Below are 60,948 nucleotides of genomic sequence, written 5' to 3' on the forward strand. Positions count from 1 at the left end.
TCAAGTGTGGAGTGTCACTGTGCGTCATGTATGTGACTGCTGTCAAGTGTGGAGTGTCACTGTGCATCATGTATGTGACAGCTGTCAAGTGTGGAGTGTCACTGTGTGTCATGTGATCAAACAATTTACAACAGCTATGAATCTAACACGTGTACAATTGACTTTTATCTCTTTGACTCGCTGTTATATCGTACTTCGGACATCAAAATTAAAAGCCTGGAGTCATACAAAATTGTCACTCCTTTATTCATGACATTATTCCTCTGGGAAAAGGCTTGTATCTCATCACATACTGTATTAAATCTAAATTTATAACCATCAAACAATTCGGACTGAAACCAATTTTAAATCTGTTTCCCTCGGGAATGCGCATATCATTGAAGTCACAAACATTTGTTCGAAACGACCTTATTCTTAAGACTTGTTATATTTTGACTTTCCAGCTCCTTCCAGCAATTTTTTGATTTTCAAGCAGATCTGAAGACAATCGACTGTGTTTCAAATAAATAACTGAGAAATATTTGTTTTCGCGCCGTTCCTTCCCTTTTCAGGCCATGTGGATTTTTAAAATAAAACCATTTATACATATTCTGAACAACAGAACAAATTTAGCTGGAATTTAAATTACAGCATTATGGTGGGAGGAAACCGGAAAGAGGCCAGAGGAAACCCACGACCAGCCGCAGGTTGCTGACAGACCTTCCCACTTACGGCCGAAGAGGAAACCAGCATTAGCTGGACTTGAACTCACAGCGACCAACAATAAAAGAGACCTTAGAATCAGTGCGTGTATGAAAGGATTAGATGCTGCTACGTGTCTGTCGAAATACCTTAAACTGCTGGTTTGTGCATTCTTTAACAAACATGTTTACTAAAGTTCATACTGTAATCGTACTGCTGGCTTCCTCTTCGGTCCCCTCTCTGAGAAGGTCTGCAGCAACCTGCGGATGGTGGTGGGTTTTCTCCGGACTCTGCCCGGTTTCCTCCCACCATAATGCTGGCCGCCGTCGTATAAGTGAAACATTCTTGAGAACCGCGTAAAACACCAATGAAATAAATAAAATCATACTGTAATCGTCATAGAAGAAAACCATGGGGAGTAGAAGCGATAGTAGATGAGAAACCTTGAAACTGCAAGCAAGTTCTACTTTAAATTTCAGTCACACGGTCCTCCATTTGACTGGTTAATATGGAATTAAAGTGTTATTTTTGTTTTCCTTCATCGCAGGTTGCGCTCGTTCTGCAGCATATAAAACAAGAGGTTTTTCATAAATTCGTAACAATGTGTCATTGGAACCCATCTGTATAGGTTTATGTTTAAATATGTGATTTTTTATCACCAAGAAAGATTGGAAAAATCGTATTAAGAGGAAATTAAGAACATTAGAAATTGCAAACCATCAAACCTGCATGTTGTAGTGGGCTGCTTATTATCGCCAAAGCCACATCGCCATTGAGAGCAGAAAAGGCACAAAATGCCCTATTTAACGCCGGGTTCAAATTATTCAAAATGGAGACATTATTACCTATAATTTATAATGTATATACCGGGCACCATCCCACCCTGACAAGCAGCACGCCTTGCTCACGGCATCATCTAACATGCCCTGCTCAAACCCCACCTAGACAAGCAGCACGCTATGGCCAATATACCCAACACCATCCCACCCAGACAAACAACACGCCTTGGTCACGGCATGATATTGTATACCCAGCACGATACCAACCGGATAAGCACCACGCCCTGGACACAGCATGATATAATATACCCAACACCATCCCACCCAGACAAACAACACGCCTTGGTCACGGCATGATCTAACACACTCAACACCATGCCAACCGGATAATTGGCACGCCATGGACACAGAATGATATAATATACCCAACACCATCCCACGCCGTCACGGCATGATCTAAAATACCAAGTACAGAAAGTCATGGTCACGGCATGGTCTAATATACCCGGTACCATTCCTCCCGGACAAGCAGCACGCCATAGACACAGCATGATATAATATACCCAACACCATCCCACCCAGACAAACTACACGCCTTGCTCACAGCATGATCTTGATGACTGCATGATCTGTACCGCTACATTAAGCTACAAAAATCAGCCTCTAGCATTTACGGGTTGATGATTACCTAATGCTAGCTTCTCCAAGCCTTACAATAAACCAGCATAACAAGAGGTAAATGTACAGTTAATACATCGTACTGTCATTGTGTTGCACACCCAGTTGCTCTGGCATAAAATACATTGTGCACTTCTCCGTCAATAATCTTGCTTAAGTAACGAGATTTTCACAGTCTGGGACTGTTATGAAAAGTGTATCAAGAGCACCGTACTTTTATGCCAACAAGCCTTCCCCAGCCTCCCGGACAAACCAACCATCTCTGACCAGAGAACATTTCCATTTTCATTAAAAGAGAGGCAAAAGCAATACGTCTGGCATCCAGATAAAGCCTTTCCCGTTGACACCTTTCGGAATTTAACGCTCAGTGTGTCAACAATGACTTTCAGATGGAATAGATTTTAAACCCACTGTCGTCAGGGAAAAGACAGCGTTAGATACGCTTTACGGCAGTGCGCGCGAGGTTCACTAGTTAATAGAAATAATTGTTTGCCTTTATGGTAAAATCCTTTTGGGTGTCATAAGAGTAATATTTTGGGATTCTATAAATTCCAATGAACCAGGCAAATCGTAGAACTTTATTAAAGACTTATAACGGTTCTTTGTGATATCCTGATGGATAGGGCCCAGCGGTGAAGATAAACTTTAACAATTTTACCTTTCAACTGCTTGGTGGGCGGCTAACGTTCAGAGAAAGATACATGTGAATATAGTGTCGATATACTGTGAATGGAGTGTCATACCTGGTGTCGCAGAATTGGTTGGTCGGCATGATACTCCAGCGGCGGCAGCACTTTGGCGACATGGACCCACCTGTCAAGCTGTCGGAAGAAGACACGATATATGTACACACACCTAATAACTCCTCGCCGTAAATTGACTAAAAAAATTTAGCACGACGTAAAACACCAAGCATACATAAATACGTCCATGTGTTTTTTGATGACCACTTGTCTCCCTGCAATATAGCTTGCATATATATCCGGTTTAATCAAATCCATAAAAATTCTTCAACAAATTCTTCAAAATAACGTTAAGAAATGATCAAGTAAATAAATAAATAAATTAACATGACTCGTCAGGAAAGCTATACTGTGAACTTTAGAACCCTGACTAATGTGATATGACAGAATTACTACCTAATGCCAAACTAAATTTGAAACAAAGAAAACAGCAAATGTAAGTTGAAACTGAAAATAGTGAACAATACACCGCACAACTGAACTACGACACATTATAAAAATGAGCAAAAAACCGAATTTTACAGTCGTAAGACCAAGGTGTTGCATTTAACACTGAAGAAAAAAATGAAAAACAAAATGACGATACCATGCAAATGGTTGCATGCGTTGAAGAGTGAGATTTAGCTCGTTTGACATTTTTGGCCTATAAAAAGTAATCACGCAGTCGCATGGCTTTAACAGTGATTTATAGTAACTGTGCAAAGCTGTACTGCTTGTAATAAGAATATCAAACGTATTCCTCTTCTCTGGCATAGACCATGAACCAGCGATTGTGTCTAATTTCCAGGAAAGCATCTAAGCATCTGGTCATTTGGATTTCCATCTCTAGTAAACGTGACGTAACACTGCTCTCTATAATCGAACTGAAGCTAAAGTTTTATTGAGTTGAAAGAAAATTCCCTCAAGTTAATGCTGGTTTAAATTAATCCAAATGGAAAATAAACATTAACCAGGTGCTGTTTTACCCGTTAAGGAATTTGATAACTGACCGCACATACATGTGGATCTGTGACCATCGGTTATACACTTACAAGATGCTGAAATGTCTGTCAGTGACGATTGGTTATACACTTACATGGTGGTGAATTGTAAATCTGTGACCATTGGCTATACACTTACGTGATGGTGAAATGTCAATTTATGACCATTGGCTATACACTTACATGGTGGTGAATTGTAAATCTGTGACCATTGGCTATACACTTACGTGATGGTGAGATGTAAATCTGTGACGATTGCAAAACATACCCATATGGTGGTGAACCGTCGATGTGTAGCGACTGCCTATATACCCTTGCGTTGGCGAAGCGTCGTTCTGTAACGAATGCCTACATACCCACAACACTTACATGGTGGTGAAATGTCGATCTGTTACAACTGGTCATATAGCCTACCCACTCACTAGAGAATTTGTACTCGACACTCAGTAAAATAAGAAATTTATGATTAAGTTAGGCTTTAATTCAGACTTTTGCTGATTCGCTTGCAGCTAAAAGTTTGAACCGTTAGGAAGTATATACATGGCGATGGGGGTTGGTTAATCCTGGTCACTCTTCGATATATATAAAAACTGTACAAACTTCAGGAGTGCTTCCTCGTGACTCATTTTGAGAAATGCATTTAGGGACTAGCTATTATACGCTGGTCTGCGTGCTTCACTGTAATGCCCTGGATTACTTGATTGAAAACTGACGACCGACACGTATAGCTAGTATTACTTATTCTAGTATGTGTATAGTTTGCTCCCACCATAAAGCTGGACACCGTCGTAGATGTGAAATATCTCTTAGCACCGCGTACAACGCCAGACAAATAAATAAGTAAAGTATGTTTATACGTTTTGTTTGATGTATATATCTTTAGTTAATGCATTAACATAAAATAGTTTTGAGGAAACACGTTGAGAGTATCGGTTTGAAACGCACTTTTTGTTTTTGATTTATTTCTTTGATTGGTGTTTTACGCCGTACTCAAGAATATTTCACTTATACGACGGCGGCCAGCATTATGGTGTGTGGTAAACGGGCATAGTCCGGGGAAAACCTTCCCACTTACGGCCGGAGAGGGAGCCAGCATGAGCTGGACTTGAACTCACAGCAACCGCATGGTGAGAGACTCCTGGGTCATTACGCTGCGCTAGCGCGCTAACCAACTGAGCCACGGAGGCCCCTTTTGTTTTTGATTCTTATTTGTTATTATGTTAAGAGTCTGTGAGGCGAGACATTGTGTACGATGTATGATAGATAAACACCACCATAAATATGCCGGGACACTAACCATTACAACCACATATACTCCTGATACACTTATGTACAAATCAATGCATGTTTAGCATATGAGTATTTGTCGCCAGTCTGGGTAGGACTGTCATGAGAAAAAGTGCCGGTACACGCATAAACCTAAGCTCATATCAGACACCCACAATGTTTAATGTCGGCATATTGTGTACATGATTTCCTACTAACACAACAAGCTTATAAATTCAAGCAATGGAGTGTATATTTGATGTTACACCCCTAGTATAATCCTCTGATGAAGAAACATGAAGCTGTCGGTGACGTTTTTCCTTGCTAATTCAGCTTGAAACGACCATTTTATGAGACACTGCACCTGATGATGTGACCCTGGTTTAATTAGCAAACCGGAACACAGCCAGACAAATTTAAATTACTACTACAACCATTTATCAGGATAAAAAAATCTAACCAAATGGCTTTGTGTATTGGATTTTTACGTGCGTTACATTTAAATAGCTAGTTCTCAACCGTTGCCATGCCCCCAAATCCTCTAAATGATTTAAACGCAGGCTTGAGTGAACTGCCTGTGCCTGTGCCTGCGCGTGCGTACAAAATTCGCACTTTACTTAGAACAGGTACCCCGAAACATGGATGTCTCAATAAAGGTTACTTCCAAAGGGTACCTGGTTTGGCGGTTATAGTGAATTTCGCTTAAATTTCCAAAGCACTCCTTCTCTATAATAAGTGAACCTATAAGGATCTTTACATATTTGAGAACCTATAGCAATGAAGCGAGTGGGAGTTTCTTATACATGTAACTGTCTCACGACCCCGATCTGGGTAGTAGCGTTGGAATGACGCTTTCATTATTCATTATTTACTATTACGAGTAGTCTGTAGAGGGAAATGTAAGCATCGCGTGGCGTGGTGGCCATACTGGAATTTGCGTCAATCTTCAAAATTACTTCTCCTCATGAAGGATCGTGTTGCCTCCGTGGCCTAGTGGTTAGCGAGCTAGCGCAGCACATTGACGCAGGGGCCTCTCCTTTTGAGCCTTGGTCGTTGTGAATTCAAGTCCAGCTCAGGCTGGCTTTCTCTCCGGTCGTACGTGGGAAGTTCTGTCAGCAAAGGGCGGACGTTCGTGGGTTTCAACGGGGCTCTGTCATGTTTCTCCACACTATTTTGCTGGCTGCCGTCGTATAAATCAAATATCCTTAAGTATATACGGCTATATGACACCAGTGAAACAAATAAAAAGGATCGAACGGAGAATTTTAATATTCCTAAAGGGATTCAACACAGTTACAGACTAACCTTGACTTGACCAAATCATTACTGACCATCTGGCATTTTCCCTAAGTCAGTAAGCGTCCATAAATTCACCTGTGCGGAAAGTTAGGAAAATACTTAGTCTTATCCCTATGTCTAGACATGCAGTCTCATTTTCATGAAGTTTTACTGACGTGCATCTTCAAATGACAAATGTAGTATGACCTAAAACCAAACCACATGGACTCGGTATTGACAACTTTCTTTATGCTTATATTTGTTACTTAAATTCCGTTCAAGTGACTGTGCCATAGAATGTGTTCAGTGACACTTTTAAGCATGTAGTTAAGTATTATAGTCTGTTTGTTTTAACTTGTCACCTATATTCACCAGTCTATAAAATACTCTCATACTCTCTACGAAAACTGCCTTTCGTTAGTGACCCCAAGTTCTAAACATCGATATGTTGGACGTCGAAATTATTGCAAAGAAAGTGAATACGTTTTCTAATTCATAATGTTGAACTCTGTGAGCTTGTTTTCGACACCATATAGATAACTTTCTGGGGTGTCCGAGGCAGACGTGGTTAGCGTGCCAGCCCAGCGCAATGACCCCTAGCCAATTCTGTCGCTGTGAGTTCAAGCTCGAGCTGACTTCCTCTCCGGCCGTAAGCTGGAAGGTCTTCCACAAACTTGAGGATGATCCAGGGCTGTATCCGGTTTCCACCCACCATAATGTTAGCAGTCGTCTTACAAGTGTGTAAAACAGTAATCAAAACAAATAAATCAAATTACTTTCTGGTAAGTTTTGTATTCCATAGATGCTTGTTTCGGTCCCCGCGTTTAGGCGATTTTCGGATTTATCTGACGATATTCCTTTTCTCAGGACTCCACTGAGATGAAATGTCTGAAGTCGTTTTATTCCTTATTCGCGAGTAGTTCAGGCAAAAAGTGCACATAGCGACTTAAAGTTTTAAGAGTGCAATTTTTGTCGCTTTTTTTGCGAGAAGGAAATCGGACATGGATATGACCCAGAAATGACGGAAACTGATCCTAATTGGTCCTGACCTATCAAGTGATGAATGCATGCTCATGTTTTCGCCCTCAGGTAATTGCTATGTGATCAGCTGATTTTTTCGAAGTATCGACTTAACGATAGAAGGCTCGTCTTCAAGACACACTTGTCTTTATCCCATTGCAGCTTTATCCATCATTTACCAAAACCGAAAAGTCAAAAAAAAAATACAGTGAACATTTAATATCATTGTGCCCACGTGAGAACTTCGATACACTATACCGTTGTTGACCCTAAGGCGGCAGTTGCAATGAGCACTTCGGGGACACAGAAAACCCTACATGGCCAGGGAGTATCGATTTCACGTTTATGTTGTGAGCCCGCGAGACTACAGAAGAAAGCGTGAAATTCTAAACAAGAAACACACCACCAAACGCTGTCAAGATGCTCTGTCATACGACATGAGCACGTTATACATGGAAACTTTTCATTGAAAGCGGTGAAATACAAGTCGTGCGCCTCAAATTTCGTGGAAACTTTTACAGCATTTAGATGCTAAAACAATTTGCACGTAGTGCATGGAAACCTTCCAAACGTAGGCCGGGTCGAGTCATATCAAAGACATGAAAAATGGTATTTGACGCAGAGGACTGAGTGGTTGGAGCACGGAAACAGGAATGGTTTGGGCGGTGTCGGTATATACTGTGACTGGGTGGGTGTCATGTCTTGTGTCTTCCGCATAATGCTTCAGTGCTTCAGTGTTTCATAGAAGCCTCAATGCCTTTTTTTCAACTTCTTGGGTATCTCCCAGTGCAATATGAATGGTGATTTGTGACAATAATTTAAGAACAATAATTTAAAATAGTATTCCTTTAGTTATAGGCTACCATTTGATTACAACATTCTATAATTCCAGCAATGGCCAACTCAAAAAAGTTCACAATCACGGCACGTGTTCATTTTCAACAACATGGAATTACCATCAGCCACCATTAGTACTGTTCAGTACTAGAGTTCAGCATTCACCGGTATCTAACACTGTAATTTCAGCAAAAGGACATTAAAATAATTGACAACAGGCGTGAAATGTGAGGAAAACACCATTCCAACAAGCCAACCTTCGAGAAATATTCAGAATTCCAACAACGCAAGACTTGTTGGGGAAGTAGCATCATTCCAACAAGGAGCCACTGGAGAACAATTTATTTATTTATTTGATTGGTGTTACGCCATAGTCAAGAAGATTACACTTATGCGACGGCGGTTAGCATTATGGTGTGAGAAAACCGGTCAGAGACCGCTAGAAACCCATGCGGTTGTTTGCTAGACCTTTCACAAACGGTCGGCAAGGAAACCAGTATGAACACACAGCGGCTGGGTTAATGAGAGACTGCTGGGTCATTACGCTGCACTAGCACGCTAGAATTCCAACAATCCACTAGGTAAAGTATCATTCCAACCTCTAACAAACAATCCAGAATACCAACAATTCACCATTCAAACACTCAAACATTTCTATAACCCACCCGGATGCTCATGAGTTTCCACCCAGGCTCTGTCCGGTTTCCTCCCACCGGAATGCTGGCCGCCGTCGTATAAGTGAAATATTTTTTACTACGGCGTAAAACACTCATCAAATAAATAAAATAAATAAATCCAAAAACCAACCTTTCCAACAACCGACTATTTGTGCACTCCGTCAATCCAGTATGTGAACAAAGATCACGTATAACAACCTACTGCCGCCATTGTTCAGCTGATTTTCCCGGTATTCCCTGGATGTTTGGTAACCAGATCATTTATTAATTTGTAAATGAGTTCTTTTCAATTGAAATATCTGACTTGACGAATGCTGGTCAGCTGTTGTACATTACAAAGAGTTTCAGGACACAGTAGGTCTGTAAGCATGCCGGCATGTTTCTTTGTCAATGGTTCGCTGACCAAGGGTTCAGTTCTACAAGACACTGGATGTAATTATGTACTTAATTCCAGAATCTGATTGCTTTCTCTCGACATCTTACTTGAGTAAGCGTACTCATGACTTGTTGTAAAAGGCCATCGTATGCGATTTGATCTGTGCCTCGGCATCAAGGCGGTTAATGTATTCATTGAGTCGGTTTTCCCACAACACCCCTCCTTCACCAGACCCATATCTTCCTTCGCCGCGTTAAACCAATTTCCGTTAAATGGAAATCAATCGGAATTATGCTTAAAATCGATCAGCATACTATCGGAAACATCCATGCACTTTTGTCTATTCCAACAAACCGACGTCACATTCCGGTTTCTCCTGCACGTTTTCCTGTTTCGTCATTTCGTCTGGGCCTTGCTAGCGGCTGACTGTATATTTTTATCCTATTTTTGGTGGTGGGGAAGATGGGGGAGCGCGATAGGGTCCGACTTTTTGTCCAGTTTTCATATTTAAATCAAATCATATTTCCTTTAATCATTTATTCATTGAAAACTGCAGCTATCAATTTGAAGGCTGAGAGTAACTATTCAGGTTTCATTACAAAAGTTCCCAACTGCTCACAGTACGTTAAAAGGAGATATCTCATAGTAGAAAGTTTCATTTTTTTCAATAACCATGGAGCCTATTCCTATCACACCCCACTTCTAAGCTTCTACACGGACGACGTCTATCCAATTCGGGGAATACATTTCTTCTTCATTCATCAACCAGAACGAAGACGATTATTAACGATCCTGTTTGCTGGTGGTGTTGAGGAAATCGTGTGATGGTGGTGTCAGTTGCACAGAAACCACCTTGCAACATCGCTTGCCTCTTTGAGCGTCGTGATATAAAGGATGATTTAGCGTGAGAATGCACGTCATAGACCAAACTCTTAGCCATCATCCACTCAGGATTCATGGTTTTGCGTGATTGTGGTTGTATAAAGGTACAGTTTGGGCGCAAACCATTAATCATTAAGTCATTGCATCATTTCACTATGATCTTTCGGGTATTATTCGGTTAGTGTTATGGCATTTGTTTTTTTTTTTTTTTCGAGCTTGCGTATCTTTTGCTGCTCAGTATATTTGCTGAGAAAACTCTCCGTGCGATGTTTCAAAAAATTACCTTTGGAGGTTTGCATTTTGTGTTAATTTATTCATTGATTTAATTGGTATACTCAATATGATTTATGTGCCATACTCCAGAATATTTCACTTATACGACGGTAGCCAGCATTATGGTGGGAGAAAAAGGAGGAGAGATCCCAGGCAGATTCCAGTTTGCTGGAAGACCTTCTCACGTACGGCCGGAGAGGAAGACAGCATGAGCTGGATTTGAACTCACAGCAACACCATTGGTGAGAGGTTCCTGGGCATAGTGTACGGCGTTTGTAAACATTAAGTGAAAAATTTTTGCTATAAAAGAATTACACAAGTGCAAAAAGAGAGCAACGGTTAGTTCTGAATTACAGTGGGATAGTGTATTCTACCAACCGTCAACTGGATAGTAAATATAAGTCCCATATAAACGCTACTAGTAATGCATCTGTTCATTTAAAGTGATAAAGCATTTTAAGGCACACACCAGAGAGTATATCAACAGAACTGTGTTTAATATTTTAAAAAGTCTTTAATGTGTGAAACAGGTTGGTGGATTCACCACAACTGACCAAACAATCAACTCAAGCCCAGGCTGGATGAGCGCGTATGCTAATCATGTGGAGGAAAACAACTAAGTACTGGCGGGGGTGGGGGCAGGAAGTAGTGGACAGAACAGACTGTGTGTAGTCGGTATCTGTTAAAACACGCCTTCTGTCACTGAGATAAACGAGCAAGGAAGCCATAGGCCAAGAGGTATTGACGCTACAAGGAACAATCTTTGATCTTTAGCATGACCGTTTCAATCTTAAACAAGGCTAACTCTTCCTGTGCGATAATTGGCAAGGAATCCCTTCAGCGCGCGCTGGACAGCACTGCTTGCTTCACACAGGTTTATTCAGCATTCCACAGCCTCGAAGTGGGACACGGATTTCTTTACAATTATCTGACCAGGTTAGTTAAGCTGTCGCAGACAATACATTCAGAAATGATATTGAATTTTGCGAGTGAACAGCTCTCAAGTACCCTGCGTAAACACCATTTATAACGGTATAAAATTTTAGAGCAGGCATCAGTATTACTGTGCTTTTATTTCTGGCATCATGCATGTATTTTGTTTTATGTGATTCTTTTTAAATTTTGTATCATATCAAACCACCATGTACGAAGCCCATCCTAGAAAGGTTGTCCAAATTCTGTCCAAATATGCAAAAGAGGTTAAATATCTGGCAGCAAAACCTTCCAATAATTTGGAAAAGATTTTAAATTTTGGACATAAATGAGGGATATATTAGAGGTTCAATAAAGCTTTCTCTGTTTATGGAACAACTATTTTTAAAAAACGCAGGATTATTAAAAACAAAGTGCCACATTGCTGCATATAATTTTCCACAATGATAATTCGAACCGAGTTATTGCACGACAAAGTCCTTCAACATACATATTTATATTACACCGCAATGTACACGTGATCTTGACAACACCTTGTCAGAACAATATTACATCTGTGGAATAAAGAGCAGTTCTGAGAATTCCTCGCCAACATAGAGCTTTTGTGCTAATCGCATTGCCCTACATAGATTGTTTTTAACGACCTTGGTCAATATTGGAACAGTAGACGTTTGAGATTGTTACTAAAATAAGACAGGATAACATGTAGAATATTCTCTCACATAAATGGCTGGTTGATGGTGGCTGTTTAGTGGCCATTAATTTATGAAGTGTATGAATAAGTCAGAGACACAGAAAGAGAGTCCGTGGTGAGAATGTCTTACCCAGGTACACCTGCCGCGCAGCCGCGGTTCACTATGCTAGCAAAGCGATCAACAACCACAAATACTGCAGTTCCTTGCAAATAAGTGTCATTGCCAGACTAATCTCGCACATATAACCGAGTCTCGCGTTACTTCATAAACTAGATCAAAAGGGCTTCAGGGCGTATTGATTTGCATATCTACATTAACGGAGGCCGAGAGAAACAGGCGACATTAACTGGTAAATGCAAAATGAACAATTCTGGCAAGCAATTCGAAACAAACATGTACAGGCTAAATGAACTGTAACAGACGCGGGGTTAAATTCAATATCACATATGAGAATTCGCAAATGTTTGACTTCTGAAGGATTTGCTTTCATGGATTCGATGACAAATTACCTACCGCACTTGACATATATAAACCCCATGAAGATTGCATTGGGATTTGACATATATGACTACTGACAGACAGACTTACACATGCCATGTCTTTCCATCCCTTTCAATATCCCAAATGTATAGTTAAGCCTTGAATGCTAACTGATATGGTTACTCTGCGACTGCCATTTCTTGCAAAGAGGCGACTTACGATAACATGCTGTAGTCACCTAACTTGAATTTATTAGTTTCGACAAACCAGTTTAATAACGGGATATCAGACAGCGACAGAATGGTTATGTAGAACTAGGTTGTTGACAGGAAAAGAAAAGCGAGGATTTATATTTCGTTTAAGATACTGATAGAAGCTCTACTCCGGAGCAAATCATAGCATTTCACAGTATCCTTCACAAACGAGATGACCTAGCTGACCAGCATAGATTCGAACCTGTGACCTGACTCCAGGGATCTGGAGCAAATTGAAAGAGCCACAGACATGTAATATACCAACGAAAGAATTAAGGAAAGACATACTGAAAGATGATGCAAATATCATATAAATTGCTATAAAAGTTATTTTTTGTATAAATACGGTTTGCAACATATAGAAAAGGACGTTTGAAAGTAATGTTTTTAAAAGAACGATAGTTACATAAATACATTCTAAATGTTGCCACGAGGATGTCGCCACGATCAGTATTGCCGTAGTGGCGTTAAACTTTAATGAAGTGTTCTAAAGATGTTTGTGTTTACGAATTAGTTTGTGCTCAAATTTGGTCTTTTCCCTAAATAAACGTGTTAAACCAGAATTTTAATTGTCATATTTAACACTTAAAGCATGTTCTTTAGATTTATACGTTAAAAAAAATCGTCTCGAAGACCATAGTTGTAAATAACTTTTCATGTCCTTTCATATACAGTTTGCAGTAGTTTCCATGCCTTGTCCTCTTGTAAAGATCAGCTATGGTTTCCACGCGGCCCGTTAAGTTACTCTGTACTTTCACTCTGATTCTTCCACTGGCAGGCTAGCAGAACTGACTTTATCATGAACTAGCCGTGTGAAGCTTGTGTCCTTGTCAAACGGCTACATCAGAATACAAGTTGTCAAGACCCTGTGATGCCTGGACCGCCAGAAATGGAAAGGATGCTCCTTAGGTTTGTAACCAACATCGATGGACATTTTACAAATCCGTCGTAAACAGCTCTCCAACATTAACTCCCTCTGCTCCTATGAGAATAGAAGCATAAGAAACAACTATGGCTTTTAAGGTTTCAAGACATTTAGTGTTTCATCCGCCCAGAGAACTAGTCCCTCGAATCATTCTAACATCTGTGACCAGGCCAGAGTCTAATTCAGAGTCATCTATTAAAGCGGGATAAGATTTCCATAGCAGACCTTGTCCATCCTTTAACGGAAAGCTTCCTCTCTCTGCCACATTCGCGTCTACAATATAAGCTAACGTGTTATTTCCGTATTCTTTCAGTATTATTGTATTTTAATTGTGATAACAAAACAGCATATTAAGTAGGCTTAATTGTAGACCAGTATATGACATCTAATCAAATGCTATTAACCTCACCGCGTATTTTAACCTAATTCTTCTTTAGCCATGGTTCTACGGTGCGTGTAATTTGCTACTATTTCAGCATTTAAACGAACAATTATCGTCGATTCTTTTTCCAGAATCAACTGTTCTTACTGCAACGTGTTTGTAGTTATGTAAGAACTATCGATTCTTTTTCAAGAATCGTGCTGTGATTAAAAAAAAAAAAACATTACATCACAATTAGTGTCAATGAATGCTCTTTCGTGCCGGCTGTGCCGCATTTATTTGCATAGCTGAACATAATACGTGGCATAGCTGATCTTTCGTGACGGTGTTACATGAAGTTTTAGGGCAACAGCATTAGAGCGTTTAGCCAATGGGAGTCCAGCCGGCTGTACTCTATGTAGGTTAGTACATGAGTATACAACCAGTGTAAGATTATGTAATGAAGCAAATCCCCTCCTCGGTGCATTGCTTAATAATATCAGTGGCCTCTAGCACGGAATAAAATACAACACTTCTGTTCTTCAGCGGAATTTTTTTAATTGGTTATAATTCTACAAAGGCCGTTTATAACATGACGTTAGAATACACGGTCCTAAATTGGTAGACAACAATTCCAGATGAAACAACTACAGTTGGCGAACTGTAGTGAGTAATGAGAAAATAGCTTGTATTTATTTCGTATAGTGTGACAGCCACGTATTCGTAACTGTTTGGCATCGGCTTATATCTAGATACCTTTGCCAATAACCGTCTATTCTTGAAAATGAATCGGTCGGCGAAACAAAGAATTGACGTCTCAACAAACGTTTAAAGTCGCCTGAAAGGTGAAGGGAGTACGTTCTTCCGAGATAGCTCAGTGGGTTATTGGAATGTATCTGAGCCTTGTCTTCGTGGGTTCGAATCCCGCTCTCCCGCTCTTCCTTACACCAAGCAAACTCCGGTGATACAGGTGCTAGAAGTTGTCTTCCTTCCCGAATCCAAAGTGCGGATTCTTGAAAGATAAAAAACCGCTTAGCCACAGCAAGCTTTTAAGGAATACGAATGTCTGTTTCGACGCTTGGATTTATACGGTCGGTACTCTGCTCCGGATGTATCTTCCGTCCGTAACCTTGATCATCGTCCTATAAGCGCAATATTCTTGAGCGTAAGAAAAAGCACCACCGACATAAATTAATTATAATCCGGTTAAGTGAGATGGCTTTTCTTGTGTACTTGGGACCAGAGGAACATCAGAAATACTACAATCATGTACGCAGGTGTGCATGTATTCAACAAAAATTGTAAGATATTAGTTTACTATTAGGCTGTGTAAATATGTACTTTTTTCAGAATTTAAGGTTTTTAGATGCTTATACTGTATGTCTGCATAAACCATTCTATAAGTGGACTACGAATCTCTGAGGTCTGGCCCCTTTGTCTTCATGGTATGCTAGGCGGTGTGCAATTTCCTAGTTTTTTTAAGCATTTACATGAACAGTTATAGAATAAAACGTTAGTTGAGGTAAGTTGAGGCTGTACTTTACCGGTTACTTCTGACCATTTACCCACTATCACACTGTCGTTTTGGCGTGTGTTCTTTTTTCATTTTGTTATTTTTTGCCGTTTTTTTTTTTTTTTTTTTCTTTTTTCTTTTTGACTAATTACCTTTTTTGGTTTCTTATTTGGTGGTGGTGTTCAGCTTTTTAGTAATTGTCATAATTTTAAAAGTTCCACATCTAAAATATTAACAACTGTAGCAAATATAGTAATTCCTGAAATGGACATATTTCAACAATGATCTTGTTGATGTACAGCGATGATCTTGTTGATGTGAAGTTAAACCGCTATCTGTCAACGCTATAACCAACATCTCACTGGCCCTTACGTGTGATAAAAGATGGCTCTCCACCGGGAAATAACCTGAAGGAAAGAAGCCGTATTGGCCAGTTTTTCATATGATCTTGAAGTCCTAGTATCAGCTTTTAAAACCAAGATAAAAGCCTTAGCCGTGACTCCGTTCATACCCAACGGAAGTAAACCGCGGTGTTTTAAGCCAGGCTGTGTGTTGTCGGTTATAAAACTATAGTATAAGGGCTCGGCAAAGTGCAGTTTCAAAGATAAGGTTTAACCACCCTGCTGTACAATCAGGAAGAAAACACAATCCCCTGTGCGGAATACCACACATGCTTTTTGATGCGCCCTACAGAGGAAGCAGAACACAATGTAGAAACATATTTGATGCAGAACTCTACTCAATATTTTAACAGTATATGTGCTGGTGTTTCAGTTCAAATGCTGGCTAGTATCATTTGCACAACGGATTGAGATTATAAACTGAAGTTCCTAATCATGTATTTCCTTTCTATTCTAATGGGATGCATTGTTTTGTTCACATTTTAATTTTTAGCAAACAGTTTGAATTTATTTGCTTCATTTAAACCATGGAAATAAACCAGGTTTTCAAACTTTATTCCCATCAAACTATCTGCTAGGTATGTGTTATCTACTTAAATACGTGGGAAAATCTGTCATCAACATGCTGATGCTCGTGGGTTCCTCCCACCATAATGCTGGCTACCGTCGTAGTTATTCTTGGGTAGCGGTGCGTAAAGCACAAATTAAATAAATAAAACGTCTTTTCTATGAATAAGTAAACCTCAAATCAAAAATTAATAAAAATATTTTTTCTAATAATAAGTCGTTGTCCTCAAAAATACAACCAATAAATCACCGAAAGGTCATGCAAGCAAAAAAAACCCTTTTTTACCTTTCATTATAAAGGTCAATCTTACTTAGCTGCTAAACGTATTGCTCTGTTACTAGGCGAAAAGAATTGTGGGATATAATAGACACTCGAGTTGTGGAATCGATTGTTGAAATACACAAACCACAATGACCCAGTGTTTTAAGCGGGGAGAGTATAAGGCGTCAGTAATTATGCTGATGTGCGATGATGCGGTGTTCGACATGAACCCATAAAGTGTGTTTCCGGATACCTTACAAGTCCACTTCAACAAGAACTGGCCACCACAAGCCGTCACGTGCAGAGCCTCTAGTGATTCAGTTTCATTCACCATACTTGTTTGTCTCAATGAATCCGTGCCGAGCAGACTGAACCTCTTCATTAAGTAGTGTTTTAACGGAAGCTAATAACGAAAAGGAGAACGTAGAATACAATGCACCCATTAGTAGTGAATTATGTATTGTACTACATGAACATCCTTGATACATGGGGTAAACAGAGTTAACAGTACTGAACTTCCACGTTGCATTCAGTGCGGCTTTTTAATATCATAGAAACCTGTAGGCTGTTTGTATTCAAACACCGGCCTAGTTTCTGATTTGTATTCATTGAATGTTGTATATAATTATAATGCAGGTTTTCAAGTTGATGAACTTTGAATACAGGAATACCACTAGGCGAACAAACCCAAATGCTATCCAAATTTTAGCATTGAGGTTATTAACAAGCCAGTGACGACAGTGTGATAGTTGTCAAATAATCACAATAATTGCCGGTGAAATGAGGCCTCTGGTTTGGGTTTCATTCCAACTGTTCATGTATATGCAGAAAAAGAAGCATCACACACGCCCCCCTCGCACTGTAGCTTAAGTAGGAATAGGTTAAAAAATATGCAGTGATGTTAGTTTCAATTAATTACACGTAGCTGGGCTAGAAGTACTCAAAAACGCTGTGTTGTCATCACATTTAGTATACAAACAACCTCTCCAGCCAAAAGTGGGAAGGTCTGACAGCAACATGCAGATAGTCGTGGGTTTCCCCCGAGCTCTGCGTGGTTTCCTCCCACCATAATGCTGGCTACCGTTGTATAAATGAAATATTCTTGAATACTGCGTAAAAAAACAATCAAATAAATAAATAATTATACAAACACATTAAAAAGGGACCACGCCTCGTGGATTCTTAATTTACCAGCAGAATCCTATGTATGTATGTATGCATGCTTGGGACTTAACGTTGTACTTTGCAAGTTTTCGATCATATGAGGACGAGTCATTAGGTGTGTGTACATATACTGTGTCTTCTTGTGGTAGAGAGAATCCATGCCGCCAAAGTGCTGCCGCAACTGATGTATCATCCCGAAGACACCAGACATGACACACGACTCAGTGCTGTGGCAAAAACGAGTAAGCAGCAAGTACCATTTTGGTCTTTGATCTCATATACATGTTGAGGTCGTCTTGCATAAAGTTCGTGGCCTTACACGGAGTTCTTTCGAGATCCCTTGCTTTTCAACAAATTATCAGCCATCACAGATTACATACTCATGCATGTGGTTAAAAAAAATAGCAGGTCAGTGTGTCCTGGATAGGATTAGAAGGAGCTAGGGGGTCAGAAAAGCGTGCAGCATTTACAGGGAATGAGAACAGAACTGGTAAAACAGATACTGGTGTGGCAAGCGAAACAGTTGACGTTTTGAATGTGTTCCAGCTCTGAAATCCGTGAATTAGAAGTGCTCAGCCTCCTTGTAAACAGTGCCTGGCCAGCGTCTGGCTTTGTTTAAAATGAAGGTATTGCTCTGATAAGGTCATTCCATGTTAAGGCTGACTTTTATCGGTTATAACAAACCGAATACGTCTTTAGTATGTTGGAGCCAAAGGCAAGTGGACAAGTGATTGAAAATCTCACAATGTCTACTTCTGAAACGACCACTCAAATGGCGGATCTAGCGATTAGCATTCTCCAGAAAATCTGAACGAAGCAGACTTTGTCTGAAAGGGATACAGAATCGACACTGCTTGGTTAATATGTAAATAGCATTTCCTGAGTTAATCCTTCAATTTGAAATAAAAGTTAAAATAAAACGCTTAAATAAGTGAGATATACCTAGTACTCAGCTTGTACAATGTAAAAAGGAAGCAGACAGCAGATTAAATTGATATTCATATCACCAACAGACGACATCTATGACGAATCTCACTACGTCACAAGGACTGAGAACAAGACAGTCTAAACTGACCTAGCCAGTTCTCCTAACGATACAATAGTAATGATGTCTCAATTTTACATGAACATTAAGACCTTCGCATAGGAAGCTAATGGTCTCTAAAACAGCATCGCACAACAACATTTATACCACCAGAGCAACACTAGCCAGTAATTTCAGGACAGTATATCAATAATATATGCATACTTTGCTGTCAGCCTCTCTCACTCGGTCTGTCTTTAATAGACACCTATAGAGTAGCTCAGCCAGTTCTCTCAGTATTGTCATAAAGCGACGTCGTCAATCCGACAGAACCGAAAACACATTGTTTACCTATATGGCCTAATTAATTTGCGTACTTACCTGTTCAATAGGATTTTTTCACCGAACTTTTTTGGGGATCTTTTATTTTTCGAACTGTCATGCCATAAAAACATCATGAACAAAACAGAATATATGGAAATATGACAGGAATTATCACCCACTATGTGTTTTTCTCAAAACAAGTGTGATAAAAATACTCTGAGGATATTTCCAACAAGAACTGTTCAAAATGGTTACTTGATAAATTGTCGCTCTTTTGTCCCTGAATATGGAGGACAATTTTTATGTCCTGGACATATGTGAACGACTGACCAAAGGGCGGAAACTCTTGTCAGGATTTGCAATACAAATCCTGCGCATGACTTCTTTCCTGCATGAACCAGGGTTATGTTGATGGACTCCGAGGCAGAGTCCCTTTCCATTGCTTTCATGTAATAGTTTTCAGGTGATTGTTTAAATGTGATGTGATCACAGCATTTGGAATACTTCCAGACCAATGACGTCTAATAACTGAATTCCAATTAACATCACTCTATATTTTTTACGCAATTCTGTTGAAGCCATGCATAGTGTTAGGGGTCGTATAAGTTGCTACTATTTAAATATTTACATGGACAGTTAGAATAGCACCTTAGCTGAGAAAACATGAAAAGAGTAGGGATTTCACCGGTTACGCATGAAGGTTTGCCAGCTACCAACATCTATGACAACTAGTGTGTCATTGATCACACCCACGAATGTAACATGAACATTTCCGTTTTGCAAAAGCCTTCGACTGACGTCTCAAACAACAACATTTGATCGTACTGAATTATTTTTTGTCAATTAAATTGCGATCTGTGGGTTAGCACAATGAACATGCAGTTGCAATATTGCGAAATTCAGATACTTTTATTCTTTTGCTTGTGTATCATTTGTGTATGATAAAAATATGTAGCTTTGCTGCGAGTTCAAGTCCAGCTCATGCTGGCTTCATATCCGGCCGTAAGTGGGAAGGTCTTTCAGCAACCTGCGGATGGTCGCGGGTTTTCCTCGGGCTCTGCCCGGTTTCCTCCCACCATAATGCTGGCCGCCGTCGTATAAGTGAAATATTCTTGAATACGGCGTAAAACACCAATTAAATAAATAAATAAATAAATATTTAAGCATTGTATTGTGGATTACTGGATTTGGAGCATCACATTACGCCTGTATGTTTGAATTGAAAACTGATGACTTTCAGGTAACTACTATTTCTACTTCCAGGTAACTACATGTAGCTTCCGTTAAATTTATATAATTATGCATTTTTTGAGATTGTGAATTTGACTTTGGATATTATTTTACTGCTTGACGACATAAACTCTTATTTGAATAGTTTGCGTATTACCTCTTTGCTTCACAACGGTGTCTTGCACCGAAATTACGATCGTATGTCCTTGAGGCGACCATCAATAAAACACCATGCGCCTTCTATCGAGCGTTCCTCTTGGGACTATACATAACCACATATAAATATCATCAGAAGTTCATTACCTAGAAGTATCCAACTTCCCTATAGCTGGTCTCCACGGCACAGTACACATGTTACCTCATCTGTAGAAGCTCACGCCACCTGGTTCAGAAATATGCCAACCTATTGGGTGGAAATTGTGAACTGAAACATGGGAAATTTAATTTGTTAAAGGCTGCTACAAGAACTGATCACACCTTGAAACCGAAACTCCGTATTTGAAAACTATGATTTCGATAATTATTGTTGTTATGCAGTTATAAACCCAATGACTATTTTTATATTTCCAAGCAACTATAAAGTATCTACTATCAAAGACCATCGAAAGAGACAGTAAAGAGAAAGAAGAATACATGGCTTCGCAGATACGTCACATAATGTGTTAGAGATCGAAGAAAAGTGTAAAGTGCCGTGGTGAATATCTGTAGGGAAGTTGCATACTTCTAGGTAGGGCTACAGTAACCTGCGGATGGTCGTGGTTTTCCCCTGGGCTCTGTCCGCTTTCCTCAAGCCATAATGCTGTCCGCCGTCGTATAAGTGAAATATTCTTGAGTAAGGCGTAAAACATCAATCAAATAAAGAAATAAATAAATACTTCTACGTAGTGGACTTGTGGTACCATAGTATAGGTCTATGACATGTAGGGTTAACAGTTCGCATCAGATCACACGAACCCACTACTTGTGACCGTACGGCAGTCTCATTCGGGGTTTCATTCCAGATACCCATGACAATTCTTAAACCTATTAACGAGCATGACCTCTTAAAATACGGTTACAAAATGAACCATATGTTTTTCTGAAATGTAGTATCTGACGTGATACTCCATGAATGACAAGTGACGCAACTATAATTTATAAATAAACATAAACACTCGTGCAAATAGATTTATTCCCCTTTCCCCTCCAACCTACGTCTCCCTTTCACATCCACCCCCACCCGCCCCGCCACCTCCTTCCCACCCCACCCCCCATCTTAACCCTAGGAAAAAGTCACTTGCAAAATTCGTGTTCTTATCAGTTACACCTTATTACAACGATTGACACCTTGATCAATAGGCCTCGCCTAGTGTCACTCCACAGCAGAACAACCCATAACACCCACCCCAGCCACACCCACCCAGACCAGTTAACCCTTGCCTGGTGTCCCGCACATCATGTATTTCGATGCACAATAAATACAAGCCTGATTTAATGAGGTAAAAAATGCTGTTGAAAAAGAATAGATATTGAGGGATAATTAAAACTGGACTCTTGAAAATGTAGAGCTTATCAGTGAGGGAATTGGGATAATCGCCCACTCCCTCTCAGCTAGGAAAGCGGGGTGGTGGTCCGATTCATGCAACTCACTTTTTACTTCAAATAAGGCATGTCGGAATTGTTATTCAATACAATGGCAAGCGCAGCGACAGTATTCAGGCACAAACGAAATACATGTCGCGTTACACGAAGTCCCTGTACTTGAAAAATCTCGTGAATTCACAGCAGTTTGTGGCTTTCGACTCCTCTCTTTGGTACTGTATACAACAGGTTTTGTGCCACAAACATAATTTTGGGCCTACATTACCGGCTACATATCCTCCGAAACACACTGTGGTTGTACGAGGCGTACTGGTCGAGAATCGTTGGAATTATGCCCCGTATAGCCAGGAGGCTTTTAGATTTGACAAATTTGCATTCTGGAGGACATTACCGTCATCGGCACTCCAGGATTTTTTCTAACGATGACGTCATTGACCAGGAAGACAGCAGCTTCAGTGATGGACAGTTCCAGAAATTGCTTCAGCTACTTCACGAGCAAAATATTACCTTTGAGGAACTGGTCGCTCAGCGCAAGTTGACAACATCCACTGTGGGAACACCAACAACAACAATAACAACAACACGCGGTCCATCGATCCCAAACGACGGGGATTCCCAGGGACACGATGTCAGCTGGGGACTGATACTGCCAATTGTTTTTGTTGGCGTGTTTTTGATCTGTGTTGCGGCCTGTCTCTATTGGCACAATTGGAGGGACAAACGAAGATTACAAGGGGAGGCAGCTGTGCCTAATTTGTCCCTTTCCACCTTTTCCAGGACAAATCCAAACAGCGATGAGTGGAAAGCAGACTTACGATGTTCCACTCGATCCACGACTCCCTTGAGGATGGGGGGTCGGGACACTTCCAGTCTTCATCCAATGGCTTTTCATAACTCTCTGTCAGATTCTTTGTCTACTAGCAGGTCCAGTTACTCCACAAACGCTGGCACCAGTTTCTCCCGTGACGATCACGAACGTCATGTCCACAGTCGACGCCAGTTGTCCCCCATCGACGAGGTTGGGCCATACGTCTCCAAGCTTCTCGGCTCCAACGTCGCGTCTGTTTCTCAATACGAAGGTTGTATATCGGCTCAAGGAGTGTACCCTCCATACCATCTTACCTGGGTCAGTCCACAGGCGGTAACCCTCAACATCAGGCCTGAGGATATCAACAACAACAACAGAGCTATCGTTGAAACCAGTTTCTATAGAAGCGCCAAGAGCTCACCCTTCTTTCCAAACAACAACACGCCCACCACCGATTGTGATGGAGGCCAGAGTCGGAACTCGCCATCCAGCACAATAATTAATCGCCCGAGCAGCACTGCCCCGGGGTGTTATAGCAACATTGGCGCGGATAGATACCCCTCATCTGAACTGAGCACAGATAGCAGCTACACCGACGCCAGTGGTGGCACCGCCATTGGTGCCGTGTCTTCTCTAGACTACCCAGGGTCAATCGGTAACCGGAAGTGTTCTTCAGACGCCGGTAGCAGAGATGGCAGCGACTCCAGCAGCCTACCGAGCAGCATCAATCCTTTTCGGATGAGGAATACTGCCCAACCCCCAGAGCACAGGCATACCGTGCCATCGCACACCGGCGCAATCGCGCAGATGACTTTCTCCGAGCCTCTGGCAAGCAGCATTGATTCCTACACATCTTCGGACAACACGTCCCTGTACCCTAATGTTGGCAGCAGTGTGAACACAACGTCTCACCCACTCAGCCTGCCATCGTACCCAATAACTCTGGCCCAAAGCGAAGCAACGACGCCCAGTCAGCACTCTCGCGGGGACGATGTCTTTGACACAGCTATCACCATAGTAGACGGGGAGCCTAAGACTTGCTTACTAAATGGAGACTTCTCATCAACGGCTTCCATGGAATCCAGCAATATTGCCACTGCGCTCTTCCGAAGCTGGAGTGCAAATGCCGAGCTCAACTACACAGCACCATTTCCCAGTCATGCTGCCGCCTCTCCAATGTCCGCGCCACCTGGTGGTAATCCGTTCAGCCCGATGAATCCAAGGGAGGTAACTGATCGGCCGGAATCCCGAGTTGTTATAGGTGGTAATGGTCACAACAACTTAGACAAATCACAGTCAAACAGTAGACACGTTGTTTTCCAGAACATTCCTCCGGTTTTAGACAGTAGGAAGCACTGGGTGTAATAGTTCAACGGATTTGTGTGTAATTGTTTCCGCGGTTTGTTTGGGTATTGTGTATGTCCACTTATACATTGTATTTTTATGTTTTTGTTTCACGGTTTGTTACATAATTGTTTACAAAAAAAGACATTGGATTTCTTCCATGTGTAAGAAGAAAAGAGTGTAAAGTTGCAAATTTGGCGCATATATTTTCGTATTGTACAGTTGAAATCTTAAAAAAATATATATTTATCGATCGTTTTAATGTTTAAATTTGTATATTTGGATTCAAAATAATATCAGGCCTTACAGACAAGCTGGACCTGTGTATATGTGTTACAAAATGATATAATCCTTTAAGTATTCATCAGTATCATAGTATACAGATAATTCACACGTAATTGTTTCCCTTTACTTCATGAATGGTGAAACAGTGTATGGAATATGCCTTACTATTACATATAGATCTACTAAAAACAAATACATTCATGTAACCATCACTGTTTCGTGAAGTCGTATCGACCATAAAACAAAACAGATGTACTAGCTGTTTGTCTTGAAAATAATTCATGCATGCAATCTTACTGAGCAATGGACACCATGCTTAATTCAGTCACCTGACAAAGATATTGTTGAATGAAGTCAAATTTCAGAATTCAACGTAATGTAGTTTACTACCTAATACGTTCAAAACACGAGGGATTTGTCCTGGCGGGGCCAGATAGCCTACTACAATGTAATGTATGTGTTAACTCCAAGTAAGGGGCTCGGTGGCCGAGTGGTGAAGTGCTTACACAGAGCAATCACTCAAGAGCCTCTTATCATTGCGGTTCAACTCGTGCTGACTTCCTCTCTGGTAGAAAAGTTTGCCAGCTTGGTCGGGGTGTTCTCCGGGGTCTGTCTTTTCTTCTCCCACCATAATTGCCGCTGCCCTCATATTAATGAGATATTCTTGAGAACAGCGTTAAAGGCCAATAAATAATCCTAAGGATTCAAAAGTAAGTGTTCATGTTGAGTTTTAAAGGCCTTATCTTATGAGAGAAACATTCTTGAGTACGGCGTGAAACACCGATCAAATCAATAAATAGATAAAACTTCAGATTCTGACTTACCATTACGCCAAAACTTGCTGTGTGGACGCGCCCCAGAACACTTTGCTGTGTGGACGCGCCCCAGAACACATTACTGTGTTAAATTTGTGATTAAGCATTGATTTGTTCAGTTTAACACGAAGGGTAGATGTGTATTGTCATGTGAAAGATGAAAGTGCTTTGATCAAGAACACCTTAGCGACACTAAGTACCAATGTAAATTTAGGTGCCGTTGTATGGATTGTTTTACTTTGTTTCTTTGATGTTTTACGCCATACACTCGAAGAATATTTCATTTACAAGACGACAGAAAGGCACATTGGTTGCGAAAGCTGGGTTGCTTTGCCTTGAACTAGTATTTTAGAACTCTCTTGACCCACAAACGTGCTGAAACCAGCGGGATAATGTTGCTTTGGTGAGGAAGAACTGCAAAATTTGGCAAAATGACAAGGAATGCTTATACGTATGCTAGTCCGAAAACTACGGTCTGAAGGAGAACTATATTCATTAACATGCGGAGGCCGCTTGCCATGCTTACACCTTTTGTAACGTAAGGCAATTTGACACCCGATTTTTGGCTTGTCAGTGTGCCTTCACAGGTGGAAATAACTCTTGTATATACATAGTTTGCTTGACAGTATCAGGAGTTACTACCCTTGTTAGGCACACGCCCTGAATTCTAGAACTTCCGTGACAGAATTTACCCGTCCTTAATAAAATCATCATGATAAGATATCTTGATATCTTGAAGAGTTTCCCTCAGCTCTTGAAATGAGTAAGATAGGTACCCTCCTAGGGAAGGAGAAGAAAGGAAAACAATGAATGAGGTTGTAGGCCCCCTGTGGTCGAATCCATCTCGCAATCATTCAGTTGCGACATTAAGTCAGCGGTTTTCACTACCCACAACCTTTACTACCTTCATTATAAGTAACAAACTCTTGGGGGCGTTCAATATACGAAGTCAATAAAAAAAATACATTATTTTTTACTGAGGGCATCTAATAATTCTACATTAATAATTCCAATACTTACATGCGCTTCCATGCAGTTCTCCCACATATTTCATACAAAGGAATGGTTTGTGCTTTGACCATGAGGAAATATATTAAGGTACAACAAACAGATATACTGAAACCACATCTGCATTCCGTGGACCTGAGGAACTTGTCTATACATAAATCCAAAATTACTGTCAGGGATTATATGTAATGTCAGTTGTTCTTAGCAATCATGTAGAGCAGTCGGCACCGAGATAGTAAACCTTTTAAGTGTTAAGTGTTCCGCAAGCCTTGATGGGCCTATACCTCCTTCACGCGACGGTTACCCTGATTCTTCTGTTTTGGGGACACGTGGTCTGCTGTTTTTGGCCAATATACATGTAATTGTAGCAGGAATATTTCCTTTTTCCTTTTTTCCACTTGGTTAGTCCATCTAATGAACAACATATTCATATCTTTACTTTTAAAGAAATCGGAGAAAGAAATATAATTCTTTTCTTTCAACACAACTAATATCTGCTCAAAAATTAAGAAAATTGTGGTTTTGTTGAATTTTAACATATTTTATTAAGCAACTTAATATGAATAGCGTCTAATAGACTAGTAGTTAGTGCATGATTATAGTACCAAGTATAATTTTTGAATGATATTTTGTTACACCCAGAATTGATGAAAAGAACATCATCTTCATGCCAAAAAGGTGAAATCTTCGTATATGTTTACACATTCAAAATTCAAGTATTGAATTGTTAGCGTTTCCTATGTTTTTATTAATAAAATATTAATCAAACTGAGAGTGTTTCATAAACAGCAATGACATTAGCATATGTTGATCTATTCATAAAGATCTGGCGAAATTCGGTGGGTACCCAAAGCACCCCTATCTCTTCCACCCATAAACCCGACGCCTGTCATCTAAGTGAAAAATTCACAAAATTCACAATTCACAAATAAATCATTCAATCAACATTTCTAATCAAACGGAAGAGAAGTACCCGTAACCAGGCAGAACAGAGTGGAACATTCAAGACGTGTATGCTTACAAAGGTCTTACAAAAGGTCATGGGTTTCCCCGGGCTCTTCCCTATTTCCCCTCACCATAATGGTGGACGCCGTCCATCGTATAAGTGAAATATTCCTGAATACGGCGCAAAACAGCAATCAAACGAATAAATAATAAATAATTGTGTCTTGAGACAATCTGGTCCGTTGATCAAATCTATGCAACTCTAGTTGGATATCTACATTGCAATACAACATCCCAGGAATCATCTGGTACCTGGCGAAGTTTCATACAGAAGGCCTTGACTTTTGACAGCGTTATAGGCGATATGATTGTAAGTATATACTATACATATAGAATTACCCGAAAATAGGTACGGTGTGAAACCATCAAGCTGGAATAGGGACAGGGAAAATAACATGAGCTCGCCTTTGGCGACTCGTTGCAAATTCATAAAAGCACTTTTCCTTTTCAACCAATAAGGACGTTCCAGGTCAATAATCGTAAGGCCAATTACCAAAACGACGTTTAACACAAACCGACAAATAATATAAAGTATAATATATATATAGAAAATACATAAAGTAGGAAAATAGGACGGAATCATGCAAAGAGAAGCAGTTTTCAATGATGTTGGAAAGACGCAAGGTATTTCTAGGAGACTGAGTCAAATCAATATTCAAATCGTGTACCATGCTAGATTATCAGTTGTTGATAACAAAATATGTATCTCAGCTGCGCTTTGCAGCTGTTCATATATCCAAACTGGCGATTCTAATCTAATTCAACAGGATGAACATATAGCCCCTAGCCCCGGGTTAAGCGGAATTAGACAAAATCATGAAGTACAGCGCCAGAGATTCTGGACGCTTTGTCCATATTTACTTACAAGAGAATTATACTCATTGTAAAACTTAAGAAACTTGGAGTGAAGGCGTCTGATGGAATAATCCATGACACACTTACTTTTGAAGTAATAACTTATGACGTTGACTGAAATCGTCACACAACACGCAGGATCTAACAAATGCTACAAGGCGAGATATGTGCACGTCATATGATGGACGCTTTGGCATATTGCTGTCCAAGTAAGGATAATTTACAGTATTAATAATATCTGTGGTTTCCTTTAAATCCAGTGGGTAAATATCTTTCACGGTCTTTTTTTGATATAAATTGTTTAAAGCTAGCAGATCATCAATATACCTTTTAGTGAATGAGAAAGATCGGACCCGTATCTTCAAAAAGCTTTTTGAATATGCATACCGTTCTGCGAAGATCTCCCATAACATGCATTGATTTTCTCTCAGTTTCAAGAATATTTTTCTTGAGACAAAGGAACTTTTTCGCATGATCTGAATCAGTTAAGCTCAAAGGTGATTCACTCTGAATCAAATGATGTGAAGAACCATTCTATTGTTCTGCTTAATTTGCTGATCCAAACAAGGTTTCATTTAATTATCTGATTGTTGTTTAACGTCATACTCAGCAATTTTACGCATACGCTGGTGGTCAGTTTTTATGGATGAAGGAAACCTTAATTCCCGGGACAAAACAACCCACCTTTAGCAAGTCTTTCCCACCTGTGACGTACACATGTGGGAACACCGTACTGTACACGCGCTGTTCAAGGAACGTTGTACTGCGCAAACGGCCATATTAGCGTCGTCAACCATGGCATCACCATGGCAACAACTTATTATCACATAGAAAACTAAGCGTGAACGCATGCTAGAAGTGAAGATAGACATACTCGTTTGCACGATATTTGGTTAAAAACGGTGCCATTCACAAGTAATGTATCTCTGTTAGCAGTTAATACACCTGTAATTCTTCCATCTTGCTCCACGCTATTTATTTTTACATGGCTGTAAATATGTGCTTAATTTCTACTCAGGAAATTGTATTCAGCTGAAAATGCCGTTGAATGTGCGACATGTTCTTGAGTAATCAATCAAACGGTCTGTTCATCTGCTTTGTAACCGTATTTGTAAGTTGCAACTATAAATATTATGGACACTGATGCATTTATTTGACAATTGTCTCCAAGTTAACGCACATTCTCACATGCCTCATGATAGGCTGTGATACCATAACACATGCACATATGCATCATGATAAGCTGTGATATGCAGACATGCCTAATGATAGGCGGTGATACCATAACACATCCACATATGCCTCATGATTAGCTGTGATACCATTACACATGCACGTATGCCTCATTATAGGGTGTGATACCATAACATATGCACACATGCCTCATGACAGACTGTGATACATAACACATGCACACGTCTCATGATAGGCTGTGATACCATAATACATGCACACATGCCTCAAGATAGGCTATGATACCATAACATATGCACACATGCCCCATGACAGGTTGTGATATGGACATATGCCTAATGAAAGGCTGTGATATCATAACACATCCACATATGCCTCATGATGGGCTGTGATACCATAATACATCCACATTTGCCTCATGATAGGCTGATACCACGACACATGCACATATACCTCATGATATCATAACACATCCACATATGCCTCGCGATTAGCTGTGATACCATAACACATCCACATATGCCTCACGATGGGCTGTGATACCATAATACATGCACATTTGCCCCATGATAGACTGTGATATTATAACATATGCACACATCCCTGAGAATATGCTGTGATACCACAACACATAAACACATGCCTCATAATAGGCTGTGATACTGTAATACATGCACACGTGCCTCATGAAAGGCTCTGATACCATAACACATGCACACATGCCTCATGATAGGCTGTGATACCATAATATATGCACACACGCCTCATGATAGGCTGTGATGCTATAATACATGCACATATCTCTCACGATAGGCTGTGGTTCCATAACACATGCACATGCCTCATGATAGGCTGTGATAGGCCTACTTTAACACATGCACACATGCCTCATGATAGACTGTGATACCATATCACATGCAAACGTCTCATGGTAGACTGGGGACTTTGTGGCCAAGTTGTTACAGGGTACTAGCGCAAGACAATGACTCAGGAGGTTCCCATCCCCAATGCAGTGGCCGTTTGATGTAGTAAAGGCAGTGACCTGAGTTTTACCTATTTTAGGGTGCACCTATACCTCTAGCACATACAGCCTATGTATAGCTGTAGTGTTAATATACATGTAAATTGTATGAAAAAAATTAGTCAGTTTTGTTTTCGGTCAAAAAAGCTTTAGATAAAAGACTATTTATAATCTCTATTCTTCACTTGTGTGTATATACTTTACAGACAGGGCTCAAATTACTTCCGTGTTGGACAAAAACTCTTTGTAATTCGTGTGCTCAAAGACCTCTGAGTCAGACAACATTTCAGTCTAGTTTAAATAATTCACCATATATACGGTGAACAAATCTTCTCTTCAGAAATTGCAGCTAACAAGTCGTTTTTGAGGTTAAACGAGAATACACACAGAGACTGACAGGTTCGTGGATTAATTTGGGCTGCCTCTATAATTATGTACGATACATAGAAAGCGCCAAATGTAATTGTAAGCTACCCCTGTATGCTCTCGCGTAAAAGACAACAAATAATAAAACCTATTCAATTCCTAGTTATTTGGGAAGGCGTACTTGGTAATTATAAATCACCATCAAATACGGAATTCTTACTAGTCGATGGGATGTGCCATGTTAAAGCAAACGAGAACACGGTGTCACGTCACTCTTAGCCCACATACGAAAAGTTGAAAGACAAAACAAACGGGTCCTTGTGTTATGGAAATAACTCGCGCCTGATTGGATAAAACTGATAACATTTTATTTACTTGCTTATTGCAAAACTGCGATATCTCTGACAAAAATAAAAATGTAGGCATTCTAAGCCTCCCGTGAGACGCTTGTCAAACTTTCTCTGGGATACTTTATTCATGAACAGGCCTGTTCGGGCCTACATTTTGGCTTAGAGATCTGTTTTCTTTTGAATTCCAACCTTCCTAAAAACGAGTGTTCAGAGGTATATTACCTGATGACATGTCTGTGTTGAACCCGTTCTTTCTGAAAATGTTGCCAGTTCTGTCCCAAAATGTGACTTCCACTGAGCTCTTGTAATGTCCATGCAATAGTAAGTTCGTCGTACATGAAATTTGCTTTATGCTCCAGACCCTTGATGCCGAAAAATGTTTACTCATTAGTAATCACCTTAAAGGTAGGGCTGAACCAAAAAAATTCTCTACCCGAATTACTTTATATATGATCGGAATTGAAGGGTTTTCCAGTTATTGGTATAGAAAACAGGGATACGCATAAATAGATTTCCGCAAATGTCTTGCGCATCAAACTTCATGAAGACACGTGACATTCCAACCCCTTCCACCCACCCCATCTAAATTTCACTTTCACCGGGTATATACTACCTAATTTGAAAGCAATTTATACATGTCCACTCTGTTCACCATACGATTTTCTATGAGTCTTCTGACGAGTATTTAACTATCCACGAAAGCTGCTAATAATACCCACAAATGGGTCGGTGAAATGGGTCAAAGTATGCAGAACACAAACACACGTGTGAATAGTTGATGAATTCAGGTATAATATACTTCTTATACGTACGCCCCTAAAACTGTATGTTTTGGTGATTTGCTTCCAAAACAAATGGCGTTGGTTTCATGTATTTGTGCTAAACAAAAAGCGCTCGTTGTACTGAATCTGACATAATACAGCTTAATATTAGATATCGGTAACAGTTTAGGTACACATGTATATTTTATTTAGTTATTTGACGTCATATAAGTAAGTTATCAATACAAATCAGGAGTCTGACTTATCTGTTTAAATCAAAACTAAAATCTGAACTCCTGCAACATATACTCAACAATTTTTTTTTTTTTTTGCTTTATGGGATGCACGGGGTTCAGTTTTATGGATGGAAGTAAATGGAGAGACCTTCCCCCTTGTGACATACAAACATGCATATCATATCGGTGGAAGACAATCGGTTTTCAGTGAACTTTACACAACGCCAAAAACCAAATGACAGTCGTCGACCCTCTTATTCCCTGACCAAGGCCAGGTTTGAACCCGCACCTTATGTGTCCTATGTAGCAATTGAAAGGCAAGCTCCTGTACTCGTCCACTAATCCTAATAATTTACATTCCCTGGCAACATCTTCACAAAATATTTACGTCACAAATATACTGTTAACCGGTTCTCTCCAAAATGACACATATAAGTATAAATCCTGTAGTGTAAACGACATTTAAAATATGTTTTTCATGATGTATTTTGCACCGCCTTCTTTGTAGTACCACAATGTTCCACCTATATACACGTGCCTCTTAAACATACTATACCTTGTGGAATATATACAATGTATGCTTTATCCTTGGGACAGGTTGAATTATGCAAAAGATATCTCGCCAGTAGGCTACACATGAGCTACCCTGCCTCTATATATCCCACATCCTGGTGACATATTTAGTACAGTACTGTATCCCTAAAAATAGGCCTTGTAAAGACTGCGCAAGAAAACACATCCCAGAATACTGATCCCTGCTATTTAAATAAGGAGTCGCGACATATATAGGGTTATCAAGATAACGTTTTCTGATGCCTCATTTATATACACTTATCACTCTAATTCATTTTTCATTTGCCATATACATAGGTCAGCCAGTGAATATGCCTACATCCGCTGTAAGCTGATTGGAGTATATAGGTCTAATCCGTGTAGAGCTAAAAATATCATTTTACTCATGATGGTGAAATTCGCCATTTTGTGAAGTGACTCGTCGAAAAAAATAATACCGAACAGGGGATCCATTGATGCATCCCACGTACGTGGGTCCTCTATGAATTGGCCTTGTAACAAATATGTATGGGCGTGGCCCAGGCACGAAAAAGGTGTTGTGACGTTATCAGGATTATCGCTGATTTGGGCTGTCGAAATCAACGATTCTATCCAACAGCCCTGTTCATTGGTTGAACTGTAATGACATTATATACGAACACAGACTAAGTGTTTTTCATACTCTAATGCATGTCATTTTTGTTATAACTTTCACGTCATACCTCTGGCAAGTACCATTAGGCCTGTAGGTGATAATTGCTACATGTGTCAATTACTATAGCAACGAGCTAATGCTGGCAGATGTCTGCAGACGGTCAATGCCGTTCCTTGAGCCTGTCGCATGGAAGCCTGTCTGCTACCTGTAGACGGCAATGGCGGGCTGACCAATCAGAATCCTCGTTACAAACTGCCAGGTGAGAGAATCTGGACAGGTGTGCAGGGTGTTGAATCAGGGCTTACTGACGACGGCTTCTCTTAGCCATAGCCAACCAGCCAACCATAACTACAGTAGACAGCCATCAGCCGGGACATTTCTGTGAAAATCGTGATCGTATGTGGGGAATATAAGTTTACAGGAGAGGCTGATCGAGTGAGGGTCGGTATACGTAATAGGCTAGAGGGTGAGATTAGTGAATCTGTGAGCGGTGACACGCTAAAGGTGTACAGAAAACGTCGACCCGGGGAGAGTTTGCACTTCCGGTATTCGGCTGCCATTTTTCGTTGGCGGATCAGCTCTGCGGTGACAGGTACAGTTCTGTGCCCAGGTCACTTTTATTTCCTCTACTCTGGAGACACGAAACCCCTAGAAAGTAGATCGCTCGCCTCAACATGCCGCTAGGAATATTCGGAAAGAAGAAATCAAACATTTCAAAGGACGTTCATGGGAGCTTAGTGGAGAGCCAACAGACAAATAACGATGAGCCGCCCCGCCCAAGCACGGAGGCCCCGCCACCCAGTAAGACGGCAGAGGTGTCGGGCAATGGCTCGGCAGCCCGACCTGCCGTACCCCGACAGAACGATCCCCAGCCCCCACGACCCAAACTCGTGTTCCATTGCCAACAGGCACACGGCAGTCCCACCGGTATCATTTCGGGCTTTACTAACGTCAAGGAGCTATATCAGAAAATCGCCGATTGTTACGATCTAAAAGTCCAAGATGTAAGTATTTAATCACAAAGTGTACTATGTAGCCTGTTATTGTGACAGGTTAAACCCAGACATATACAGGTAAATCTGTGCTTATGTGTTTGTTTGAAATGAAGGGTGGGAACATCATCTGGTTGAGCTGGGTTTAATTTGGAGACGGTGTGGTGATGGATGGGGAGTGGGGGATGGTAGGAAAGTATTATTCACAATTAACTAATCTATGGGGCTCATTCTACGAAGCAGTCAACAACCTGCACCTAGCATAATCTTCACGACATCATACAATGATGTGATATGTCATTTTGACAGCTTTTAAGAACTGAACCCTGCATATTATATGCATGTAGTATTAATGTACTGTACAGTGTAAAACTTCAATCAAATAAATAAACAAATTTTAATTGACCTTTAAATTATGTTCTTATGTGTACTGTAATTGGAGATGTTCCTTTTTCTTAATATGCAGCAGATAATGAATCTAGTTTAATAATGTTCAGTCAGCAATCCAGTATAGCCCACCTGAGTATTGATTACCCAGGGGTAGTATGACTTAGATCAATATTGAGTAATAAGGCATCAAAGTTCTCACTCTAGTACAAAGTTGAGCTTTAAGCACAACACAAAGCTAAGGTATATCCCAAAGATTGAAGGGTAATATCCAGTGAAACTGGGACGATAGTTAACGGTTTTGAGATAAGAACTGTAGGCTAATCATGTATCATGCAAATAGAAAGACAGTTGAACTGTTCAGAGATAAGAACATCAGTAAATATGTCTTAATTGGATGGCACTCACAGTTGAACTGTTCTGAGATGAGAACTTTAGGCTAGCCATACATCATCAAATGTGAATGGGATGGGTGTTCAACTGTTCTGAGATAAGGACAGTAGGATAACCATATATCATTGGATGAAAACGGGATGACAGTTGAACTGCTCTTGAACTGCTCTGAGATAAGAACTGTATATACTGCACACAAAGCCACTTTTTTATACTCTTGAAATTCTGCCCTGATCAGAATTGAACATTTTTTCGTTACTATAATCACCTGTATATATTATTTATTTATTTCCTTTTTTTCACAGGAACTGATAATCCCGATATTTATAATCACCATAGTTCACGTGCCTGTATTATATACAAATTTTATGTTAATGGTATAGAGCAAGCTCCAGGGAGCTTTATTCCCACCAGTATGTTTCTGTATGTTTATATAAATCTTGTGTTTTGTATTTTATATTGGTGAATAAACAAACAAACAAACAAACTACATGTATGTAGACTAACCATACATCACTTAATTAATGTGGCTGGGAAGCTGGTTGATCTGCTGTGAGGTAAAAACTTTTGGCTATAAACATACATCAGTTGATGTCACTGGGTTGACACTGATAGTTTAACTCTCAAGGACTGTTAGTTAACTGTAGATCACTTTATAAATGAGACTAGGATGCTGGTTGAAATGTTTGGAGATAAGAACTGTAGGCTAACCATGCATCAACAAATGTGACTGGGATGACTGTTCCACTGTTTTGAGATAAGAACCGTAGTAAAACCATATATCATTTGATGAAAATTCAGATGACAGGTTAACTGTTCTGACAGTTGAACTGTGCACAGATAAGAACTGTACATACTACATAGGCTAACCATACCTCAGTGATTGTTCTGGGTTTGCAGGTGAACTGTTATGAGATAAGAACTGTAAACAAACCATTCAGCATCAGATGTGACTTTGATGACAGTTGAACTGTTTCAGTATTATAGAATTTGGCCAGTCGCAGCAATGTGCTTTAGCGCTGAACATCTTTGCAGTAAAGAATTTTATTGGCCAGATATTAATGAGATAAGGACCGTAGATCAACCATATTTCATTTAATTTGACTATAGGATGGCAGCTGAACTGTTCTGAGATCAAGTTAAAACCTGTAGGCTAGTCAAACTGCTGAACTGTCCTGAGGTAAAGAACGTAGGCCAACCGGAACAGTAATTAATGACTATATATTGTACTAATTGTTCAATTTTGTGGTGACTGTAATATATGGATCTTGCAATGATCTCACCCAGCTCAGTACAAGCTATACAGAGCCTCTAGTAGTGGTGTAACTGGGTGGGTCTGGTTTAAGAAGATACCATAATAAATCAAAGCAAGTCATTGTCTAACAATACATGCAGATACATGTACCAGTATGGGATAGTTAAGAGCTGTCTGACATTCCTGCCAGTCTCCGATTTTTAATGAAGGAATCATTGTTTTTAGGAATTCCTATAAATCAGTGTTCATAATCCATTCCTATTTAAATATCCCAGGAAAGCAAAATAAGCAGAATATATAAAGCACAGATAACCTGTTAGATTATATTTAGCTGAACATTGGCTATATTTACTTTGACAATATTGGGCTATGTTTGTAGGTTGTAGATTTTGAACTGTTTGTGTCTAATTTGCCTGTCAGTTGACTCCTGATACCATCTAGCATTCAGAAAATAGATAAGTCTTTCTTATAGTCAGAAATACATGTTAAAGAGTCTTGCAGATGTGATTGATTGATTATAATCTTAAACAAGAACAGAAGGTACATACCCTGTTCATACATGACAGACATATAAAGGTGTGAACAAGCATGATATGACATATAGAGATATGGCTGACTGTAAGCATACATCAGAGAGGCTGTAAACACATACATATAAAGGTGTGAACAAGCATGATATGACAGAGATATGGCTGGCTGTAAGCATACATCAGAGAAGCTGTAAACACAGACATATAAAGGTGTGAACAAGCATGATATGACATATAGAGATATGGCTGATTGTAAGCATACATCAGAGAGGCTGTAAATACACAGACATATAAAGATGTGAACTAGCAAGATATGACATACAGAGATATGGCTGCCTGTAAGCATACATCAGATGGTGTGAACAGACATAGCATATGGTGTGAACAGACATAACAGCCACTCACTCAGACTTGACCGGCACTCACTCAGGCATGGTAGGCACTGTATCACTGGAACATCCAAGCTTTCAATGTACACATTATTGATATTTCCACCTAGCACACAGCTTAATTATTATTCATGTAAGTCTGTAGGTAATATAGCGTTGATGTGTTGGTGTATGATGTAGTTAAATCTGTGCTATATCTAATGGGCAAAATCACTGGAAAATGGTGTGCATGAAATAAATGTTTCAAGTTTTTTTATTCATGTATATATGCAGTACCAGGCTCCAGTTTCATGAAGTGTACTTCAGTGTTACGTTGCCCTTAGCTATGTGCACTTTAAATCTCTACAACATACACTGCTATGGAAGTTAAGGGCTTACTTAGCTAAGTGAGCTTCATGAAACCAGTCTCAGTACAATATTAATAGAAATGTGCTAAGTTGAAAAATGGTACAGAGGCCCATTAGCCCATTTTGTAGAAGTAATTCACAGTCACCAGGAATTTTACCTCAAATATTAAATAGTCCACAATTAGTCCATATTAAATAATTCGTTCTTTGTCTGGATACAGACTTCTAAAACACATAAGACACAGCATGTTAAATAAGTGCCGCCTAATGTAGTTTCATAGTTACTGTTGAAAGGAAGATGTTATACAGAACTTGAGAAGGCCTATAGCTACCTCGATTTTTTTTCAATAAAACTTTCAATTTATAGCGCCTGTGCTTTAGTAAAACGAAGAGAACCCAATCTGCTAGACAAGCTGGAAGGGCTAGAAAAAAAGTAAGAAAATAAATTTGTTTTTTGAGTTATGAGGTATATGAACACTCAGTTTTTAACACAGACATGGCACAAATCCTGACAGCTCAACAAAAACAGTTACATGTATATAATATAATTTGTAAATTACGAATTATAGGTATGGAATGATGTGTATCAACAATGTATGCTAACCATAGACATAATTGAGGTACTGCTACCTGTGAGAAATTTTTGCAGGCTGCTTTCAGTTTCACAAGTTATGTAGGTGCATCTTGTATATCTCTTATTTTGCTGTTTTTACTTTTTGAGATGGTGGGAGCTAGGGGAGAGAGGGCAGTGAATGGCTCAGTAAAGTGTAACTGTCCTGGACATGAATATATGTCATCAGACAGTTAACAGTCCTGTTTTAAAACCACATTGTAAATGCATTTCCTGGCCACAGTGGTGATGAAGGAAGTTACTTCCGGTCATGTCTGTGCTAATTAGCTGATAAACGAACATTTGTGGCCTGATGATTCTCTAAAGTTCTGTGCAAACAATTTGTACGGGTGATTTTTGCGCAGAGAGATCCATGTAGTTCATATGTGGTCTTCTATATAGATAGGAATGTGTATGTTGTACGTGGGGTTATACATTTTAAATGTAGGCCTATATATATTTAAAGAATACAGATTAGAAGTTTCATATTGTCCCAGCAAATTGCCTGCTGACCTAAATTGATGTGCATACATATGTATATGGCCCCAGGGATAAGGTCATCTCAGTCCTTTATTATCCTGCTTCACGGTGCAAAGCAAGGGAGTGCCCTGCTGTTTTTAGGACTGTGATATTGAAGCTTCTGCTCATCTGGGATTCAATTATGACTGAAGATTTGCTGATCTCTGAATGTTAGCTCTGATTATACATGACAGCACCGGTAAACTAGGCTTGAGATTAACTGCAAAATGTCATGCAGGGAGACTCACTGCATTGTCCCCCTTGATATTACATGCAACCAGCTCTTATATTAAATTAAAGTTGGAGAAAACAAAGATTACAGAAAATTTTTTGAAAAGTTAGTTAAAAATTTGGCCCTCGATAGTTTTCCCCCTTAATTTTTCTTTAAAAGAGAAAAACACACTTGAAAATAATTTTTGTATTGGGGACAAATTCTTTTGGTATATATTGTCTTTGTGTAATGAGGATGTAACACATGTATAACAAAATATCCACCATACAAACTTATTTTCAAACACCATTTTTTTCCTGTAGAAAATATGAATAAAAATATGAAAGACGATATAACTTTCATCTGATTTTGGCATAAGTTTTATGTTTTCTTCTCCTTTAAGGAAAGCAGTTATTATCATATCATTGTATAGCATCTAGTAGAAGACATTACCACACATGAGACAAATAAGCACAGATCGATGTGAGCAGGTAGTACTATGGGTGTGACATTTACAATATTGAGTGTTTGACCATACAGTATTGTGAATCTGACCATGATTGCAGCATTGTGAATGTGACATTATGATATTGAGTGTATGACCATACAGTATTGTGAATCTGAGCATGATTACAGCATTGTGAATGTGACATTATGATATTGAGTGTATGACCATACAGTATTGTGAATCTGAGCATGATTACAGCATTGTGAATGTGACATTATGATATTGAGTGTATGACCCATACAGTATTGTGAGTCTGACCATGATTACAGCATTGTAAATGTGACTTTATGATATTGAGTGTATGACCAATACAGTATTGTGAATCTGAGCATGATTACAGCATTGTGAATGTGACATTATGATATTGAGTGTATGACCATACAGTATTGTGAATCTGAGCATGATTACAGCATTGTGAATGTGACTTTATGATATTGAGTGTATGACCATACAGTATTGTGAATCTGACCATGATTGCAGCATTGTGAATGTGACATTATGATATTGAGTGTATGACCCATACAGTATTGTGAATCTGACCATGATTACAGCATTGTGAATGTGACATTATGATATTGAGTGTATGACCAATACAGTATTGTGAATCTGACCATGATTACAGCATTGTGAATGTGACATTATGATATTGGGTGTATGACCCATACAGTATTGTGAATCTGACCATGATTACAGCATTGTGAATGTGACATTATGATATTGGGTGTATGACCATACAGTATTTAGGATGCAACATGACAATGTTGTGGATGTGACATTACAATGTTATGGATGTGGCATTCCAGTGTTGTGGATGCAACATTCCTATGTTGTGGATTTGACATTACAGTGTTATGGATGCAACATTCCTATGTTGTGGATGTGACATTCCAATGTTGTGGATGTGACATTACATTGTTATGGATGCAACATTCCAAAGTTGTGGATGTGACGTTCCAGTGTTGTGGATGCGGCATTACATTGTTGTGGATGCGATATTACAATGCTGTGGATGCGACATTACAATGTTATGGATGTTTCATTCCAATGCTGTGGATGCAACAGTCCAATGTTGCATATGCCGCATTCCAGTGTTGTGGATGTGACATTCCAATGCTGTGGATATGGCATTCCAATATTGTGGATGCAGCATTACAATGTTGTGGATGCAGTATTACAATGTTGTGGATGTGACATTCCGATGTTGTGGATGAGGCATTACAGTGTTGTGGATGCGACATTCCGATGTTGTGAATGTGATATTACAATATTGTGGATGCGACATTCCAGTGCTGTGGATATGGCATTCCAATGTTGTGGATGCAGCATTACAATGTTGTGGATGCGACATTACAATGTTGTGGATGCAGCATTCCAGTGTTGTGGATGCCGCATTCCAATGTTGTGGATGCGACATTCCAATGCTGTGGATATGGCATTCCAATGTTGTGGATGCAGTATTACAATGTTGTGGATGCGATATTACAATGTTGTGGATGTGACATTCCGATGTTGTGGATGAGGCATTACAGTGTTGTGGGTACGACAGCACAATATTGTGGATGTGACATTCCAGTACTATGGAGGCAGCATTCCAATGATGCGGATGTGACATTACAACATTGTGGATGCGACGCTCCAGTGTTGTGGATATGATGTTCCAGGGTTGTGGATGCGGTGCTCCAGTGTTGTGGGTGCGACATCACAATATTGTGGATGTGACATTGTGTTGTTTTTTTTTTTGCAGTATAACAATGTTGTGGATGTGCCATTACAATGTCGCAGATGTGACATCTATGTTGTGGATATGACATGATAATGTTGTAAATGTCACATTACAGTGTTGTGGGTACATCATGGTGATGTTGTGGATGTGACATTACAATGCTGTGGATATGACATGGTGATGTTGTGGATGTGACATTACAGTGTTGTGGATGTGACATGATAATGTTGTACATGTGACATTATTGTGTGGTGGATGTGACATCACAATGTTGTGGATGTGACATTTCAGTGTTGGGTATATTGTGTTAATACCATACGGTATTGTAGCCTGACCATGACTATGCAGTGTTGTGAATGTGACATTACAACATTGAGCGTGTGACCATACAATATTGTGTGTGTTGCCATGTGATGTGTGGATGTGACATTACCATGTTGTGGGTACAACATTACAGTGTTGTGGATGTGACATTACAGTGTTAGGTGTGTGACCATACGGTATTGTGGATAGATTATACAGTCTTGTCTTCTGACCATGCATACAGTACTGTGAATGCAACATTACAATACTAGATGTGTGACCATGCATTATTGTGTCACCATACAATAATGCAGCATTACAATATTGGGTTTGTGCACGACCAGTATTGTGGGTACATGTGGCCGTACAATATTGTCAGTGTGGAGAAACAATGTTACCAACATTACTTGGCTTACAATCTTGAATTTATTCAGGATGATCTCCTGTCTGACATTGTGTACAAAGCAATGTTATCTCCTGAAAGCCATAATAGATGAATATGTTATTTTGTACTGCCTAAACCTAATAAGTGAAATTACTTTATTTCACCTAAAGTTTAGTAATAAGTGGCCTATTTCTGATTAACTCATCCACCTTAAGAGTTTTTTGTGAAACTTGATTAATTTCTTAACCAAAAAACTTAAGTATTGGCATCCAAAGTATCATTTTAAAGCCTTTGTGTTCTCAAAGTGCATTTTTACGGCCAAAATGTTTGGTGAAATACAGCAATTTGTAAGAGTTGGCAGAAGTCTATTGGGGTTGTGTACAGACTGTATGTATCCTATATCAGTGTGTCTTAGAATCTTACAGGTAATTTACACCTGCATTTAGCTGCCTGGTTGGGTACACAGTGTAAGTACAGCACATATCTGAGGCCCAGTCCACACACCTGTACGAATGCTGTGCACGTGCTAGTGTTCAGGCATTCTTTGTGTCTCTCTGTATACCTCTGCATATCTATTACGGGTGGCCTGTATACAGGTATCTATATATTCAGTCTTTACAAGCTCACACATGACTGATCACTTAAAAGATCCAAAACGGAGATGCATAGACTGATGACATGTAGATAAGCTTTCTAATCAAACTTATCTTTAAAGCATTTTTTTTCCTTTTCTCTCTCTGTGATCTGCCATATTTAGTTGTGTACCCATAGTAGTAAGATGTATTCCCAAGCTTGCAGTGAATAATTATCTCTGGTTCACATACAGCCTAAGCCGTAATCGCAAAGCTGTAGGTGTGACTGTATCTGAGATATGAGCGTTCTCAAGGTCTATACATGTGCATTATGGCATGTAGGGGGCTGGCTGGGAATGACTGTGGAGATTTGCCTAGTCAAGCATTTGGCCAGGTGATTGAGTGCGGCTGTGTGTGACAGTAAGCTATTAACCTGTGAGAGAACACGTCCTTTATTAAACAAGCTAGGCCTGTCCCGCTCACTGAGCTGAATACAAACTATAGACTGCTTTATGTATATGTGTACACCAGTTACTGTGAATTTCTTGACTTGAATTTTAATACGCCAAAAAAAGGAAATGGATAGAACTTTTTTTTTTTCGTTCATTTTGTGAAATCTCAGACTTGTTGTGGTGGAACTGTTTTACGTTTCACTTCCTGAAACTAAATACTTTTAGACAAGTTTTTTTTCTGTACAGAGTTATAATTGCTTCATGTACAACTTAGATGATATTCTTCTTGGAGCATGTACGTAACTGAAGTACGGTATTTACAGTCATGGAGATGTAGGACTATTATATATATGTATATATGTATATCTATTTTCAAGAGTGTGGCCCTGTTGAATGCCAGATAACTGGAAACTATTATTGTGTATGCAGACTGCCGGTAATTATTGACTCTAAGGTTTCACCACTGCTTAGCAGACATTTTAGGCATTACTACATTATGTTGTAAGAAGCACCAAAGCGCTGTTTTTGTGGAATTGTGAGGAATGGACTGTCACCTTTATTACATGGAGGATCAGTGCTGGTTTTCTTTTCATTTCACTAGACCTTTAGCAATCCATGGCTTACATTTATATACCCAGAATTGCAAAAATATTGTCTCATACATGTAGCTACATAAGAAAAGAAGATCTACCCATCTACATCAAAACAGCAGTATAATTTTTTGAGGTCAAGGTCATGACAGACATTGACCCACGTAGGACATTAGACATTAGTTGCATGTAGCCTTGACCACTTTTCATGAATTTCAAAACGGTGGAAAAAGTTATCAAAACTCGTAAAATTGTCATTTTTGTGTGCATTCCATGATGATAATTTGTTACCTGAGATTGGTATATTTTCAAAGTTTCTGATTAAACTATAAGGGAATTTATGTCTTTCCTGAGTTTGTAATAAGTGTCATGGAATTTATGTCTTGTATGAGTTTGCAGTAAGTGTCATGGAATTTATGTCTTTTCTGAGTTTGTAGTAAGTGTCATGGAATTTATGTCTTTTCTGAATTTGTAGTAAATGTCAAGGAATTTATGTCTTGTCTGAATTTGTTGTAAGTGTCATGCAATTTATGTCTTTTCTGAGTTTGTAATAACTGGGTGAATTTTGTCTCAGTTTGTAATGTGTTTCATAATGTGTATTGTGAGTTAATGTGTCCTGGAACTTTTTGTATGATTTCTAAGTTCGGCATAAGTTTAATGTGTGATAGAATTTTTGTGATTTTTGTGGGGGTGACGGAAGTCGGGTGGTTGGCGGGGGTGGGGAGGTGACATATTACTCTGGTTGTAAATAATTTACTATATTTAAATAGTTGTCATTAGATTCCGTACATGCCTTTAATCTGGGTATGTACTTGATAGACTTTGTTACCAAGGTTACAGATGAGTTGTTAACCCCCTATACTGGAGATAAAGTCTTTGCAAGCTAAATCTAATGAAGTCATAGATGAGATTTTAATAATCCTTTATTTTGTTCTGTATCCTCAGCTGTTGTTTTGTACACTAAACACACACAAGGTTGATATGAGCAGGCTACTCGGTGGACAGATTGGATTGGAAGATTTCATATTCGTGCACATCCGTGGCCAGCCAAAAGAGGTGGAGGTGACAAAGTCAGAAGACGCTCTAGGACTCACAATTACAGACAATGGTGCAGGATACGCTTTTATTAAACGCATTAAGGAGGGAAGCATAATGCATAACGTGCCCTTGGTCAGTGTGGGTGATCATATTGAAAAGCTGGACGATAAATCTCTTATTGGATGTCGACATTTTGAAGTGGCTAAGATGCTGAAAGAAATTCCCAAAGGCACAACATTTAAGCTCCGACTGGTCGAACCACTTAAGTCCGGTTTCTGTAAGTATATTTACCATCACTTTTTCATCATTATTCTTCTTGTACATAACGTGTATAGACGATAATAGTACTATACTGTGTGTACTTAAGCCAGCCAGTGAAACCTCTCAGCTTTGCTGCTTGTATTTATACACCCAGGCCTGTGTTCATTTATTCTTAGTGTCTGATGACCTGGTCTGCATATATAAAAGATATATAAAAGAGATGCTGAGTGCTATGATTACAAAATATTCATTTTCAAACAAAATATATATTAATTGTGAGTTCAAGTCCAGCTCTTGCTGGCTTCCTCTCCGGCCGTAAGTTAGTAGGTCTGTCAGCAACCTGCGGATGGTTGTGGGTTTCCACCCACCATAATGCTGGCCGCCGTCGTATAAGTGAAATATTCTTGAGTACGGCGTAAAACACCAATCAAATAAATAAATATATAAATTGTGCAAAATTCCACAGTTTTGTTTTGAAATACTAATTTTGGATTTACGTGTACATTAAATAGAAATTGTTTTTGCCTGAAATAGTACATGTAAGAGGGTGGTGAGAAATGAAACATTATTTAACAGTGGTATTTGACATGCTTCCATTTGGTGGCCATTTACCTTCCACCCAATCATTAACCTGCCACCCAATCATTAACCTCGTACTACATGTACTGAAGGGACAGAATCTGTTAGCAAGCAAGCTCTGCCCACTAACTTTAGATAAAGATGAGCACCTCCATTGAGGTTTTGTGGCATTTGAAACACCTCTCATGCATAATTATCTCTCATTTTGAGTGAGAGGGGAAGATGTTAGAAATATTAACATGGTGGTATCATTAAAAGAGTACATGTAATTGATCACGTTAAATGAAGTTGTTTGAATATGACATGGTTAGTGTTGATGTAATATTACAACAGTGTGCTTTTGGAATTCAGCTTGATTAAGGTGACATTATACCATGATCCTGTGTCATTATCTCTCGTTAGTGCACTGACCTCTGCTACACCCTGTGAAACCTATGATGAAGACTTCCCTCCAAGCCTTTCTCTTACATAATTGTTGACTTGTTAGAATTGTTTGTATCCCCCACTACTCCCTCCACAAAGCATACAGTCTTCTGAGCATGTAAATAGTGAGTGTGACCATATGGTATTGTGGAAGTGACCTTACAGTATTGTAGGTGTGGCCATACAGTATTGTAGATGTGCCCATACAGTATTGTGGGTGTGGCCATACAGTATTGTAGATGTGCCCATACAGTATTGTGGGTGTGACCACACAGTATTGTAATTGTGACCACGCAGTATTGTAGGTGTGATCATACACTATTGTGGATGTGACCACACAGTATTGTAATTGTGACCACGCAGTATTGTGGATATGATCATACAGTATTGTGGGTGTGACCATACAGTATTGTAGGTCTGACCTTACAGTATTGTGGGTGCGGCCACACAGTATTGTGGGTGTGACCACACAGTATTGTGGGTGTGACCACACAGTATTGTGGGTGTGACCATACAGTATTGTGGGTGTGACCACACAGTATTGTGGGTGTGACCACACAGTATTGTGGGTGTGACCATACAGTATTGTGGGTGTGACCATACAGTATTGTGGGTGTGACCATACAGTATTGTGGGTGTGACCATACAGAATTTTCTGTGTAACTGTACAATATTATCAGTATGATGTCTTCCGCTCATGATGTTGGTATGCAGTCACCTGAGTCCATTAATATTGTTTAAAAGACATCTGAACAGTTGATGGTTGGACTGGCTTTTCGTATACACCTGGATTCTTTAGACGGTTTATAGCATGAACAAAAACATTCATCCCAAAAATAGTCAATTTTGAAGACTTCAAATTTCACCTGCAGCATTTTTAGAGACAAATAACTTTGCTGCTGAAAGTTAGATTTTTCCAGTATGATACCTTCCTCTTATCCAAACAAACCTCCAAACACCTTTCTATAAAGATGATTAAGAACCAGGCAAAATGAGTGCTTTTTTATGGACAAAAATGTAGGATATTACAGTAAATTTTTAGAGTCATCCATCTTAAGTTGTTCCTGTCAGATCTCTGGGAAATGTAATCTGGAGCTAGCAGAAACAGAACAGAGAGCTTGGCCAGGAGATAGCTGAGACCACCAGCCCATTCAAAATGGCTCTGTCAGTCACTACATAGCTAAAAAACCATCAGTGAAATTGAAAACTTAGTCAAAACATCACTATTGTATTGGAGAATCGCAGCATCCAATGATAACAGTCTGCATAATCCACAGATTTTGGAAGAAGGCCTGTCGGTGGACAGTTGGCAATAATTTCTATGTAAAACTGCATATTGTGGGGAAAAAAGTCTACCAGGGAGCTTTGGAAGTACTGTCTACTTCACAGTAAATTGATACTTAAACCTAGGTCACATACCTTGATTAAAAACTTCTCTATGCATAGTTAAATTATTCCAAAATCAAACACACAATCCTTCAGTTTTGATCAAACACAAAGCCTTGAGGTTTCCATTTCTGAAAAGTGTATATTTCGGGAAATCAGTCAATCCCCAATCGGAACATTTGGGGCTGTGAATTGGGAAGCAGGCCATTGGGGAGTATGAGGCCGAATTTAGGGCCTGGACCATACATTTAGGTAGATTATGCCCTGATCTGCATATATACATATGTACACAGTATAGTGCGTACACAACTTCATCTTCTGTTAGCATTTTATTTAAATATGCACATACTTAGCATTCCTGAGAGAGCCACAAATGCATACAGATTGTTGCAGTGCTGGTGTATGTACGATGATGTATGTCTGAACATTACATATATGTATGTAGAAATCTGCAATTAAGCAGATGTATATGCCCATTGAACATCGTAGAGATGGTGAAGTTATTGATTTTATCTGAACATCAATGATAGCAGGATCAGAAATTGCCTGATTACTACCCAGGCCACTGTTTCCACATAGGGGCCTGCATGGCTCAGTCTTTTATACCTGTCTCCATCACAGACACAAAGATAGCATCTAGTTACTATGACAACCAGGTACAGAAGCCTTGATTTGTATCAAGTATCCAAGCGCTGTACATCTATATTATTATTGGTGACTGATAGAATAGACTGAAGGCTGATAGAATTATTTGATAGGATGGAGCTATTATTTTTTCACCAAGCGCAAACAACATACCCATGACTGTGTTTGAGTAAGATAAGAGTATGAAAAATGCATAGATATGCTACAATTTAATGCATAATTAAATAAAAATTTTGCTTTAGGTAGAATTGCATAGAATTTTAAAAGCTCAGCTATTACATAGAATTCTGAGAGAGAAAAAGAACTTAAATATATATTTTAAAAGCAGTTTATTAGAGCATTTATAGTATTGTAAGAAAACAGAGGAATATTTTGTGTAATCAGAAGTAAAAATAGTACAGTAATTATTTTAGAAAAGAAAATTAATGTGAAATGTACATACTGTGCTTCAATTCTTCAACATTTTCACATGTTTGCAAGCATATTATGAAGGCATTATTCTGTGTCAACTGATGAAACTATACTTTTTGGAAAGCCCTGAAAATGACCAATCCAACCAATGTAGTCTTGATTTCAAAATCAAATTGAAAATGTGCATAAATTGCTCAGAACCTTGCTCTTTCAGATGCAATAAGTTTGAGGAAGTAGATTATGTGTGTATTTATAGTCAGCGATAATGGGCTATAGAGCATTGTTGATTGACCTTTAACATGATATATTCCTGTAGATTTAGCTGCAGTGACAGGGATAATTTATGACAGTATTGAACTAAGACAGGCTGATCTTGATCAGGTAGTGTTTAAAGTCGTATTGATCAGTTTGTCATTACAGGTAGACTCGGCAGGCTGAATCAATCAATAAAGATAACTGCACTTGCTGAGGTCTGTGCTCACGGCAAGGTTAGGGTGGAAGCCTAGTGCCTCTTTCACTGCCAGTCAGTATAACATATGAATTAGAATAGATGAAGATGATGGATAATTGTTATCTGACTGAAAATTTTAGGTCATTACTGTATGACCAAAGAATGGATCATTGCTGCCTGACTGAAAATTATAGGTCGTTGCTGTATGACTGAAGAATGGATCATTGCTGTCTGACTGAAAATTATAGGTTATTGCTGTCTGACTGAAAATTATGGGTCATTGCTGTATGAATAAAGAATGGATTATTGCTGTATGACTGAAAATTATAGGTCGTTGGTGTATGACTAAAGAATGGATCATTGCTGTCTGACTGAAAAGAATAGGTCGTTGCTGTATGACTAAAGAAAGGATCATTGCTGTCTGACTGAAAAGAATAGGTCGTTGCTGTATGACTAAAGAATGTATCATTGCTGTCGGACTGAAAATTATAGGTCATTGCTGTATGACTGAAGAATGGATTATTGCTGTCTGACTGAAAATTATAGGTCATTGCTGTATGACTAAAGAATGGATCATTGCTGTCTGACTGAAAATTATAGGTCATTGCTGTATGAATAAAGAATGGATCATTTCTGTCAGGCTGAAAATTATACTGTAGGTCATTGCTGGGACTAGGATAGTCAAAGAATAGGTCTTTGCTACATGACTACAGAATGGATCATTGCTGTCTGACTGAAGAATAGATCATTGCTGTCTGACGGAAGAGTTCGGATCATTGCTTTTTGTTTGAAGAATAGATTATTGCTGTCTGACTGAAGAATGGATCATTGCTGTGTGACTGAAATTTATAGGTCACTGCTGTGAGTGAAGAACAAACCATTGCTGTCTGATTGAAACTTATAGGTCATTGCTGTGACTGAAGAATGGATCATTGCTGTATATCTGAAGAATAGATAATTGCTGTCTGACTAAATATTATGTCATTGAATATCATAGGCCACTGATGTATGCCAGAAGAGTATGTATCATTGCTTTCTGACAGAAGGCTACATGCTATCACTGTATGACTGAACATTGTATATGTTTTGTTGCCAACAGACTGAAATATACATTGTTTTTTTTTTTTTTACTCTGCAAAAACAAAACCCACATTCAAGTAGTATACAGACAAGTTACTGTGTTAAATACCGATTTCAAAATGAACCCACATGTAATCTAAATTAAGGTAGAAAATGACACCCGTGTCTCGTCATTATAGTTGTTTTGTCATTTGCTGTGCCATGTGTAAAGCCGTTGTTAACCAGTTGTCTATTTAGATCGGAGTCAGCTCACACAGTAAAACTTATCACCATTAGTGCATGAATGCATTCCCTCTGATGCTATTTTCTGCTATTAATGTCTCTGGAATAAGTAGAGCACATAGCTTTAGACTGTTTTGTGTGATTTAGCAGAGACAGTGGGTTGCTTTGTCAACACGCTATACATTGATCATTTTGCATGCTTGCTGTTCATAGTCTAATCTGGATTTCTCAACAACTTTTGTATCAACCCTGTGCGTTTTAAATATTTCTTTTTTGACTTTATATCATGGCTGATCCTTCAGTATGTTTAATTTGAAGTTACAGAACACAATCTAAGCTTTAAAACATCATTTTACATTATTATTTTTTTGTCTTTTCTCCTTATTTCTAAAGCTGCTATGGGTAATATGTATATGGGGTATTGTTTGGACATGATTAGTGTCATTTGGTTGGAAATTAATAGTGATGAGTGTGCTATGCTTTGTTTATTTCTTAAACTGTATTTGACAAATACTTGTTCTGTGCTGTACTTCATTGCCATTTATCATACTGGGCTTGTATGTGTGTTGCAGATAAACATTTTGCTTTCATTATGTGATTATCCTATTTCTTCTAATTTTTGGGACACCTGGTCTGCTCATATTAGCCAATATATATGTAATTCTAGCAAGAATATTGAGTTTCTTTTGCTCACATGGTTAGACCATCTAATGAACAACATACTTGTATCTCTTTACTTTTCCAAAAGGCTGGGAAAGAAATGTAATATTCTACTTTCAACACTACTGATATCTGCCCCCAAAAAATAGAAGAATTAGGATATTGGTATTGTGTGTGGAAATCACTGGTGCTTTGTTGAGATTGATGCGCCCACTTTTCAGGGCCATTTTGCTGTGAAGTTTGATCAATTTCTTATCACAAAAAAATAAAATCGGCATTCAAAGTGTAATGTTAAGGGCTTAAAGTGCATTTAACAGGCCAAACCGTCAGTGTTTAATAGTCATATAGTTTTCAGCAGATTATCCATACCATTTTATCTGAGCACGTTTTTGGAAGAACATTTGTCCAGATGAGTCAGTGGTTTTGAGTCATACCTTTTCAATACCGGTAGTTATTTTGAACATACACTGAATGTCAGTATAGCCTGGGTCTTGTATTAAATATGGTTGTTTTGAGTCACAATTATCCAGAAGTAGTGGTTGTTTTGAACAAGATAGTCTGGAATTAGTGATTATTCTGAACAAGAGTTATCCAGAAGTAGTGGTTGTTTTGAACAAGATAATCTAGAATTAGTGATTATTCTGAACAAGAGTTATCCAGAAGTAGTGGTTGTTTTGAACAAGATAGTCTAGAATTAGTGATTATTCTGAACAAGAGTTATCCAGAAGTAGTGGTTGTTTTGAACAAGATAATCTAGAATTAGTGATTATTCTGAACAAGAGTTATCCAGAAGTAGTGGTTGTTTTGAACAAGATAATCTAGAATTAGTGATTGTTCTGAACAAGAGTTATCCAGAAGTAGTGGTTGTTTTGAACAAGATAATCTAGAATTAGTGATTATTCTGAACAAGAGTTATCCAGAAGTAGTGGTTGTTTTGAACAAGATAATCTAGAATTAGTGATTGTTCTGAACAAGAGTTATCCAGAAGTAGTGGTTGTAATGAACAAGATAATCCAGAATTAGTGATTGTTTTGAACAAGATAATCCAGAATTAATTGTCTGCATGGTAAAAGTAGCTGTTTTGAACAAATGTGATTGGTATTAATGGTTGTTTGAGGCATGGGAAAGTTGTGTGGTGGTTGTTTCAGCTATACTGTAATTGTTCAGTGGTTGTTGTTTTGAGCCATGTTGTATAGTTGCCTAGTAAAAGTGGTTGTGTTGAGTGACTGTTTACTTGTCCAGTAAAAATGGTTATTTTGAGCCATGCTGTATAGTTGTCTGGTGAATGTTGTTGTCTTAAGTAACTGTATACTTGTCCAGTAAAAGTGGTTATTTTGAGCCATGCTGTATAGTTGTCTGGTGAAAGTGATTGTCTTAAACCATGGCTGCTGTGTCGTCATCCAGTAAAAGTGGTTGTCTTGAGCTATACCATTTAGCTGTCTGGTAAAAGTGGTTGTCTTGAACCATGGCTGCTGTGTTGTCTAGTAAAAGTGGTTGTCTTGAACTAGACTGTTTAGTTGTCTAGTAAAAGGGGTTGTCTTGCTATACCGTTCAGTTGTCTAGTAAAAGTGGTTGTCTTGAGCTATACCGTTTAGCTGTCTGGTAAAAGTGGTTGTCTTGAACCATGGCTACTGTGTTGTCTGGTAAAAGTGGTTGTCTTGAACCATGGCTACTGTGTTGTCTGGTAAAAGTGATTCTCTTGAACCATGGCTGCTGTGTCATCTGGTAAAAGTGGTTGTCTTGAGCTAGACTGTTTAGTTGTCTAGTAAAAGGGGTTGTCTTGAGCTATACCATTCTGTTGTTTAGTAAAAGTGGTTGTCTTGAGCTACACCGTTTAGTTGTCTAGTAAAAGTGGTTGTCTTGAACCAGATTTACCAGATATAAGTGGGTGTATAACTGTCCATCATCCTGTCAGTGAAATATTAGTGTTATTAGAGTAGGGTGTAATACTTCTATGAAATGAATAAATAAATAAATCATTACTTATGAGTTTTGTCATCTGCACGATGAATGGTTAATTTGTTTGAAGCTACATTTTTGGATAGAGAATTTTCATTTGTCACACCAACTTGCAGATTCCAGCAAGATAGAAATATGTGAAGTGTCATTTAAATTTAGTTGAAAAAATTGAATGCGCTATGTTTTCATTTCAAAGTCGTTGAATTTGACAAATATTATATGGTATGTGGTTATTAAGGCATGCATAAAGGTATAGAGATACCTCCACTCTCTGTCACAGTCATCACACAAACACTATCCACACTTTTCAAGTCATTTTTTAGAAAAGATATAGAATACATGAGACACACACACACACACACACACATATATATACAGTGCATTATAAGGAGCTGTATACAAGCTGATAAGCCAGGTACTCATATGAACACCGCCTGACCCACTTTTTGTCCGTCAAAACCTGTCTACAGGGCATACTATAGTCAAAGGATGTCAAAGGAAAGCATAATGCTCTAGTTTTTTACCATCTTGTATGTATAACTACAGTCACAAGTAGTGTTTTTTATGTAATACAGTTTTTTTTGCAGTGGCCTGCCTTGCAGGTTATAGGACTGCATGGGATTAACTTCCTCAGCTCACAGTTACATGTATGATATAGAAGTTTGGTTAACTATCCATTGAGTATAACTTTCATGAGCAGATTATTTTGTACATGTACATGAATGCAAATACATGCATATGTGTAATTACACCAGTCTCATTATAGAAGTGGTAGCTGTAGCATTGCTCAACAAAGAAATTGATGACAGGCTAATGACCTCAGAGGTCAGGTGTGACCTCAACACACAATGATAGCAAAATGAGTGTCTCTGCATCTCTCACATAATTTGGTCATACAGATGCATGCCTTATGATCGCTGACCTTCTGTGAAACGGGATCATCTCTCCTATGGTGTTTCCCCAACCTTAGTTGCTTTATATGGCCATTTTTAGACCCCAGGGAACAATTATTGTTTTTAATAGCCAAATGTTCTTGCTCCCATGCCAGCACTATGGTGTACATGTGCCTACTATAGTGAATTACTTTCTTCAGGTCTGATTTTACGGAAAATCCTAACTGGGGGTAGGAAGTGCGCAGAAACAAGTTAAGCAAATGTTCACAAACATTGGAAAAATAACAGTGTTCAACTTTTTTTTTTCATTTCAGTGGTATTACATTTAACACTGAACATTTCCCATCCCCTTTAAGAGTTACATTTCACGAGTCCTTTACATGGCTTGGAGTGTGGTTATGGTTTCCAGAGTTATTCCCCTTGATTCTGCATAACCTCGCCTTTTAATAATTGGGACTAGTTCTTGGAGTGTGTTAGGAAGGTGTTAAGTGGTACTGAGTAGTGACAACTTGATCTTGTTTTGTGTTAGCTGACTTTGTACTTCCCTGGCATATGTGTTGTATAATTTGTCAGTTTAGTCAACAGTGTTCTTGTTTTCTAAACTGAAACAATATTTTGTAGAAGCTAATAATGAACCCTGCTACATTTGATATGGCGTTGTTGCCAGTCATTTATTTCAGCTATTGGAGTACCGCACTGCTCATACCTTAGGAGTATATTACCATGGCAACTCAAATTGCCTGTGATGTACAAATCGGTTGCCATTTATGTAACTTTATCCCTAATTGTCAATATATCATATATAAACAATTAACCAACAGAGTTATCAATCTGTTGTAACTATCCTATTACCAATTTGCCATTCCACTGCATATAAATCTAATTGCCAAACTGTTCATAAATTGTGCCATCATTATGTCATACTAGGATTCTGATTTGCTATGCCAGTTGTTACACTGCTTGTACCCTAATTCTTTGACCTTTTCAATCACCACTGTGACCAATATTTTGAAACATTCTGAGCGAACTATGGAGAGAAGAGAAATAATCTGCACAGTTTTGTGAAGTTTACATCTGTGGTGAAAGAACCAAACCATTTTTTGTGTCATTTTCATAACATTTGTGTGCATAAATTCCCCTGAAGAGAGTGTGGTAGTTCATTGCTAGTTGATAATAATATAGTACCAGTTAATAATTTCAGTAATGTATGAACCAAGTATTTTCTTCATTTCAGCTGTTATAGGTCCAAGCACTGGTGGTAAGAAAGGCAGTGGTAGTGTAGGCACTGGCAAACAGACGTTACGACTTCGATCTAAGGGACCAGCAACAGTAGAAGTGGTAAGTTTGGGATATTATATTGTAGTCTAGCTAAGTGACCATTTTTTTTTTTTTAAGTTACAGTATTATTTGACAGTTATTTAAAAGTAAATGCCATATTAACTTTTTATAAATCCAAACCCAGATGTTTATTTAATGCTTCAGTGCATTTAATCCTTCAGTTCATTTCATACATGATCAATAAAAAAGTTATTTTTGATAAATTCATAAATAAGTTGGGTCTTGACTTTCTGATTCGCTGACAGTGTTTTCATTGCTGCTCATTGGTTTTCCAACTATAATAATGTCACCCTGAAAACTTTGTCTCGGTTGCTTGTCTACAGCTTTAACTTGGAAGGAAATTTTGTCAGGTCTGGTGAATACTAGCAAGATTTATACTGGGGGCAAATTTGATTTCTTGCACTATAAAAAAAAAAAATAAAAAAACTGATCACCATGCTATATACACAGTATTATGAAGTCTAAGTTTCTTCAGTAGAAATCAAATGAAAAATGACATTAACAGTAATGTTTTGTTTATAATTTCCTCTTCATTGCTGTGTATTGCTCTTCTTTTTGCCGTAGCCTGACGATGTGGTGAATGTAGCTGTGGACAAAATCAATGGCCTCTTGGAATCTTTCATGGGCATCAATGACACAGAACTCTGTAAGTTTCAATCTCCTATGCTTGTGTCTTGGTCATTATTAATTACCACACATTTTCAGAAAACTTCAGAAAAAGTCCTCTTTCTTGTAACTTAAGGCATTGAGATTTATGAAGAGAAAAGCTATGAAAAATTGATTCATGACGTTTTGTGACAAATGTTATCCCAGTTTCATATAGCTTGTGCTGGCAACTTGTTCTACACCTATTGCAGAAACAACAATCAATCAATCAATCAATCACCTTTTCCAGTTAAACCAGTGTACAACCCATATTGTTATTAGTGATGAACCCGTTTTGAGTGATGAACCCGTTTTGAGTGATGAACAACCCTATAATGTTACTGTGACATCTTTCATTGGCTCATTCATCATACAAGTTCTCCTCGTTGTTACATGACTGAAAAATTAAGTACAGTGTAAAACCCCAAGCAAGTGAAATGTCTTCTTCACTTGAGTTTATACCTACAGATGGATTGTATCCAAAGGGACTATTACGAAAGAAAACTTGTGAAAGATTTAATAAAGTATAGACAAAAGTAGGCTACTGTCCACAGTATATTAGTGGTGAAAAAGGTAGAAACAAGACTCATGTTGCCAAATGACCTTTTCATCTTTGTTCCAAAATGTAAACTTCATATTTTTTTAACTATATATCCTTGTTGTTTCTCTTTGTGTTTTAGCCCAAACCATCTGGGAAATGGGAAGTAAGAGGGATAATCCCCATGATTTTGCCTTGGCATTGGACGAATCAGAACTGTCAGGGTTTGGCTTTACAGATGACTTTGTGTTCGACCTCTGGGGAGCCATTAGCGATGCAAAGCAAGGACGACTGAACAAAGCCCAAGAGTTCAGTGAACAGTTCTAGGCTTCTCTTTTATTAGGTTATTTTGTTTGAAGAATATGTATGTATGTCAAAGGGCAGTATGTTTTAATCGTATGGTATGTCTGTTTACCTGGTAATATCTGTAAGCTGGTATACATTCCTTGTTATATGTTGGAAATGTTTGTATATTTAGTGGTTACACATTTTGCTGTTGTGTATATATGAATATATATATATATATAAAATGGTTTCGTTGGCATGCAATGGTTAGCTACCCTATCTGACTAGTGTCGAGAATATAGACACTTAATTTATAGGAATTAACTTCCAGTTAATTTTTTCTGTAATTCAGTGTGATGTTTTCCAGTTATTATTGCAGTGTATATTTTTTGTTAGACATTTGTATATGATGGAATTTCTAAGCTTTGTAACATGTATATACATGAATCATTGCGTAAATTCATGTTAGCCCGTAACTGTTGTACATGGAAAAAACCTACATAATCAAGATGTCAAAAAGAGATAAACTATCTTCAGAAATATTTGTAAAGCAGAGAAACCTTGTGTTGTATTTGAGTGTTCCTTGCATTGAATTGTTGGCAAATTATTCTGTCCAAAGAAAACCAGGGAATTCATCAGAAAGCATTTAAACCATCTTACAGGTGTCTACACATGATTTCAGTAATAATGTCTAAAGAGGCCATACCACATATATTCTTATATTAAACCATGTACAAGTAAGCCATGAATTTCGATGGATTATGAAATAATCAATAGTTTATTATGCCTTTTGTAATCAATCTGAGATAATGAGTTTTTCTGTTGATTAACCTATATGTTGTGTAATGGTACATGTTAACAGCTGGTTTGTTTAATATGAAAACAGGCTACATTTAATTGCATATTAATATTTTAATAATATAACAAGTACATGCTTCTGGGAAGTAAATTGCACTTGTTCAATCCGAGTTCAATACAACCAAATCAATCAAATAACTTAATACAAGCTTTAAGATTAAAATAAAATTTTTGCAAATTAGTAAAAATTTGAAGGCAATGAAATGATCTAATTAACCTGCAACGCGTGCTGCATGGAAGTGGCTAGATAGAAATTAAGATTCTTTATATACATGTAGATAAAATAATCAATTGTAAGTTTTCATTAATAGCGCATGGTGTGATGATAATGATGGTCATGACATCTACAGATAATGTGTTTCATTTCCTTTGATCGTGTATTTCAGATCAATACACTTATGTAGTACATGTATTGTACACCTGTCATACTCAGAGATACATGGACAGTGCATTGATTCAGTGATTAAGAAATCGTCTTATCATGTGATATACATTAATGTAATTTATTCTGAAAGTTAAATATATCTAGTATGTTCTTTTTTGATTCGCCACAAATTGTCAAAAGAATCGCATGGATTGGACAGGGTGAGGTTAGGATCGAGTGCTGTTGTATGTTTTGATTCAAAATTAAGCTGACTGGTTGAGATGGAAGTATTTCTACCCACAAATGCATCTGCAGAATAACAAGCCAAACCATCATGTCTGAATATAAACCCTCCACTTTTATAACGTGATGTTTATACATTGCTTTAGCAAACATAGTAGGTGTATGTGATAATCACAGTTTATCAAGAATTGATTAATTAAAGGGAAACTGATTCATAATGTTACATTCCTTCAATTTTCATCAACAGATTTGTATTCTTTTATTTTTGAAATTGTATTTTTCAGAAATAAAACTGATAAGAAGTAAAAAATTAGTATAAAAAATATTACTAAAATATAGTAATACATTAATTAACGAAGCACTACACATGTTAAAGCAAGAACATAGCCTGATTTCTATGCATGCAACACTTTCTAAGGTGACATTTTGTGTTGAGCGAATTTTCATCCCTATCAGTTTTGATGACGTTTTTTGCAGATATGTATTTATATAGGAAAGTTTGGCACTGAAATAATTTTGATTGATCATAAAAAATAAATATATCAGCAAGCGTTTGCCAAATTTTGTAATTTATAATTTTGGTTACAGGTATTTAAAAATTTTCTGCTTATGCAAAATTCTGTCCTCAAATATATCAGAATGTACAATATGTCTTTTCGCTTGGTGGTGAAGAAAAAGTGAAGCAGTTCTCTAAAACTGAGGAAGAAGTACATCATGTATTTCACTCTACCCATTAAGAAACAGTAGTGTGATTTCAGACTACATGATGGCCGTTCATGGTTTTGTGGTCGCTTTTGCACCTTTATATTCTGTCAAAGAATAGCAACTTAGGAGATACTTATGCAAATATTGCTCAATTTGTACGACTGCTACCTTTGTACAGAGACCCATCTTTAAACATCCTATTCCTACCACATTCCATCATATTAGAGCGTTTTCTATTTTCTAAATTTTCATATCCTTGATCATCTTGACCTTTTGAATGACATGCCATGTTTTAGTAATCATTCCAAATGTATTTAATAGTTATATCTAAACAGTGTGCTGTAGATTTTACTGTGTGTTACAGAAGCCAAGTGAATATGACCACTGTTAAAGGTTAACAGAAAATGAAACCTAACTCAAATTCCACATATTATTATTGTAGGCATGATAATTATTCCGTTGTATCATAACTTATAGTGTATTATATTATCAATGTGTGATCTGATAATTGCATAGATACAGCATTTGTTACAACAGCTACATGTTAACACATACATGTGAGCACCTGAATGTTGCCTGTTATCGGGAATGGTTGTGTTTCATTGTTTACATGTATTCTATGGGTATCCCTTTGTAGTGCGGTTTGTTTTTTCGTGTGAAGGTCACATAGACATGAATGACAGGAAAAGTTATCAGTATTTCAAACCAGAGTTTTTCAGAAGCATTGCGCAGACGGACCACAGGGAAGCTTGAGCCTTGCTACTGACAGATGCCTAGCTTTGCTACTGGCGTGCTACTGGCTTGTTACTGGCTTGCTTGTAGACGTCCCAGTATGGCTGGCACTGTAACTTGTATGTCTAGCAGTACTTAGCGCAATGTGGGACTTAACAGAAGCCATGCTATTCAAAGGGATATAAATGCAAGCTGACATTTAATTTTGTAAATGTCACTGTGAAATACAGAAATAGTTGTTACTATTTCAGTGCTTCATAAAAAAGATACTACAGGTGCATGATGAAGAGGAAACAACCGAGTAGTGATGTTGCAGGACAGCATGGTATAGTCATATAGCAGCGCTTACACATCATGACATCTTTATAGTGGACTTTTGATTCATATTCTTGTGTAAAGTAGTCCCATTTGTCGTAGGTGTAGTTCTACAAGAAGTAGATGTTGTAGGTGAAGGTCACTTGGGAATCAACTTTCACTTACTTTCTTGCTGCTACCTAAATGATTCTCGATGTCTGACAACGATGTATGTGTATATATATATGTATAAATGCTTTATGTTAGAGGAACTTCTTACAAATGTTCTTTTATAATCAGATGTGGTTGTAATCACACAATTTGTTTTGCTGTCAAGTACATTGTATATTCCTTGTTTTTCTTTTGTTTCTTCATTGTTTAACTTGTCTTTCTTAATTATCTTCAGGCCACACTGTTTCACCAGCCTTCAATGTTTGATTTTAACCTTAACACTGGGACTTGCAATGATGCAACTGGTCGAAGTACAAATAAAGCTGTCATAAAATGCCGATATTAAATATGCGTTTGCTGTTGTCACTACACCCTGACTATTTTAGATTGGACATCATTAAACCTGAAGGTAACCTTGCTGTAAACTTGATGATTTAAAGCGTCACTAGGGTCAGCTTAAAGGGATAGAAAATCATTAATGCTGATTGACTGAAAATAAACATGTTTCATGGGTTAAACCATACTGCCTTGGTCATTTGAATAGATCTACCATAAGTAAAATTCAGCTTAGCCAATCACACCAGCCAATCACAAATGATTCTGTATCCTGTTAATCAAAGATGTGTGCTCAGTTCCAGCTCTTGACAATTCTGCTATAGCATTAATGACGACCTAAAACTGTCAGCTCCATGTACCTGTCAAATCGAGCTGGCCTGGGGATCATGAAGAGAGCTTAGAGTTCCTTCACATTATTTTAGCTGAAATTTCTTGTACAATAACTTACCCAAAATTCACGTGTGAAACAAAATTTTGATCTTATACGATACAACAATTTTAAAGTCATCTGAAATTCTGACATGTCTAAAATTGCGCCATGATCCCAGGGTCTGGTGTCTACAGATGGCAATTTGACATGCATGCCCATAAACCTGACTGCCATCATCTAAGTGCCATATCATTGAATAATTAGTACAAAACACCAAGTAAATACATATTAACCAGGGCCCTGTTCCACAAAGCATTTGCCAAAAGTTGATTACAGACCAGCATAAAAGTACCTAACTCAGAAGAGTCTTAAAGATGTGCAACAAATATATGCAGTTTAAGGAGAATACTTTCTTATGCATAACAACTTCTTGGTTATTTAAACACGAGATTTCTT

The 60,948-nt window shown here is 38.5% G+C and overlaps 1 protein-coding gene across 1 annotated transcript; it reads left to right on the forward strand.

The window, feature by feature from the left end:
* Positions 1–33,795: 33,795 nt before the first annotated feature.
* Positions 33,796–59,285, forward strand: LOC135469923 (PDZ domain-containing protein GIPC1-like). Its single transcript, XM_064748563.1, has 5 exons — positions 33,796–34,443; positions 44,551–44,920; positions 54,848–54,951; positions 55,516–55,597; positions 56,277–59,285. The coding sequence occupies exons 1-5, from the start codon at positions 34,114–34,116 to the stop codon at positions 56,459–56,461; spliced, it is 1,071 nt and encodes a 356-aa protein (XP_064604633.1). The 5' UTR covers positions 33,796–34,113; the 3' UTR covers positions 56,462–59,285.
* Positions 59,286–60,948: the final 1,663 nt, after the last annotated feature.

The sequence above is a fragment of the Liolophura sinensis genome, chromosome 7 (genome assembly GCF_032854445.1).
Source record: "Liolophura sinensis isolate JHLJ2023 chromosome 7, CUHK_Ljap_v2, whole genome shotgun sequence".
Lineage (NCBI taxonomy): Eukaryota > Metazoa > Mollusca > Polyplacophora > Chitonida > Chitonidae > Liolophura > Liolophura sinensis.

Bases quoted from the DNA above. Each gene is read 5' to 3' on its own strand.
- LOC135469923 (XM_064748563.1), top strand. From the start codon at position 34,114: ATGCCGCTAGGAATATTCGGAAAGAAGAAATCAAACATTTCAAAGGAC. The intron at 44,921-54,847 runs GTAAGTATATTT...TCTTCATTTCAG, and splicing joins ACCACTTAAGTCCGGTTTCT to CTGTTATAGGTCCAAGCACT. The intron at 54,952-55,515 runs GTAAGTTTGGGA...TTTTTGCCGTAG, and splicing joins GACCAGCAACAGTAGAAGTG to CCTGACGATGTGGTGAATGT.